This window comes from Odontesthes bonariensis, chromosome 2 (genome assembly GCF_027942865.1).
Source record: "Odontesthes bonariensis isolate fOdoBon6 chromosome 2, fOdoBon6.hap1, whole genome shotgun sequence".
NCBI lineage: Eukaryota > Metazoa > Chordata > Actinopteri > Atheriniformes > Atherinopsidae > Odontesthes > Odontesthes bonariensis.
In genome coordinates, this window is record NC_134507.1 from 26776432 (window position 1) to 26831954 (window position 55523).

Genomic DNA, 55523 nt, shown 5'->3' on the forward strand with positions numbered 1-55523 from the left:
ACATGAGCACCAGAGGTTTTCAGGAGAAGGATAGTTTGAGCTGGACTTTTTCTGCAGTTTCAAAGCATGAGATTTTCTGTAAGAGAAAATGCGCTCTCAGTCATGACTGGAAATGCAAGAGGGAACTGTCTGTCTACAGCTCACAAAAGGCAGGACTATGCATGATGCAGGAACACCTTGAGAATAGTATATGAGGCTCCTTATTGTTTTGATGTCGGTACTGAATGTATCGGAGTGTTCCCATGATGGCGAGGAGCGAACGGAAAGCACTGGTCAGCAGAAAGGAGACAGAAGCAGTGGCTCTGACCAGCACTCACACCAGCTGATTTTCCAGAGATTCCACTCGGGGGTTGGCTGGAAAATCTCCATAAGAAGTCCAATGCGAATCTTGCTGACTTTCTCACCAGCCAGCACTCCAGAACAACATTTATCGCCGTGCATCTACATCTCCAAAATAAAGTGATATTGATTATATTCTTATAAATGTGAGAAACTGGATATAATGCTGGTTGGAGTTAAATTTGGTTACTGGGGATGGATCTAATGCGTTAATAGCCACAGCTTTGTAGTATTTCAGCCTCTGTGACTTCCTCCAAATATGTCAAATTCTACACAGAATTTTTCTATTTAACTTTGATAAAGAGACACAGAACACCCCAACATGCCCAGACACATGTCATATGCCCACCTCTGTATGGCAGACAGATGCCTTTACACAAACATCACTATGTAAACTGATTATCTCAGTGATTTGATGATGCTAAAGCTGTTAGTAACCAAATTTAATACAAATACGTAACCACTATCTCGGTGTTACAGATTTTACAGATTTGACAGAAGTTAATTTGGCCTCATGAAGTGGACGGGTACTAGCTGCTCACTAGGACTCGAATGTTGATAATAATAATAATAATAACTTGGACTTATATAGCGCCTTTCAGGGAACCCAAGGTCGCTTAACAAGAGAAAAGAAGGGGGAAAGGGTAGGGCCGGGGGGGGGTTTAAAGGGATAGTTCGCCTCTATTGACATGAAGCTGTATGACATCCCATATTAGCAATATCATTTATGAACATTTTCTTACCCCCTCCTGCGTCCTGTGAACCGAGTTCCAGCCTCGTTTTGGCGTTGATGAAGGTAGTCCTGATAGTTGACTAGGGACCCGAAAATAAAGCGTTTTTCTCTCTACTTTCGTATCACTAGGGGCTGTGTAAACTGTGCAGACCGAAGTGCAGACCGAGCAGTCCCCTGCTTCCGAGCAGGAAACACCGTAACAGATGCGGCTGTTGGCAGCTGGCTGAACGCATTGATATGAAGGGAGAGAAATTAGTGCCAAGAGATTGTGAGGTCTGACATTTTCTGGATGGATGATTTTATGATGCAAATGTATTACTCTTTTGAACGCATATTGTTTTGAGAAGCAAGACGCTTTATTTTCGGGACCCAAGCAAACTAGCCGGACTACCTTCATCAACACCAAAACGAGGCTGGAACTCGGCTCACAGGACGCAGCAGGGGGTAAGTCAATGTTCATAAATGATATTGCTAATATGGGCTGTCATACAGCTTCATGTCAAAAGAGGCGAACTATCCCTTTAAGAAGAGTAGGACATGGAGAAGAGATGTGTTTTTAGATTCTTTTTGAACTTTAGTAGAGAGGGGGCAGAACGGATGTGAAGTGGCAGATTGTTCCATAGGGTAGGGGCAGTTGAACAGAAGACCCTATCTCCATATGTTTTTAGTCTGGTGCGAGGAAGGGAAAGTAGGTCCTTGTCTGAGGAGCGCAGAAGCCACGACTGGGAGTAGGGGTGGAGGAGATCAGAGATGTTCTTAGGTGCGAGTGAGTGGAGAGATTTGTAAGTGAAGAGAAGGATTTTATAGGTGATGCGTGCTTTGACTGGGAGCCAGTGGAGTTGCTTTAGGATAGGGGTGATGTGCTGCCAGGGCTTGGTGTGAGTTAGCACCCTGGCAGCTGAGTTTTGGACATAGTGCAACCTGTCAAGGGCCTTACTGGGTAGCCCAGACAGGACACCATTGCAGTAGTCCAGACGGGAGGAGATAAATGAGTGGATGAGGGTCTCTGTTACTGAGTCGGATAGTGAGGACCGGAGTCTTGAAATGTTTCTGAGGTGAAAAAAGGCAGATTTAGTGATACTCTTGATGTGGGACCGAAATGAAAGGGTGGAGTCCAGGATGACACCCAGGTTCCGTACCTCTGGTGATGGAGAGATGGAACAGCCATCTATGACCAGGGCCAGATCACCAACCTTCTTAAAGGGATAGTTCGCCTCTTTTGACATGAAGCTGTATGACATCCCATATTAGCAATATCATTTATGAACATTTTCTTACCCCCTGCTGCGTCCTGTGAGCTGAGTTCCAGCCGAGTTTTGGCGTTGATGAAGGTAGTCCGGCTAGTTGGCTGGGGCTTAAAAAATAAAGCGTTTTGCTTCTCAAAACAATATGAGTTCCAACATTTTTTAACATTTTTTATTTACATTATATTTTTTTGCATTTTATATGTGCTTCACTTTTTCACAACAAAGATCTGTGAAATCTGTTTGATTTGTTGTTGAATGGAAAGTTTATGATGGTTGCGTTCCGCACTTTGTATTAAGAATGTTCAATAAAGGTCTATTATATACATTTTATTGTGGTAGCAGCAGTTACTGGTGAACTTTCATTATACCTTTTTTGCCAAACGATCTGCAGAGAATGACTTGGTTTTGTGAACTAAATTAATCAGGAAAGCAAATATGCAACATTGCCTAAAATGATCAAAAATAGCCCAATTCCAAAAATTCCAAAAACATTGGTTTATTCCCACCCAAGATGCATGAAGAGCCAAAATGATTTTTTTCAATGATTATTCATATGCTTGGGTGCTACAAGGTTAAGTTTGAGGAGGTTAGAGGTCAACCAAGCTTTGATTGTTGTCTTGTACCTGGCTTGTGTCCCAATTCATCAGGTCTTCACCATGCAGGAGAACTTTACAATCCCACGCAAGTCGTCATGATTTGATCCTCCTGTCGTCCACGTGGAAGATATGACCCGTCTCGCTTCAGCTTTCTGAGACTGCGGGTGGTGCTCTGCAGATCCAAAGCAGCTAAATTTTGTTCATCACACAACATCTTGGACATGCTAACAAGCCCTAAAAGCTGGCAGTGTTTTTTTTTAAATCTTTTTATTGCACTGTATGTAAATTTAGCAGAACGGTCATGCGTTTGATTGAGAGAAAACCCTCCAAAAACCTGCGGGAGTTCCTCAGTGTCTCGGTGTCATCTCACCGAGGTGCAAAGTGACTGCTCTTTAATGCTGGCAGCCAGAAAAAAACGGCTCACCGATTCCCCAGTGTGCTCTGAAGCAAAGCGCCCGCTGTGTTTATGTTAACCGTCCCGCTCTGCTATCTGTGGAGGTATATCACTGAAAAAAGATTTAGGTCTGCTTCAGCTTGTTAGAGTCAGATTTAAGTGCGTAATCTCTGTATCGCTGCTTGTTTCTGATGTTCGTTCAGTTTTCTCCAACTGTTTTTGTCATTTCTAAGCACAGCAAGCGGTTGCTTGCCGCACATTTGCGACAGGATGCAGTCACATCAGGATGTCTGGGTCATGCATCTGTACTTCTCTGAATGAGAGGCAGTGTCTTCATAATCAGCTATCTCCCATAGCAAATAAAGAAACAGCCACCAAACAATTTTCCTTTGGAAATGACATTATTCTAGAAGTAATGTTGCAGGTTTGGTTGCGGATAAGCGGAGTGAGAGGACCCAAATGCAGACAATGGAGAGAAGAGTGAGGCGTAGCTGGCAGATGATCCTTAAAGATTATTTAATAAATAACTGAAAAATAACTCTGGAAAACTAAAGGATACCACATGAGACAGGAAACAAGAACAGATCCAACAATCAGTAACAGAAATATATAAATATATACAATGAAGGAGTAGATTACAAATGAATAGCATCCAAATGATCCCAAACCTCCAGTTTAAGAGCCCGGATGAATGCTTCTCCTATATCCCAACAGAATCTGGGTGCCTTACCTCTGCAACATGGATTTGGATGGGTTTTAGTCTTTTGAATTTTGTTTTGTGCAATTTATTATTTACAATGAGACCTGGCTACAAGGTGTCTTGATTGGCTTTTTAGGATGTGATTTACATAGTTTATGTTTGTATAAATTTTCCTCCTCATTTAGTCTGTAATTTCATGTGTGTCAGTCCTATAGTGTTCCCTCACTGCCTGGTTTATTCATATTGTTGTTTTTTTTTTTGACAGAACATGTAAGAGCTACGTTGGTCCACATTAAAGTCATCGTTTGATGCCCACATCCAACACAGTTGATTTGGAAGAAGATGCTTGGTTGCAGAGGTGTGGCAAGCTCACATTTGCAGATGGTCAGGGTTGGAATTAATGTGCCTGGTTTGATTTAGATTTGTTAAGAAATACAAGCTGATAATTCTCTCCTTTTGTATGGCTCAGATCAAATCATGAAATGATCGTCTGCGTATTATCTTCAGGTAATCAGTACTTGACTTTTTTAAAGGCCCATTTTGAAAAACAATATTATCTAAAACAGCAAAAATTCTACGACTGACATCAATACAATTGGAAAAGGCGATATCTATTTTTATCTTATTTTTTAAATGCACCTGTGCTGCTGGGATACTTTGAGGATGGAGTGTATTTAACTGAACTGGGACAGGAGTCACTGTGGTGAAAAAAGAGGAAAAAACAGTAGCCGACGTTGTCAGTGGCAAACGAACAAACTGGCGAGAACAATAGAAATAAGTGAAGCTCCTGGCAAATGAACAGTAGCTCTCCTAACCACCCTTACTACAAAGAAATCACAAAGTGAAGATACTAGATGACAGAAAAAGAGCCAAAACAATGAATTAAGTAAATATCGTGCTGCTTTTCTTTGTTGGAGACAACTTTTGGACAGTAGAGGACTGAAATCGGATTTATTTAGAGGACTGGTGAGAAAAAAAACTTGATGCTATTTTGCTATGTTTTAGCACACATTGATACGTTGCTGAATGCTTCTGTTTTTCTAACGTGAAAAGTGTGACAGTGTTAATATGTCTGCTATCATATTTGAGCTAAAAAACAGAGTTAATTGTATAATGTAAGCTGTACGCCTATAATGGTGGCTGTATTATCGCAGTATCAGAAGTAAGGTCCAAATTAGCTTGTGCTTGTCTTATTGTTAGTCGTTACTGTTGCAGTTTGTGACTGAGGTAGAGCCCTTCGCCTCTTTTGACATGAAGCTGTATGACATCCCATATTAGCAAAATCCTTTATTAAATTTGACTTACCCCCTGCTGCGTCCTGTGAGCCGAGTTGCCGCCTGCTGACAGCCGCGCCTGTTATGGTGTTTGCTGCTCGGTCTGCACTTCGTTCTGCTCGGTTTACACAGCAGGCAGTGATACGAAGGGAGAGAAAATAGGGCCAAGTGATTGTGAGGTCTGACTTTTTCTGGAGAACGATTTTGTGATGCAAATGTATTACTCTTTTGAACGCATATTGTTTTAAGAAGCAAAACGCTGTATTTTTTTAGCCCCAGCCAACTAGCCGGACTAGCTTCATCAACGCCAAAACAAGGCTGGAACTCGGCTCACAGGACGCAGCAGGGGGTGCGTCCTGTGAAGTCAATGTTCATAAATGATATTGCTAAAATGGGATGTCATACAGCTTCATGTCAAAAGAGGCGAACTATCCCTTTAAACAGAGACAGATTCCAAAGAGTTTATGTATAAAGTTTTTGATCAATCTTATGACATTGGTGACACAGACTTGAGAAGGAAGTGCTCTGCAGGGAGGAAGAACTATCCAGGTGAGTGTTCTTGTTTTGTACATTTGTACAGGAACAGAGTTTACTGACCGGGGAGGGGTTTTTTTTTTCTTGAGAGCATGGATTTAACAACATTCCAGAGAAGACGGCGATGGCAAATCCAGACAGATGCCAAAAATCCTGGAACATGGCAGAGGAGGGAAAACAACGTTAGAAGATCTTCACAGAACACGAGACTCAGAATTCTTGGACATAAAATACCGACAGGCGAGTAGACCCTGAGTTACAAGGAGGAGGCCGGCACAGCCACAGGTGAGTTGAAAGAGGATGGAAAGGTAGGAGCAGGAGGAAAACCAAATAAAAGATCCTAACAGTTACAGAGGGATATATTCTTTTCATTATGGTCATTTTTTTCAGTTGAATTGAAAAAAGCTTTGTTTTTTCCCATATTGTCTTCACAAGCTGAAAAATAAAATCGGCATATAAATAAATGAGCAGCTCTTCTGGTGAAACTGCCTCCTTATGGTGATGATTTGTGTTGACCCAAGTGACAAAGTCCACCTTTAATATCACCATTATCGTCAGTTATATCCCAACATATCCAGTTCTCGTCACGGTTGCTAACCTACACACACAAACACACAAAAGAAATAAAAGCTTGCAATGCATTAACATCTCCAAATATCCGATCATGGATTGTGACACTACCATGTTTTAGAGATTTGCTATTACACTGTTTTTCTGCTGCAACTTGATCAATTCACACCACAAATATTCTCCAAATGCATCTGAGTGTAGCTACAGCAAATACTCTTTTGGGAAATTATTACAGTTTCACATAATTTTACGAGTAATCTCACGTGGAGTCACATCATTACCCCCCCCAAGTATATTCTCAGAGCAGCCATCTGCTCAGACAGGAAAAGGGATGCAATCTGTTTTTCTGATGACGGTTTTCATGATTTATTTTTTATACATATTAAAAAAAAAAGTAAATAGAGGCATGAGAAAAGCCTTCATGTGATTCAGTAAAAACACGAAGCTGATGACCACCGCTTGTCTCCAGCTGACCAATTAAAACCGCTCGGATCAAATGGAAAATTAGATCTTTTGTTAACTGGGTGTGGTTTCAGTGTAATTCAATCAGGAGAAAAACTTGTTCCACAGTTCCTTTTGCCATCCTAAAATAATCTGTTGTGGTTAAATCTGTGTTTGTGTGCTTGGAGATGTTGACCTGAAGCCTGAGCAAAGCACAAAATAGCTCCAAGCTGTCTTAACGCGGACCTTCTTTCTTAGTTTGACAGTCTTCACAGCATTTCCTGATCCTGCACAGTAATTGCCCATAATTATGATTACTGATAACAACCTTCAAGTGGCTTGGCTTCCTCTACACAAACCCTTTGGTTTAGTTCTTGGTTTACCTTAAATAATGTGCAAATCTGGATATTTGTTGGTAGATTCATCTCTGGCACTGACTAACAGCATCAGGTACGAGCTCACAGTGTCATGGCAACATGAGCCTCTCTTCACGTGTCTTTTCCTACACTAAAAAGTGTGAGTGTGTAGGAGGCGGCGGGCTGGTGAAGCGGGCCTCGCTGCAGCATACATCAGTGGATCATAGCGGTGTGTGTAAAGCACTGGGTAAGTTTTGAGGTGATTAACTTGGCATCGCTCCACACCGTGTGTTCGTGTGACTTTCAGTGTGGAAATCAATCATTTCATGCACTTCAGTGCGAAGGCACGTGCAAAGGAAACAGCTGCATGGCTGCTTGAAAGCATTTCAACTCTTTTTGTTTCAGTGCTACTGACAACACTTTTGGGTTCTTTGGCCAAAATATGAATCTTCATGACTCAATGATTAGCCTATTAATTCTAATCATATTGTCAGGCAGTCATATAGTTTTACATTGACCTCCAATGGCATTCAGCCATGCTGTTCTCTAGTTTTGGACCCAATCCCTTTCTTTTGGCCCTAAGGCTCCTTTTTTTTTTAAACTGTGTGTCACTTCTCTTTAGAGAATCGAGGAATAGTGATGATTTTGCCATCCAAACGGCCTCCAACGTCCTGGTTTAAGGGCTTGACGACCACTTGTGATTAACCTCTTCTTTAATTACCTGATGAGCCTTCTTACATCTGGTTCTCTGGCCTCAGAGGTTGTTGTTTTTTCTTTTAACCAACACCAACAGACGTGTGCACATCACTCCTGTTCTTAACTCCCTCCATTGGCTTCCTGTCCTTTTATAGAACTGATTTTAAACTTTTAATGTTTGTTATTAAAGCTCTTAACGGCCTCGCCCCATCATATTTATCTGAGCTTTTAACAGTACGCAATCCTGGTAGAGCTCTGAGGTCAACAGATCAGTTTCTGCTGGAAGTGCCCAGGTCAGAATACAAACCCTGGGGTGAGCGAGCCTTTTCCCAAAGCTGCCCCCAGGCTCTGGAATAAGCTCCCCGTCCAGCTGCGTCTTATTTCTGACCTGGGCCTCTTCAAATCTGGGCTAAAAACCTACTTATTTAGGATTGCATTTAATACCCAGTAGTATGATGACACTTTTATCTTATTCGATTTTGTTGTATTTTATTGCTTTCACCGTTCTTTTATTGTTTTTACTTATTCTTCTCTTTATTTATTACCTGCTGTAAAGCACTTTGGTACACCGTAAGGATTGTCTGTAAAGGGCTGTATAAATAAAGTACATTTACATTTACACCTTCCTCTTCCTCGTCAGTCCATCCACTGTGACTCCAACCATCATTAATTTCTTTTCTGTCAATCATTCTTCCTTCCATCCATCCATCCATCTCCCCAGCTTACCCCAACCCGATTCATGCCTCTTCCTATCCATCCACTGCTCCCTCCATCGGCTCCGGCATCATTTGGGGGTCCACAGTCAGCTCGGGTTAACGATCATACCACCTTATACTTTGCCTACTCATAAATCAATAAACTTGCACAGTTGTGGCAGAATCCTTGCTAGTTTTTTTCTCCAAATGAAAACTTTCACCTTACTCTTGATATAATGAAGAATTCGAGCCAAAAGCCTTGGTTCCTCTTTGTGCAGGCACCCCAACATAGCGGGGACCATTTAGATTTAATATGTGGTTCGTTCAGCACTAATAATTACAGAGTAGAATTCAACAGCAACATCTCTACCCAGAAAACGGTAAAGTTTTGATCATGAAACCAAGCAAACGTAAGTTAGATTCCAGATTTGCTGCATTAAAATGAAAGGACAGAAGTTAATAAAGTCTCGTCTTGTAAAAAAAATGGGCTTTAATAACCGTTGGATCTGTTTTATATGTGCATCCTTCACAGACGCTACGCTGTGTGAGCTGTCACTTTTATTTGCCACTACCGTCCCTGTGAAATCAGTGAAGATGCATTTTAATGAGCATTGTATTTACGTAACTGTGTTGTCTGCATTTATTTAGCAACGCGATAAACTGCTTTACAACCGGATTTAAATCCACTGCTTATTAGCAAACACAGCGAGCAGGAGCTGATTTCAGAGACAAGCTCGGGTCCTTAAATGTCTGCTCTCAACTCCTGTCCCTGAAAACCATTACTCACGTTTCACGGACTAAGCTCACGGATTTATTTGACTTGTCACTGCAAAAGAAATCTGTTTCAGTTTCAGCATTTAGAGCATAATTTGTGCTCCGTTTGTCCCTGACTTTACATCTTTCTAGCGCTCTGTAATTCAACATGCAGCATCTCGCCCACGCTGCTCCGTCCTCTGTTATAATTAGCTTTGTTTGTAAACATGAAATTCTGATACCACTCTGTTTATGCCACTCCATATGGACACTATATATACCTCCTGAAGCATTTTATTATCATATAATGATTATAAATACCTGTGTAAATTCTCCTGTGTACAAAGTCCCAGGTTTATAAGGACAGACAAACAAAAAGTTTGGTTTTGATCCAAAAAACAAACAATTCCATGACCAGAATTAGCATCATTATTTGATTTATTTAACTTTGTTGTGTAGCTGGGTTAGACTCCAGTTTACCCCCAAACCTGAACTGGATTAAGCTAGTATTAGTATTAGTATTAGTAATGGTAGTGGTAGTAGTAAGGGGTTTTTCAGTAACAGCTGTTGTACAAAGCAACCTGAACGCAGCTAGGTTTTCTTTATGAAATCTGTCTTGATCCTCATTCAGAGTCAACTGTAGAGATGTACACAATGACCAATTAAAGGGATACGTCACCCCGTGCACTGTACAACGCGAGAACATTGAAGCGGAAGTGTTTTCTTTAGATTGTTGTTCAAGACATTTTTGGGTTAAGTATCACTTTAATAATCACTTAACATTCATGTTAATTGAGCCTTAATCAGAGAAGGGAAAGAAAACCCAGTTTGTTTGTTTCTTTATTTGTTTCAAATCTGTATACAGAATAGAGTTCACAATTAGCTACAACACTGCGATTTGAAAAGGGGATGGAGGAAGCTTTGCTTTTAATATTCCAACCCCTCACTCAACCGCTCACAACAAAACAATCACACAATTCACAACAAAACAAACATAAAAACACCATTCACTACAATAAGTCTCAACACAAACACAGGACAAAGACAGAGACACAGACAGGCCCAGCCAAACTCCAACCCTACACCCCCCTCCCCACAGAATATACATGTGTATTTACATATACATACATACACATGTAGACACATACACACATATATACACATATACACACATATATACACATATACACACACAACATACACAAAAATAAAAAATAAAACTACCAATAGTTAATACACTAGGTTTTTGGGCATCAGTCACTCTCCTCCTGGTATTTCCTCATCACTTTTCTTTTGAACATTATTTTAAACTTTACTAAATTTGTACAGGTTTTTGTTTCCTCTGTTAGACTGTTCCATAATGTGACTCCCCTCACCGAAATACACATAGATTTCAGGGTTGTTCTTACTTTTGGTGGGTATAATTAATTAATTCCCCTTAGTTTGTAATTGTGGTGAGCTTCCCTATCTTGAAATAGGTTTTGAATATTACTAGGCAGAGAATTTTCCGATGCCCTGTACATTATTAGTAAAGCATCTTCCTTCTTTGTTTTAACATCTTTCACATCCAAAAAATGAACTTTTCAAACCTTACTTTTTACAACCACTTACTAATGAATAAACTTGAAAACAGAGGCCTCAGATCTTAGTGTGAATCGAGGATATGTCATGCTGTATGTGGAGAAGCACAATTTACCCGTCAAAACTGACTAGTCAACATCTACTTATAATTCCAAAATGTTCTCTACCGATAAAACACACCCGTGTGACAGGGACTAAAATCAGAAGGATTTTGCAGCGCCTCCTTTCTTCTTGAACACTTTGATGAGCTGGGCAGTGTGTTGGTCAAGCTGTGCATGGAGCTTTGAGACAAGGGGACCAGTAGTGATCCTCACAAATTCTGCTTCCACCTGAAAACACATGTCCACCAACAACATATTATTGGTATTCTGGCTGTACTATTGTTATCAGTTAGATCAGTGTTTCAAATGAACATGATTCCTTAGTCTCTGGTGACATATTGAATGATTTTATGATTACTTGTTGTACATTTCTTACACACTGTTCCTTTAAGAAGCATGTCATACCTGTGCCACAGTGAACAGTCCTGGCCATCTTTTCATTAACAACTTTATCATTATGTCTCTTCTTGACCTCGGATAACAACGCCAATCTTTCATCTTCAAGGCTATCCCGGGTCTCTCCAGCAGGATAGGGAGGACAAAAATTTACCTGGGCTTTCCTCGTTTTTTTTTTTTTACATCGTAGGCAGGCTGGCATCTATCTGCAGGTTTGTGCTTGAGGGAATTGATGCTCAGTTCTGGGCACCCTAAGTTTCTAAGCTTTGTCCTGTAGTTTGCCACCTTGTACTTAAAGCTTATTTTCCAGCCATAGAAACCACTGAAGGATCCTTGTTCTCTGAAACATGGATATGCTTTGATTTAAAGCTTCAGCACTCGGAGACAACGAGTGCTACGGCGGTGTTTTGTGTGTCATTACACGTTTCTTCTGCACAAAGATGCCAGTCCCCTGATACTTCATTCACAGGAGGAGGAGGTTGTATCACTGGAGAAGTGTGAAAAATATAAAAATAGATAAAACAGTTGATGTAATTAATGATACAGGCTGCACGGTGGTTTTACACCGTCGCCTCACAGGAAGAGGTTTCCAGGTACGATTCCCCTGCTGGAGTGTGGAGTGTGCATTGTTCTCCACCCACTGTCCAAAAACAAGCATGTTAGGTTAATTGGTGACTCCAAAATAGTCCCTAGGATTGAGTGTGAGCGTGCTGGTTTGTCCCTGGCGACCTGTCAGGGGCGTTCCCCGCCTCTCGCCCAGTGACAGCTGGTACAGGCTCCAGCCCTCCCCGCAACCCTAAATTAGAATAAGCAGGTATAGAAAATGGATGGATAAGATGTTTATGACATCGCATGCACATAAAAATCAGTTAAATTCTTATTGGTTGGATATTTGCTTATATAAAGGCCCAGACTCATTTATTTGCTGGTGTGTGTTAGATCAGGCTATAAAACAGATGTGTTGGCTGATTCTGATTGACTAACTGAACGCTTAGTTCCCCTGATAACATGCCTCACAACCTACACGGTTTGCTGTAAAAGCTTCTGGTTGGTCAAGAGGTTTTTGATATTTAACACATTGCTTCAGCTGACAATCTGCATCGAAAGTTGTGAGTTCAACACTGAGTTCGGGTTTTTTGGTTAAAATTAGAATCCAAAGTGCCTCAAATGCTGAAAATCAACATTGCATTGTGGTTAAATTTGGCAATCATAATCTACATCTGGTGCACTGATGATTTTTAAAATGACATTTAAATGATTGTTTTTCTGTCAGTTAGACTTAAAATGTAATGGTAGGTTACCATGGTAATCTTTTTATGAATCTGGTGTTTTTCTAAATTATTCATAATTTGAATAGTGTTGTTTTGTGAAATGTTGAAGTGTTTTCTATTTTCTGTGTTTTCTATAAAATCTGGGGCTTTTTCCAGCTCATCGTCAATTTGAGGACATTTTGATTTCTAAGATTTTATGGAACTTTTTTCACAGGGTCGTGTTTTCTGAAATATTTTTAGGCTTTTCTGTGATTTTTCTATTTTGCTGTTCTGTCTTCTGAAATGTTTCCTTACTGTGTTGAGTATTGGGAATAGCTCTTGTGTTTTATGTTTTTTAATATTTTGTTTTCCATGATAATAATGAGATGTTTTATATTTAGTGGTAAAATATTATATCATTATCTTATAATCATTATAAGTTTTCTGCTCTGTTTTTTTGGTTTTCAATTGTTTCTTTTGTACAGGTTTATGTATATATTTAATGACTTCAAACACAATATCTTAATAGATGTGTGAACAGAGGCTCAGACACTGCAGACTCCTGAGGTTATGTCTGGGCTGCCATTATGAGGTCTACCGTAGGATGGATCCATTTTTGTGGTTCAGATTCCTTTGACCCTGTCATCTGTGCTCAAACCAGGGATCAATGGTGTCCTCGCCAACACTGTCTGACAGCCAGATCATATTTTCCAACATCAGTGACAAACCTCATTAATGTTCACCGGGAACAAATCCCTGCAGCCTGGTTTAAGAATATGATGGACAGCCTTCCCAGAGGAGGGGAGGCTGTTATAGCACCAGAATAATGCCCATGGTAGGGGAAGCACATATGGTTGTGATAGTGTATTTGTATTGTGTATTTAAAAGTGGGCTCGTTTGATTGTAATTTCCACGCTGTCCCACTAGCTTTTCATTCTCCTATATGTTTTCTTTCCTTCTTCCTCTCCTTTCCCTCCATCTCTCCCACTATCTTCTTTCTTTCTTGCTATCTTCCTGTCGCTCCCGCTTTCCCTCTCTCATCCCTCCCCCATCTGTGGGAAGCTGCCATTGTGCGCATGTCGCCGATGAGTCAATTTGTGGAGGCAGCGCATGCACGCACACACACACACACACATGCACTCCCAGGCACACGCACACACACACACACACATGTATCCTGTCTCCCACGAAGGCATCTGTTTCAGTCTGTCTCTCTGTGAGATGCAGCACCAACAGAGGAGAAAGGGGGAGTCGAGCGGAGGGAGGGATAAGAACAGAGAGGTGTGAGGAAGGAAACACCAAGCAGAAAGAAAGAGAAGTGTGCAGAAGAAGGACTGAAATAAAAAAAAAAAGAGAGTGACCACAGAAGAAGCGAGACAGAGTCAGAAGAGGAGAGGATGCTGCTGCAGCCGAGCATCCGTTCCTGACTTCTGAGGAGTTTGGGCTCGGACATGACTGAGATGCAGCGTCCTGGTGTTTGAGCCTGAGCATCTCCAGTCAGTGAGTGTGAGAGGGTGTGCGTTGATGTGTGTGTGAAGCCATGGCGAGCGCTCAGCCGGGGGTCCACGCACTGAAACTCCAGCCTCCCTCCGTCTCTCACACACTGAGGAACGGAAGCAACTTCATTAAATGGGATGAGGTAAGGACGCTGCTTTCACCTTACAGAGAGAACCGAAACAAATCGCAGAGCTTTTTGGTTTTTTTTTCCTGTTTCTTCATTCATTTCATCCAGTTACATCTTTTTTTTCAGCGCAGTGTAAGAAACTGGTGGCGAATTCCACTCAGGAAAAATCCAGCTGAATTAATGTGGAGAGTGAGAAAATGAGGAGGAAGAGGAGCGAATGTGCCATGTTGTCAGATGTGTTTACTATCCATTTGTTGATTGAGCTTTGGCAGTAAGAACCTGTAGATAAAACACAAGTGGGACTGTTGCCACCTGTTGGTACAGATCCATAGATGTTGGTAATTGGTGCATGTGTGCATTCAGATTTGTGTAAAACACACACACACACACACACACACACACACACACACATGCACAGCTCTTCTGATCTACTTCACGAGTGCAGTCAAACACATAATTGTGGGTATGCGCGGAGTTGCCCGTGTGTGTTGGTATGCTGAAGTACATAGCCTTGACAATGAGAAACATGCGGTCCGGTCGCTATGGTAACTGGCATGGTTATCGCCACCTAAACAGTATCTTGTGTGTGTCACAAAGGAACGGATTTATGTGCGTTTGTGTGCACCATATCAGGGATCACACCTGGGGATCCTGTTGAATCCACTCCAATCAGTTTTAACTAAAAAAAAAAAGAAAGGGAGAAAGAAAGAAAGAAAGAAAGAATATGTTGCTATGACAACGAGCGACAACCAGAGGTCTGGTTTGGCCATCTTCTGAGCTTCTTCTAGTTTGTATTGTTGTGAATGTGGGGTGTGCTGTTATGAAGGAATTCACTCGGAGAACAGAGGCTGACACATAGTACAAACATTTCTCTGAGTATGGGTGGGTTTGTTGGCTTTTTGTGCTTTTTGCAGTCTGCGGCCATTTATCCATCCATCCATCCATCCATTATCTATACCTGCTTAATCCAGTTCAGTTCAGGGTCATGGGGGAAGCCACTGGGTGAGAGGTGGTCGCCAAACTATCACAGGGCCACACCGAGACAAACATCCGTCGACACTCACACTCACTCCTAGGGTCGATTTAGAAGTTAACTTGACATTCGTGTTTTTCGAGTTCCCGCACAGAACCCACTCAAGCTAGGGGAGAACATGCAAACTCCACAAAGAAACACCCCAGCCGGGATTCAAACCAGGAACCCTCTTGCTGTGAGGGTGGCCTAATATACCTCAAGATAAGATAAGACGACCTTTATTCGTCCCACAAAGGGAAATTAAAAAAAAAAAAAAAACGTCACGGCAACAGAGGAGTTAAGAATATGACACAGAACTGGGAAATAAATAAATAATACATAACAGAGCAAAGAAAATTCCGAAGTATTCATTTAAAAATACGTACAGCTCAGGGATATGATACTACATGGTCTACAGATGTTGATATCAGCCAGATGAGGGTGTATTGTTGTGCTGTAAATACACACACAAAAGCATCTACACACATATCGTGTAAAATTCCCAGTGAAATCGACCAGTTTTTATGCGGCTTGTCACTGGGAGCAGTGCTCACTGGAGAGCCCGACAGCAGCAGGAAGCAATGACCTGCAACACCTGAAGGAGCGAACTGGAACTCTTTGTTTTGTGCTCCCAGGCAGTCTTTCATATGCTCAGATATGCATGAGATATGCTCACACATAAAGCTTATACCTGTAATGTCTGCAGTTACCCTGTAAGTCCTGCTGGAATATGACATAAATGACCATTTGTTTGTTTACTTGCATGTTCCTGATGAATGGGAACACTTGAAGTTGACTCATATTGTAGTGTAAAAGATAAAAATGCAGCTTCACATTGAAAAGCCAGCCCAAGAGTATAATCAACGATCTTTCCCACTTTTTGGTCAATTGGTTTAACTTCTTAATAATACAATTTAGGAAGTCTGGGTCCATCTGAAAGAAACTATTGTACTTTAGATAATATGTCCTGATATATGGGTATGGGTGATGTGAGGCTGACGTCATCCGTAGCTTTGTTTAGACGCCATGTTGTATTCCTGCTCGCTCTGCGGCTGTCTTTTGTCAGCACAGAGCCTGAATTCCAACCCCAAGATCATGTTTTTATGTTCAAACTGCAGGATGAGCCTTTAAAATCACATCTCAGTCCATTTCTATCCATTATTAAACCATCTGTCCACTGTAAGTGAAAAGAAAAAAACATGTTCTAATAAGGTTTTTAATGAAGATTGTAGGAAATCCTTTTTTATCAGTACAGTGACTCATGCTGACTTCACCAAATAAACACATGTTGAATGTATATGGAAGAGGCCAAAAAAAAGGGGGGGGGGGATTTTTCAGGGGATCCGCTTACGACTTTTCAAGAAGCAGATCTTTCACTCCGTCTTTCCTCTTCTCCACCAGATTTGACTTTCTTTTTTCTTTAGTCACGTAAAGCAAAATTACGTATTTGTGCTGACAAAGACTAAATCTTTATGTTTTTACATCCGTGACCTTTCAAAGTCATTTATTTCAGCAGGACATCTGGTTTGTGTGTTAAATCAAGGGAGCATTTTGATGCGATTTGTCATTACAGGGTCAGTTTTAATGCAAACCAGGATATCCTAACGTTAACCGTTTCATTTTTAACATCAGAAACAGTGACTGAGTGCAAAACCTTTCAGTTTCAAAGCTTTTTTTTTTAAACTTTTCATCCTGAAAGCCCTCCGACCTCAGAATATGGACTGTATCACCTATTAAATGGGATGCAACGGCCAAGACGGGACTATTTCATGAAAAAGCCATGGCACTCTTATGCGTTATTTTCATTTTCAGTAAAAGTAACGACGAAAATCGTGTCTGTGGACACGAACCAAAAGTTTAAATAGATTAAATTTATGTAAAAATGTCTCTTTTTTTCCCCATGAAGCTGAGTTGGTTGAAGTATTTCCTTCTTTTTACAAATATAGATGAAAGCATCTCTTTACATTTTAATAAATTGATCTTATATCCTTTAGCGTTACCATGTCTTTTGTATTAATTGCTGCTTTGTTCTGTTTTGGGCGACACTTAACCTCCATTTCTTAAATGTAATGCTTATCTTTAAAACAGTATTGCTTCTAATAAGTCCGTACCAGCCAGTCAGTAACGAGCCACCTGAACTTTTTATTAAAATGCAAAAAGGCTTTTTAAGCAGCACCTCATCAAAAGATCTGAATTCTCTGATTCCACCTGGGGCCAATTTACATCTGTCATGGCGGGTTGATAAGGAATACTAATTGGGTGTCATTATGACTGAGCATAGCTTTTGCTCTGTAACATGTATGCATTATCCTGAGTGCTTAATAACTGTGTTTTAACATATTTAAAAGTGTACACTAGTGAATCTAATGAATCTTTGCTGTTTGATGTAGTGTTGCCTAATTTTCCTGGGATGGGTTTTTTGCTTTTGTTAATGTGGAGCTTTAAAAGAAATGTTTGCTGTTGCTTTGATATTTTTTAGGGCTGTGGGCAACGATTCAAATTTTTAATCTAATTAATCACATGATTTCCTTTCTGTAGTTTTTATGTAGAAGCCTCGCTCCACTGTCTGTTTCCTTGAATGACTTGCTGCTATCAGTTGTGTGTTTTGCCTTTAAGTGATATTTTAGACTGGAACTACTACGGTGAGAAGACAATTCAACTTGGCAGTGTTTACAGATGACTTTGGTTCTGTCGACTCCGCCGTCTGGAAGAACTTTAAAATGAAAATGGGCCGAGTAAAACTTCCGTACCCTTCTCCGTGTTTGGATCCGCCAATTACTTTCTTTTCCGGTTCCGCAGCAGACAGCAACAGACTTTTACAAAATAAAAGCCTATAAAACGGGTGGTCCGTGGCGTAGTGGGTTGAGCAGGCGCCCCGTGTACAAGAGGCTATAGTCCTCGCTGCAGCTGGCCCTGTGCTGCGTGTCGTTCCCCCTCTCTCTGCCCCCTGCTTCCTGTCTTTCTGAACTTTCCTATCCATTAAAGACTCAAAAGCCAAAAAAAATTTTTTTTTTAAATTGTGAAAAAAAAAAAAATAAAAAAAAATAAAATAAAACCTGCGCGATAAATGCGCGATAAAATAGTTATTGCTGTTAAATAATTAGCGAGTTAACGCGATAATAACGCGTTAACTCGCCCAGCCCTAATATTTTTATCTTGTGTTTGTCTTCACTGGCTCCATCTGTCTTTCCAGGATCTGTCTACTGTCAATCCAGTGACACTACACGTGGACCCACATGGATTTTACCTCTACTGGACTGACCAAAACAAGGTAAAAACACACACAAACAAAACACAATGTCATAATTTACCTCCACTTATTAGCCTGGTTGAGATTTTAATGACATGAAACTTCGGTCACAAATAGTTCATAAACAAGACCGCTCATTCGAGAGTCAGTTTCTGCATCTATATCCAGTTTTTGTCACTGACCTGCATCTTTGATGAGACTCGCAGCAGCAGTTCTTGCATCTATCCAGTCTACTGGGAGAAGTGGACATGAGTACAGATGTTGACCGATTTATTTGCCCTATTATAAGAGAGGCAGATATAGGGCACAGTTTAAACAAACTACAAATATCTTCTGAGCAACTAAAAGTCTTTGATTGACACCTTTCTGCCTCGCAGTAGTACATTCTTGTAGCAAAGAAAAATACTAAAACATGAAGCAAAAATAGCCTGGATATAAGGAAGTACTGATATTATCACCAACCTCTTGCAAAGTAAAATCTAATCCAATTTCACCTTTCCACACAACGTTCACAGCTTCTGAAACCACCAGTACAACTTCTTATAAAACTCCCAATAGCTGGAATTTCATTACGTTTTGGATTTTTCATTTAGAAAAATAAGATATACAGAAACAATAAAAATTGATGAAACCTCCACTGTTGCACTGAAACAGATTATACGCTCATTTGAGGTGGTTTTTGCCTGTTTTGAAGATGACAGGATACCTATTAGGGGACATGCAAACACTTTTGCATCTGACCTGGCAAAAATTGACCTGATACACCAGCTGTTTCCAGTCTGACGGCAAGCAATAAACTCACAGTACTAACAGATATGATGTGATGTCCCAGATATTACCGGAGAGAAAAGTAATCGCTAAAGAATAGTTTTCTCCTCTTTTCTCTGGATGTTCACCACAGTTATTGTTATTTATCATCCTTAAAGGTTTCTATGAAGATAGCACAACTACTTCTACTGGTTTGCAACCATCCTCTGGTGAGACCGCACAGTCCAAACCAGTAAATGGAAATGGTGCCTGATTCACATTTCTTTTTTTAAGCTTCTCAAAATATTGCATCAGATTTGCTTTGCTAGGGAATGGAAACCCAACAAAAGACAGTCACAAAAGCAGTTCCTACAATTGAACACCAAAGATTTTCTGGAGAATGTTCAGTCATTTTTTTTTTTGCACATGAATTTCACAGAGAAAATTTCAGATGAGGCTCCATTATAACAGTTTTTGTGTTTATATCAACATTAGATGTATTTGCAAGAACATTCGGTATTAACAGGTGAGTGAAAAGCAACATACAGGTCAGCAGAAACAAAAGTATGAAGCTTTAACTCTCAATTACCCTTTACAAACCTAACCTCTCACTTGAACTAAGAAGATCTCAGGGAGGTTTATCTAATCAAGCTGAAGAGTCAAGATGTTTGAGCAGGGTCCAGGCTAAGCAGCTACAGCCATGGAAGTGGTGGAGGTAGAGGTGGAGCTAATTTGCATATCCTCAGATTTCGCTTATATTGATATTGGACGAGTAAGCCCTTTTAAGACATGACGATCTATTTAAGGCCATAAAAGTTCTATATGTTGTTTTGGTTATAAGTTTTTGAGTTTTCACTACCTAAAGTGTTAGTGTAATTACCCCCCAAATTAATCAAAAGTAGGCCAAGTATCATCTTATTTATTTTAAATTTCATGTTTAACCATGACCAACAGTTACCACTTATATTGCAACATTACTTGCTATAGTTGCTACTTGCTAACAGTTAAGCCAATACTGTTTTTCGCTGGTGAAACAGAGCAAACAATGACACAAGCTGACTCCATTTAAACTAAAGCATGGGTTTAAACTGCTTATTTTTTAACATTACTTGGATATATGTGATAATATGTGTTAAGATAAACTGATATTGGAAAAACTGAAGAAGGAGCATGCTAAGATGCTAACACTTTGCTTCTACACGGTCTATATCCTTCCTGTAGGCTTGTGGCACATTATCTTAAAGAGATTTAAGAGCTAAAAAGATTATGCTATCTTGAATTAGTTTTTATATTTAGCTTATTGTGGGAGCACCAATAGATGTGTTGGACTGTAGAGCTATACGTGTTGAAGAGCTGTACAGTACACTGAAAAGCTGAGAGAATATCTTTTGAAAGCAAGAACTTGAGACAGCATGTGATCATTGATTCTCTCTCTCACACACACACACACACTTTATCTCCAGGTGGGCTTAAATCCTTAGCCGGAAAAAGGGGGAAGCATTCATCGATAACAGCTGACTCTTTGTGTGTTTGTGTGCTCTCATCAGGACACAGAACTGTTGGACCTGATCTTCGTAAAGGATGTCAGAACGGGTAGAAGCACCAAAACACCCAAGGTACCATCGCCTTTCCACCTGCAGACACCTCAGCTTGACTTTTCACCCAGCATGTGTCAAACGTATGGTATCTCATTCTTGCATTTCGATTTTCTGCTCACCTCCTGCATCTCCGAGGCCTCTCAGTGACCTCACACTCAGTGGTTCCTCCATTAATGTAGCAGGAAAACTGATGTTTTATTCATTTATGTTTTCATATTTGATGTTATGTTTTAATTAAAACCTGTAGTTGGCATTCTAGTTTGTGATATTCAGATTCCAATTTTCTGTACATGTAACATGTCATATGAATATGTATAGTTTTTCCTCTATCATGTGTTTTCATGCAAATTTTAAATTCTTGTTCTGTCTTCCTCTCTCTTAAGAGGACTTATTATTTTTCTTTCTTTGACAAATGTTCTGCAGATATAGCAATTATTGATTTATTCATTCATTTATCTATGTGAAACTTGTCTCTCCATCTTTCAATTCAATTCAATTCATTTTTATTTATATAGCGCCAAATACAACAAATGTCATCTCAAGGCACTTAAATAGTAAAGTCCAATTCAAGCCAGTTGGAATTCAATTAATTGTAATCATAATTATAGAATAATCCAATTCATTGATATAGAGACAATTCAAAAACAATTTCCTAGCTAAGGAAACCAACAGATTGCACCGAAACTTGTCTCCTAAAGTGAGGTGAAGTGAAAGTAATCCTAAAGCATGATAAAATCCTGAATGATAATAAAATAACCCCCCCCACACACACTTCCCCTCACCTCCACTGTTGCCTGTCAAAAGCCTCCAGCGTGACTCTGTTTCAGCTGAGAGATCTCATTCTGTGTCGTCCAATAGGAGGCCAAGCTGCGGGAGCTGCTCGACGTGGGAAACCTTGTTGGTCGGCTGGAGAACCGCATGGTTACCGTGGTTACAGCCTCAGACCTCGTAAACGTTAACCAGCTTAACTTCATCGCTTCACAGGAGGAAGAAGCCAAGGTGCTGAACTCATTAGTGCGTCCGTGACTGGGAACTGATGATGATGCCTGTTGTTGTTGACGATGACAGAGTGTGTGTTTCTGCAGGCGTGGTGCGAGGAACTGTTTTCTCTGTCTTCCAATTTGCTGAGCTACAATCTCAACAGAGACCACAGTTTGCTGAAAGCGTGAGTCTGCGCACACACACACATGTGTATATTCATTCAGCGTAACAGGCTAAAGACGAGATGGATGGAAGCCGTGTCCATCTTTTGTGGTCCTGATGGGAGAGCATAAAATGTTAATGCCACGGCCTTCAAGGCCGTCGCATCCCAACCCCACTGCAAAGGAAATGTTTTGAAAGAATACTGTTGCATCCCACATAATTGCCCAGAACCTTAACAGGTCTCTTCATGTCGGTTTTTCCATTTAATTTGTCGCACATCTGAATGTCTTATATGGTACGGTTGTTTTTCCTTTGGAGCAGCTCAAGGCATTAATGCATTTTGTATTTATTATGGGAGGTTTGGGCTCTGAGAGTTTATAAAGACAGACCACTGCGAGTTAATATCACAATAAACATTCCATTTCACTCAAAGCATATGCTGTGTCCACAAGGTAATGTGGTCATTGAAGTTATTCTTTTTCAAGCAGAGCTGCAGCTCCTGTTTATTTTCATTCCTGGTTAATTGTTTGACCCAGTTGAGATTTAATGGACACAAAAATATCATTTTCAACAAATGCAATGTAGAATTAAAGCCTAGCCAACACCTCAATATGGGGGGCAATGCTGATATCAGTTATTAAAAGTGGAAAATTCGAATATTGATGTACTTTAAAAATAGAAGAAAACACAGTAGGAATTAAAACAGAGAAAAACTAATTAAATAAAGGAATTAATTGTCCTTGTTGAGTTGAACCAGAGTGTCGGGGGTGTGTGCTTTGATAACACTGAAATCAGTTCTTCTAAACAAAACACATGCTGCAGAAAGAAGTAAAAAATGAAACTGGTTGTCTTGGCGACACACATCATTCCACCTTTTTTGTAATTTGTTAAGATGTAGTCTGATTGAAAAGGTGTTTTTGTGTATTTGAATGTTTCTGGTTTTACACAAACTATCCGAATGTGGAGCAGTATTGTGTGAATAAAGACTTGATTTAAAGAACACTTTTAGCAAAACTTCATAACACAGTATTACTACTCGGAAGGGTATTTACGACCAGAGCCCACATTGTCTCCAGGAGTTAGAAGATAAAGGGATAGTTCGCCTCTTTTGACATGAAGCTGTATGACATCCCATATTAGCAATATAATTTATGAACATTTTCTTACCCCCTGCTGCGTCCTGTGAGCCGAGTTCCAGCCTCGTTTTATGAAAGAAACACTTGGGTGGTTTTGTTGTCATTCACACTAATTTTCCATTTCTAGGCAACTGGATTAATGAATGGTTAACCATAAGAATCTGCATTAGACTCAGACATATTTTACCCACTACCTGCCGTCTTTTGATCACTGAATTATTTCCATATTTACATTGATTCTGCCAACTTGAAGTAAGTTTATTAATGAAAAATGTCAGTTTTCCAGATAGCCCTTTGAAGACCGTGTTGTTTTTGGAACAGCAACTTCATGTATTTTCTTTCCCCGATTCAGGTACGTCAAGTTAACGCTTCAGCCGAACGCAGAAGGAAGAATTCCAGTCAAAAAGTGAGTCCGTGACGATTCCTTATCCCTTCAATCTGTGGTTCAGTCTCTGCATAAACTTTAGAGAGCCCATGTTACGGCACATTTTTCCAAATGTGAAGAAATAGCCTGACAAAATCTGCAGAGACACCCACAAACTTAAACTTTGCTCTTTCCTGTCCCATGCTTCCAAAAATACACTTAATTCCATGTGCACTTGGGGAAGCAAAAACAGGGACATGATTCACGAAGGTGCTTAATTCAGCACTGACCTGGTAATCAACCGGTGCCAGAGCATGAGATGGATAAAACCGTTATGAAGGAAAGCTGTATTTTAGAAGCAAACCAAGAGCAGAATTAAGGTCAGTTGATATCTTGGAAGTTAAGGGAGTTTTAAACAAGCGGAGAGGTTTCGAGGGTTTAAGGGATGATAAGAAACACACTGAAAATGTTCACACTTTTAGGGGGTCAAAGGGAAATAACGAACGTTTAAGAAGATAGCGACATAGCTTAGGTCGTCTTAGATGAATGGCATTTTTGAAGGGGTGATTTAAAAAAAAAAATAAGGGGCGGGGGGGAGACGTTTTTAGAAAGAACGAGAGATGAGTTTCTGTGATGTCATTGTCTGTTGCAGCATCGTTCGGCTGTTTTCATCAGACAGAAAAAGAGTAGAGAATGCCCTGGACAGCTGCAGACTGCCATACGGACGGGTAAACACAAGTTTGGGTTATTACGGAGAACATCAAAGTGATTGATACGCATGGCCTGTTTCCATAAAAGTTGGGACACATTTAAACCCTACATTTAGTTTAAAAGTGGTACAAAGACAGCCTGTTCCACCTCTGAAGGCATTATTTACCGCTGCGCTGTCAGGAGCCCAAGCCTCACACCTTTAGCATCAGATTTCAACGCACCAATTGAATATACAACATTAAATCGGTGCAACCTGAACACATCATCAGTAATAAACCCAGAGTCAACGGGTGTTTCAGGTCTGAAATCATCAGACATTCTCATCTGAGTGACCCAGCTACACCTGACCATTCCCACCTTGTGACCAGCGTGCTACACCAGTGATCCACAACCACTATGATGCTTTTTTTTCTGGCACTTCAGCTATATTCTTGGTGGCTTTTGTTATCTGCAACTGTCTGATGCCAAGCAGAATGCAGCCCACCAAATTGGGCCTTCCACCCATACCTCCAACAGTCCTCCACTAACTCGAGGCAGCTCACAGGCCTCCTCTGCAGGCGATTTACCTGCTTTTTTGGGACCCTATTTTGGTGCAGCGTGCCTAAATTTTACAACTTCTCTGTTTATTTTCAACATTTTACACATTACAAAGCAACAACATGAGTTATCTCATGTCATTGGCATCAAATTATCAGATATTTTGTTGCATTCTTCATGTTTTACACCCAACTTTTTTGGAAACGGTATGTTAGTTTAACAGAGTAGAATCTGTCAAGGATAAGTCCTTTGTTGAGCTGTTTTTTCTTTCAATAACTATTTATTGTATTTTAATTCTAATCATTCTTCTTTTTCTGTTTTATTTTTGCTGTTGAGGCTTTTTATCTGATTGTTTTTGCCTAAGAATGACTCACAGTGCATAGAGGGGTGAAATATCTGGGTCATCAAGGTTTCGTAGCAACCAATGAGTGGCAGTAATGCAAAAGTTACCATCTCTGCTCATATGAACCTCACAAAGACCACCACCGTGTACAAAGAAAGGATGTTTTTGTGAACCAAACGTTGAGAATGCGGTTGCGTATTTACCAGATCATAGAGTTGGACAACAATAAGTTAGATGGGGTTGTATTTGACACTGAGACGGTGTCTTTATGCTCATGTCCATGTTTGCTTTGTTTGACAGGGTGACGGCATCAAACTGGAGGACTTTACTCTTGAAGTTTACAGGAGCTTCTTGGACAGTCTCTGCCCCCGTCCTGAGCTCAACGGCATCTTCAAACTGCAGTAAGGAGACAGAAAATTCAGCCACTGACCTGTAATCGGCTAAAAGTCCTCGTGAATATGAACAGGCCAGACTACAAAATGAGCTGTTTACAGTGTGCTGTTGTTGCTTCTGGCCAGTTTCTTTGATATGAGAAGAATGATGAATAATGATTCATCTGCTGCCCCACTTGTGCACAGAGAAGGACTGAAGAAAGAGGCTGAATGTAGGACTTTGGAGCAGTAATCAGTCTCATCTCTGTCGTCTTTAGCACATTCAAAGTCATCCTGCAAGTCATTGTTCAATTGACTAAACTACAAAACATCTGATAACGACAAATTGGTTTCCAGCCCCGAGTGTGTCATCGCCTTTTTGGTTTGTTTTGTCTGAAAAACAATTAAGCAGTTTTTAATCTATAATATTGTTCAATGGAGAAATAGAGCAAATACTTGCTTATAAGTTGCTGGCACCAATAAATAATTTACGGAAGATTTCTTGGCTGTGTTTGCTGTATGATGATGAAATGCTGTTGCTTAATTTGTTGGAAATAATATTCTTTAGTTCTGGAAAACAGTAGGCCGTGTCTCTCTGGATAAAGCTCATAGGTTTATGCAGCATAAATTCCATACGCACGGATGTTTTTTGAAAAGAAAGAAGCCTAAAAGTGTATCATTTCTTAGTTTTGGCTTTGTTCTGCAGAGGAGGCGACGGTGGAGCGCTGTCAGTCGATCAGATGACAGAGTTCATCAACAACAAGCAGAGAGACCCGAGGCTAAACGAAATCCTCTACCCGCCTCTTCGTCCCGTACAGACGCACTCTCTGATGGAGAGGTACCAACATGACCAGGCACAGCTGAAGCAAGGTGCTCACAAACACACATTTTTCCTCCCACATTCCTGACAAGCTAAGTATAGCTACTCTTTATTTTTACATGGCTACATGTGTAGGTATGAAAATACCGCACTAACCCTCCCACACACACACGTAGTGTGAACTGTTAAATTCAGCAGTTATGGTTCTCACGTTAGTGTTTGGTGTCAACTTTTGCAGAAATCGTTTGTTTTTTTCTTTAATACTTTGTAATCTTACTTTTGGTGTCACATGTGAAGATGCACTGTGGTTGAAAAATGTTTTAATCACCTGAGAGAAGACTTGTATGGAAGCCCAGAGCAGACGTGGTACGTATAAACTTTTTTCTGATGGTTTTCTCAAGATAACGAGTTAATTTACCGATGGTGTTCGAGGCCACTTTTTCTCCCCAGTCCGCCCCTGTTTATATGTGTTTATATGTATTTCTGGCAAAGGTGTACCCATTTTTACCCCCCTTTCATTGAAAACTGAATAAAGTAGCCTATGGATCAAACATGGAATGTGAAGCGTTTGTGTAACAATTCTGCTCGTGAAAATGCACAAAGGTGTGAAAATTCCCGCTGGTGTGACAAGCATTTGAAGAATGGAATCAGGTTTAACACACACCAATCGTGCCAATATTGTTTTATAATAATCTCAAGAAAACCATCAGAAAAAGGTTTATACGTACCACTACTACTCTCGGCTTCTGTAGACCTGCCCCAAAAAGGACAAATAAAACACGGGCTCTTTAATTCCTCAGTCGTCACTTACTGAACTTCAAAAATACTCCAAGGTGCTCTCTTCTTAAAAAGAAAATGATTTAAAATGCAGTCATATTAATGGCACAGTTATGGTGACTGCTGAAACTCTAACATGTTTCAGCATGTTTGCTGTTATCAGGGAGTCCCAAGTCATTTTCTAGTGGAATTCTCAACTAATTAAAGGAACTTTCTGTCAGCAGTGCTCCTTTCATGCTTGGAAAAAAAAATAAAAATATGGATGCATGAATACAAAAGGAGATGGATTTGTTCGGCCCACAACAGTTATGAAGTCCATTAAATCTGTTTGACTGTGTTATGAAAATAAAGGCGTTTTTTTACACTCAAATTTATGCTACCTCAAACAAATATGTTGAGTCTAAGGAACACTCCTACACAAGCTATGATCTGAGTTGTCACCTACCAACACTTGATCGGGAGCCTGCTGTGCCAGCTTTGAGCACAGAGGTCACCCCCAAAGCATGGCTTATGGACCTGCAGGGTTCCCAAGCTGCTGACGTAAAAGTCCCAGGATGTGTCACCATGGCTGGATGAAAAATAATGGCAATGTTCTTTTCAATAAAATGTATTTTACAATGTATTTGAATGTCTAACTACTGTGTTTTCAGCAGTATAGTAGGAAGTCAAGATCAATGCAAAAAAGAAAGTAAAAAACAGCAGTCTCGAGGTTAGATTTATTTAGAAATTAGTTATTTAGTTAGAGTTACACAATAGGAAGGAGACTCAAGTCTATCCCCTTCCTCTCCTTTGATCCCCACCCCCACCCCACCCCCCCTCCACCACCATGATCTAATAAGAGCGCTGTCTTATTAATTAGACAGCGCTCTTTCTTTTGGAGCAGCCACCCGCTACCACAGAAGGATAACTTGCAGCTGTAAAGCAGAAAGAAATACAAACCCAGCGCTTTGAAAACTGAATCGATGAGCATTAACCAGGAGGTGGTGTTGGTTGGGGGTCTTCGGTTGGTTGTAGTTTTCAGTTTGCGTCACTAGATGTCACCGCATCCTGTGCACCGGACCTTTCGCTCATATACATCTCTTTGGAAGAGCATCAGGAATTGCTTGGCATGAATAATCCTGTAATGTTTGGTGAGGTTTAATTGTAACATGTTATAGCGGATGAATGTGAGGTTAACATTTACAATAATTAGAATATTAAGGATATTAAATGACTAACTTTCTTGACTCTGAATTTATTTATCTTTTTTTTTCTTACTGAAATGTGTTCATCACTGTTAGCCTTTAACATGTTTATTGTGTGACTGTATGCATGTTGCCATTAGGCACCATTTCTCTGCAGGCGTTCTCCAGTTATCTGTCCAGTGACGAGAATGGAGTCATTCCACCAGAGAAACTGGATCAGTCTGAGGACATGAGCTTTCCTCTGTGTAACTATTTCATCAACTCGTCACATAATACATACCTGACAGGTAAGCAGACTCACTGCAAACACACACACTTAAACACCGAGCACTCCATTCATAACAAACTCGTTGTTTCAGATGTGTGGAGTAGCTCCTGACTTCCTTCACCGAGTAGAAGAAAATAATGTGTTGGCTTAGAGACGAAGTCATTCAGCTAATGGCTGATAAAAACAGCAGAAAAAGAGCCCATATTGAATTGTTTATTGGTGCTCCAATGCATCCAAATGTATTGAAAAATGACTTTTTAACTCTGCAAATAAGTATCAGGAGAACAAGCAGCTGTTATAGTTTCTTACAGCGACAATAAACTCTCTCACAAAACACCTTGACTGCATTTACAGCAGAGACAAAAGGATGTGATGGTGTCAGACTTGAGGAAACCATGAGCCAGAGTTGGGCTGATTATCAAACAAAACCAAATTTACCAAACTGCATTGCTGTGAACGGACCTAAAGGAAATAAGGACTCAGAAGCAGCCAACACACACGGAGCATTTTGGGTTTAAATCAAAGCTACCCACAGACCCGTTGGCCCTGAGTTTAAAACACGATAGCTAAAAATTGTGAGGTTTGGGAAAAGCTGTTGTTCAATCGATTGTAACAGCTGATTCAGAAGGAAGTTTTCAGATTGAAGGAGTGAAAAGCAGAGAGACAAATTGATTGTTGTAATTAACTGAGACGGATTGGAATCCAGGCTTGGAAACCTGGATTTTGTAGGGGAAACTTTACGTCTATTTTGTTAGACTTTTCGTGAAAGTCATTATTGTAGGCTTCAGTGTTTCAATTAACCTAGATACGCTTTTTAGTATTCCCCATTTATAATCTGGGTAACTGCAATATTTTCTTTTTTTTTGATGATGTCAAACCACACTCCTAACATACCTTGTTTCATACTGACCGCAAAGGCACACAGGTCAAAAGTTGCAAACTGAGAGGATAAACGGGAACAAGCCTGTTAGATACCGAGATAAAGAGATAAAAGTTGTTCAATTCAATTCAATTCAATTCAGTTCAGTTCAGTTCAGTTCAGTTCAGTTCAATTCAGTTTTATTTATATAGCACCAAATACAACAAATGTCATCTCAAGGCACTTAAATAATAAAGTCCAATTCAAGCCAATTGGAATTCAATTCATTGTAATCATAATTATTTACAAAATAATCCAATTCATTCATATAGAGCCAATTCAAAAAATATTTCCTAGCTAAGGAAAGCAACAGATTGTTTTAACTGTGTCTGGATTTATGACTCTGCTCTTATATAACATGGGAATCTCATCCAGGTTCACAGTTTTCGTCACAAAAGTTCGAATAGAATAAAAACCATGAGTAAGAGCCTGTCTGTGTGCATCCAGAATGCGGTTTGAGGTCTTTATCAGCTTAATTTCGCTTTAAAGGGGTCCCTTTATGTGTTTAATTTCAGGGTTTGAGCTAACATCTTATGTTATGTCATAGTGTTTTTGTTACCAGGTGGTGACTTTGTATTAAACTGTGTTGCTGAGTTTTATATTTGAACTTCTTCTCTGTGGGTTTTAGCGGGTCAGCTGGCAGGTAGCTCCTCCGTGGAGATGTACAGGCAGGTTCTGCTGGCGGGCTGTCGCTGTGTGGAATTAGACGTGTGGAAAGGAAGAACTGCTGAGGAGGAACCCGTCATCACTCATGGGTTCACCATGACATCAGAAATACCTTTTAAGGTGGGTCCAAAATGTACAGGGATGTAAATCAACCGCAAGCCTAAAATCTGCATTTACGATGTAGCATTAGACCAGTTTTATCTGTCTTTTGAGATTGTATCACGCATAAGGTTCTGTTTATTTGTCATTTAACAACACAAAATTGTATTTTAAGAGATTGCTTTATCCACTGGGAGCCAATAGGAGAATCATGAACATTTGATCTGATAGATGAAAGTGTTTATTCCCCTCTTGTGGGGATTTAAATGGTGGACCATATTCACAGACGGGCCTGATGTACCTGATTCAGTTATAGCTTGGTGTATCGGGGCCTTTGCCAAAATCCCATGCTGTGCCAGTGCAGATCACCCATTAAGTGGTAATGAGGCTGCGTTATCACAGTATCTGATGCAACTAAAGAAATGGGAAGAAATAATGTGTCTTTGTGACAATCTTCCAGTAACAAAGTGCTTAAAGATGCAATTTAGCACAGTTTTTTTGCTAATTTGTCTGTCATGTGCGCGCACACTCTTAAAATAAGAGCCGTTTTTATGCTTGAATGATTCATAGGTCAGTGTTAAGTGGCTTAACAAACAAAAACACATTCCTCTGAAATTTGTCTGGTTCAAGTACTGGACTAAAAAATGTGTAAAAAAGCAGGCAGTGTCCAAAGAAAGGCTATGAAATACCTTCAGGCTGGCTTCAGTGTTAGAATGTATCCCGCTGAATCACATCTCATCCACTCCTTTCTCCTGTGACTAACCGGTGGGTGGAGACCGATAGGTTAAAGCTCCTGAAACTGTTCTTTCTTGTCCTGGGTCCACTTGGAGCGATGGCGCTGGTCGGGTGACAGCAAAGGCAGCAAAGGTCCGCTGCACTTAAATCAAATACCTACGTAACAAAACAAAAAAATGCGTATTATATCTATATAGAAGCAGCAGAATCTGATTTCTACTTCTTTTTATCTTCTTTTTCATCAGAGATTTATAAGTTAGTTACAGCTGCTTTTCTCTTTTATACAGCTGAGATACTTAATGAGTCTGCATGAAATGTTCCAATCATAAGCACTTATTAAAAACATACAGAAACATAATTTTTTTTCTCCGATTGGCTTCTAACAGCCTTTGAATGGCAAGGCGAGGCAAGGCAAGTTTATTTGTATTTATTTGTAACACAATTCAACTACAAGGCGATTCAAAGTGCTTTACAGATACATTAAAACAGTATAAATAAAAAGCATGATTTAAATTTTAAACAAAAAAGAAAGAAATAAGAACAAAAGATAGAATCAGATAAAATCAGATAAAATCAGGAGTTAAAATGTGATTAAGTTTTGAAACTCAAGCTTCAGATTTGGAGCTTCATTCAAATGCAGCTGAAAATAGTTGTGTCTTAAATACACTGAGTGTTACAGCTGACTGACTGGTAGTATATGGATAGTTGATGTTTTTCTCTGATTTTCACTGGACTGAGCGAAGTGTGCCGTCCCATATATTTTCTGTTTCTGCCTTCAGAACTGATCAGAACTGATTTTGTGTCTCGTTTTCTAGGAGGTGATTGAAGCCATCGCAGAGTGCGCCTTCAAAACCTCCCCTTTCCCTGTCATACTATCTTTTGAAAACCACGTTGACTCGTAAGAATCTCTTCTTGCAGCTTTGATTTTCTCTTATTGCTGATTAAAAACGCATCCGTGTGTCTGATTATCACCGTTTTTTTTTTTTTGTCTTTCAGTTTGAAGCAGCAGGCTAAAATGGCTGAATATTGTCGATCCATTTTTGGAGAAGCTCTGCTGATTGACCCTCTGGACAAATACCCTGTAAGAAGTACAGATTGCAGGATCGTTTCAAGCTGCGTGTTGAAGGCAGTCTGCAGTTATAATGCTGAACTCACTTCACTCTCTTTCGTCTTGTGTCTTTGCAGCTGGAGCCCAGCGTTCCCCTGCCCAGTCCTCAGGAGCTGATGGGCAAAATTCTCATCAAGAACAAGAAATCTCACAAACCCTCCAACAACACAGACACCAAGAGGCTGATCGACCAACCTGCCAATCAGAGCAACGAACCGGTGTCTCCTAGCAACAACACAGGAGGTATGACACAAAGACAAAAGGACTTTTTCAGCCTAGAAATCACGTGAAATGTATTCAACGATGAATGTGTCTTTGTATCCGATCCCGATAATGAACATTAGTTTATTCTGATTTCTCAGAAAAAGCAACGGCTGCACGAAGATGGAAAAAACAATTAGCGCTAAAGAGTATTCAGGTTCTAAATTAAAATGTTTTTGGTGCAAATCTGCTGAACTGTTTTCACATTCAGCAGACGTTTGTCCTCACAAACATGACTCATCAGTATCATTTGAAAAAAAAAAAAGGTACAGTGGTGGAGCTGTAGCTTTGTGCTGTCCTTGATGACCGAGAGAAAAGAGCAATGCAAGGACTTTTGATTCTGTATTTTTTTCAGGGGACACCCTGAATTATTCAGCTGTAATTTAAATCTTGACTTTGGCCAAAGTGGCCCTCGGATATCCTCTCATTCAGATTCACTTCTGCAGTCCTCTGCATCTCATCAGGGATGCCTCAGTAATGAGCTACACGTCTCTGTTGAGATCAGAGGCTCTGAACAGCAATTAAACTGCAGTGCAGAGGGAAATTAAGCAGCCGTATTGACACGTTTTTACGCTGATCCTGAAAACAGGTCTGGGACTCGAGAGCCCAGACTCGTATCGGTGCTGAAGCACATACTCATACAGGTGCCATGACCCTTCAGACATGGAGTGCTTGAGTGGGATGAATAATCAGCTTCAGACATGTTAGAACAGACGATTGTTTACACTTCTAAAGGCATCTGATGGATTTCTGTTCAGATCTGTTGTGCACACATTTGAGTTTTTCATGTTTTAGTCAGATATCGTGCTTGAGGATCTATGTTTGGTTTGTTTGTGGACAGATTTAAAATTGAAATTCAGTATCTGCTCTGAGCTCCTTTATTCTCCAACACAGCCTGAACCCTCTCAGACGAGCTTTCTGTCCTTTCTTTAAGGAGTCTTCAGGAATAGTTCTCCAGGCTTCTTGAAGGACATCCCAAAGCTCTTCTTTGGATGTGGGCTGCCTTTTGTTCCGTTCTCTGCCAACATGATCCCACACTGCTTCAGTAATGTTGAGCTCCGGGCTCTGGGGAGGATTCATCCCTCCATCAGACCTGCTGCCACTGATTTTCAGTCCACTTCTTGTGTCCTTTGGCACAGCTCAGCCTTTTCTCCCTGTTTCCCTTCCTTAAGAACGGCTTCCTGACAGCCACCCTTCCATGGAGCCCATTTCTGATGAGGCTTGGGCCAACAGCAGATGGATCAGCTGAAGGTCCAGATGCATCTCTCAGCTCCTGTGTCAGGTCTTTGCTGGATTTTTTCCTCTTTCTTAAGGACATCACTTTCAGATCCTGTTCATCTGCTGTAGATAGTTCTTTAGGCCTGACACTTCTTCTTTTGTCCTCCACTTGTCCAGTTTCCTCAAATGTTTTAAGGACACACTGCACACCATGCTGAGAAATGCCAAGTTTTCAGCTAACAGCTCTTTGGGAATCACCTTGTTGCTGCAGAAATCCTGTTTTCTGTCTGTCAAACTGTGTTATCTTTACTGTTTTTCATAGATGCAACTAAAGAAATGGGAACAAATGATGTGTCTCTGTGACCGGCTGCTGGGAACAAAGTGCCTAAAGATCCAATTTAAACTTGGTTCTTTGCTCAGATGTTTATTTGTAATCACAACACTGGTTCATCCCTTGAGTTTTTATTCTTGAATGATTCATAGGTCAGAATTAAGTGGCTTAACAAACAAAAAATACATTCCTCTGAAATTCATCTGGTACAAGGACTAAAAATTAGCCAATGTCCAAACAAAAACTTTGAAAGACTTTCAGAAATCCTGGAGAATGAACGCTCAGGACCACTTTAAAGGAAAGTCTGGCTGCTTGGAAGCAAACATAAAGAAATGAGGGCTGGCTCAAGACTTTTTCACAGTATAGCTAAATCACAGCGTTTGTCGTTTCTCAGTCACATTTGATTTCAAATCATTGTTTACCAGCAGCGAAGTCTCTGCTATTTAAGGTTTCTTTTTCTGTCTCTGACTCGGGGCTTTTACGGTCACTCTCATTAAACTCTGGAGGTATTTTGTTAGCTGTGAGACAGCACGTAGTCACTGATGACTCGTGTGCCTCGTAACCAGATTTCTTCCTCACTGTCAGCTGAATACACACAGTCATCTTTGATTCTGCTCTTTTTTTATTTGTGTAAAGAGGAAGGGATGAGGGGATGATGAAGACTTGTTTAATTTTAACAGAGATGGAGGCTGAGAGTGAGGAGGACGATGATGATGAAGATGATGATGGTAAAAAGGTCAGTGGTGACATCATACAGAGCTGACACAGGGTCACCCTCACTGCTGTCGCCATTTGTTAATGTTTACAAGTGTTGTGCCTTTCATGGCTTTGTTGGTTTATTCTTCATGCTGTTGTCATTGTTGATCTTGTCCTGAACGCTCGTGTCTTTAGCTGTGGTCCGTGCTTTATGTTTGCTATTGTCTCTGAGGTTGTTTTTGTTTATTACTCATCCGCACTGGTCTTGCTAAATTTAGTTTAGTTTCTCTTTGTCTTTAGTGTTTTGTGTTGGTCTGAACTTCGGTCACACAAGTGATGCAAACCTACCTATGTGTTCAGTTTTTCGATTCAAAGATCATTCAAACTGATTTATTTGTTGCTTCGATATTCTGTAACCCATGACGGACGAATCCTATTTGGCACTGAAACAGATTCCTCCTCTGTGGGAAAAATCTCTTCCACAATGCATCTTTTACCACAGACAGTTAAATTTAGATTTTATCTTATGCTACTAAAAGCTAATGGAGCCTCTAGCTGAGATGAGGAGCAGGGTTTAGTGGTGAGCTTTGCTTCTTTGAGCTTTCTAATTTGAAATCTTCAGCCCCGACAAGCACTGAGAGAAATCACCTGAGGCCATCAATAGGGTTGTAGCGATACACCAATCTCACGATACAATACACGATATTCAGCCAACGATTCGACATGATTCGATACGATTCGATACGATACGATACGATACGATACGATACGATTCGATACGATTCGATACGATACGATTCGATACGATTCGATTCGATACGATTCGATACGATTCGATACGATTCGATACACTTACATCCTTTTCTGGGAAAAAAAGGGACAGCGTGATTTGACATGAATCGTCGCTGATTGGACTGGTGGTCCGACCTTTGAACCGGAAGAACAACACTGCCAGACAAACAGAAACAAACTAACATGTCACAAACGTGAGAGCTGTGTACTTTATATAACATGTTTATGAACTAATTTATCACTGTTTTGTAGAATGTGACCCCCTGGCATTGTATTGTATTATGTTAATGTTCTGTGTTTTAACAAATTGTAACGTCTGACTTTTCAATAAAGTTTGCTTTAAAAAAAATCTAAATAAACTAAATATCGATATATATCGCAGTGGCGATTAAAATTGCTCAGCCCTAGCCATCAATCAGATTTTATGCAGCTCCCTCTGGAGCCACAGAAGACTTAATACAACCATGTTTACCCGATATGAAACGCAGCTCCCAGAGACCTGTAAACACTCTTTAATGTGTGGTTGACGCCACATGATAAACAAAAACTAATGTGAGATACGATTAGCGTGCATTCCTGTTCAAAAGTCTTGTTGGAATCACTTCTGCCGTGTGCTCATGTTGTTATGTTGCTATAATTTTTACAGTTAAATGCTGTTGCAAATGTTTTCATCACAAAGCAGTTGTGTTTAAATGATGGCTTCACGTCACAGGGTGCGTTCAGCAAAGAAATGAAGCAGAAACTAGAGCAGAATATACGGAGGGGAAACTGGAATATACGAGGAAGAACTTCTAAAGTAAACCAGAAAGAAAAACTAAAAAAACCATCAAACACAAAAACCAAACTAAAATCATGACAGCCGCTGTCTCCAAACTTTTGCTTCTCTGTACACAAGACCATTGAAGTAAGACCTTTGATTTCAACATTTCAGATTACGCTGTTAAACTCAATTTCTGTTGTGGTTAATCTCAGGGCTCAGCAGAGCGAGAGGCAGTCGCTACGGAGGAAATGTCAACTCTTGTAACCTACGTCCAGCCAACCAAGTTCAACTCCTTCGAAGCATCAAAGAGTAAGAAAAGCAGATGAGAAATCTGCTGAGCTGCAGTGATCCTCACTGATGTGTGAATGTTCTGTTTCTTTCTATTTCTAACTCTGCTATCTTAAAGTGTACTTTAATCCAAAGTTGTGCCTTAGATGTTCTGGGATTAAAACTTGGAGGGATGGAGTCAAAGCATTTTTTTCTGCTATGGACGCTTTGAAATGACAAGATCAGAAGAAACTAATGTGTAGTTTGGACTTTTATTGTCTTTGCTGAAGCTATGAGGAGTGTGGTGCTCAGAAATGTGTGTGTTCTTGTCTTTCCTTTTTTTATTATTTGTGTGTTTGCAGAGGCAGCCCGCTGCTTCCACATGTCCTCGTTTGTGGAGACCAAAGCTTTGGAGCACCTCACAAAGTCACCAGTGGAGTTTGTAGAGTATCCTTGGCAACAGTTGCTCCAGTTACAGCATACTATGGCAACCGCCTCTATATTTTGTGTTCCTCCTCCTCCTCCTCCTCCTCGATATATATATATATATTTTCATTTATAGACCTTCAGAATTAGGTGTGAGTCACAGAGCAGTTTTTGAGTTTGTCAGTTCAGGGCATTCATGTCGGCTTCTGCTGGAGTTGGCTCAAATGTCATGAGTCCACAGCTGGCTTGTTTCCATGTAATCATTAAAGCAACCGTGTGATTGGACTGATACACATTTATTCAGTTTGATTCAATTCAGTTTTATTTATATGGCGCCAAGTCACCAAAAGTGTCATCTCGTGCCACTTCAAAGATGCAGTCCAATTCAAGCCAAAAATAACCCAATTCATTGTACTGTCATGGTCCAGTCCAAGCAAATTGATTAAATTCCAAATTAGTCAATTTCATACAGAGCCAATTTAAAAAAGAAAGTTACCTAGTGAGAGAAACCAACATATTGCACCAAAACTTCTCTTTGATCCAATCCCCCGTCCTGAGCGTGCACAAGGCGACGGTGGAAAGAAGAAAACTCCCTTTTAACAGAAAAAACCAGAACCAGGGACGGCGGCTATCTGCCTCCACCAGCTGGGGGCTGAGAGGACAGAAAAGAGGAGACAACAAGCGCCGTAACACCAGGCCTGGAATACCTGCTGAGAGAGAGAAACACAAGTTAATGACAACAATAATGTCATGTGTACATGGAGAGTAAAGAGAGCAGAGGGAGGAGAGGTGCATCATGGGACGTCTCACAGCAGTCTAGGCCTATATAGCAGCATAACTTGTTTAAGGTCGCCTGAGCCATCCCTAGCTATAAGCTTGGTCAAAATGGAAAGTTTTAAGCCTAATCTTAAAGGTAGAGAGGGTGTCTGCTTCCTGAAGCCAAACTGGCAGCTGGTTCCACAGAGAGGGGCCTGATAACTGAAGGCTCTGCCTCCCAAACTGGCAGTTGGTTCCACAGAGAGGGGCCTGATAACTGAAGGCTCTGCCTCCCAAACTGGCAGTTGGTTCCACAGAGAGGGGCCTGATAGCTGAAGGCTCTGCCTCCCAAACTGGCAGTTGGTTCCACAGACAGGGGCCTGATAACTGAAGGCTCTGCCTCCCAAACTGGCAGTTGGTTCCACAGAGAGGGTTCTGATAACTGAAGGCTCTGCCTCCCAAACTGGCAGTTGGTTCCACAGAGAGACTGGCAGTTGGTTCCACAGAGAGGGGCCTGATAACTGAAGGCTCTGCCTCCCAAACTGGCAGTTGGTTCCACAGAGAGACTGGCAGTTGGTTCCACAGAGAGGGCCCTGATAACTGAAGGCTCTGCCTCCCAAACTGGCAGTTGGTTCCACAGAGAGACTGGCAGTTGGTTCCACAGAGAGGGCCCTGATAACTGAAGGCTCTGCCTCCCAAACTGGCAGTTGGTTCCACAGAGAGGGGCCTGATAACTGAAGGCTCTGCCTCCCAAACTGGCAGCTGGTTCCACAGAGAGGGGCCTGATAACTGAAGGCTCTGCCTCGCAAACATCGCATCCGTGTTTCCATGGCAGCGTATAATAGCGTACACCTGTGCAGTTTTACAGGACTGAGGTAAAGCTGTGGCTTAAATCCTCACAGTGACAAACATGCGTTCACACAGGGATGAAACTGTCCTCATTTACAATAACTCCGAGTCAGATTCCCTCCTCTAATTTTATCAACGCATGTTTTTTTTTAGGACATTAATCCATCTTTATTGAATAAAGCCTTCTGATAAATTGCCTTGACCCTTTGTTGCTGTCAGGCACTTCCTCCATCTTTATCTCTTTTGGTAAAGTCTTATTCAAAAACCTTTTTTTCAGGAAGTCTCACTCGCAGGCAAGAAAGACAAAAAAAATGGTATATTTCTTATTTTGCTGCTAATATAAAGTCTCATCGTTCTATTGTACCAAATTTTGCTGAACATGTTTCTTAAAAGAAAGATATGCAACCTGAAGTTATTCTCATGTATTTATCATGATAAATGGCTCTTTTTTTATTTTCTACATGTGTCACTTTCATGATAACTTGCTGTGCTGTTTATCTTTAGAGGACAAAAATGTCCCGTAACCTCTGAAATGGAGTGAGGACAAGTAACAAACTCTGAAAATATCCTTAACCTCACATTAACCAGATATAATAAATCCCAGCTGAGTCGTATCTACCCCAAAGGAACCAGAGTGGACTCGTCAAACTTCATGCCGCAGCTCTTCTGGAACGCTGGATGTCAGCTGGTGGCTCTCAACTACCAAACAATTGGTAAAAAGAAATAAGAATTAATTCGTAAAAGAGGGATCCATTTTCTGTTTCCTGAAGGATAAAAACGGATTATTCGGGGTGCTTTTCATGTAGATATTAAAGATAAATTTATCTACCTTTTGTATCTTTGGACAAGGCACTGAGCACAGCGCAGACCAAAGATACTTAAACAGGTTAAAGGGATAGTTCGCCTCTTTTGACATGAAGCTGTATGACATCCCATACGAGTAATATCATTTATGAACATTTTCTTACCCCCTGCTGCGTCCTGTAAGCCGAGTTCCAGCCTCATTTTGGCGTTGACAAAAGTAGTTCTGCTAATTGGCTGGGGTCACAAAAATAAAGCGTTTTGCTTCTCAAAACAATATGCGTTCAAAAGAGTAATACATTTGCATCACAAAATCGTTCTCCAGGAAAAAAATCAGACCTCACAATCGCTTGGCCCTATTTTCTCTCCCTTCGAATCACTGCGTGCTGCCACCTGCCGACAGCCGCACCTGTTACGGTGTTTACTGCTCGGAAGCAGGGGACTGCTCGGTCTGCACTTCGGTCTGCACAGTTTACACAGCACGCAGCGATATGAAGGTAGAGAAAATAGCGCCAAGCGATTGTGAGGTCTGACTTTTTCCTGGAGAACGATTTTGTGATGCAAATGTATTACTCTTTTGAACACATATTGTTTTGAGAAACTAAACGCTTTCTTTTTTAAACCCCAGCCAGCTAGCCGGACTACTTTTGTCAACGCCAAAACGAGGCTGGAACTCGGCTCACAGGACACAGCAGGGGGTAAGAAAATGTTCATAAATGATATTATGATATTCATGTCAAAAGAGGCGAACTATCCCTTTAACCAGTAACGTCATCTATTAGACTTTAAATGGGACCATGATTAGACTGAACTAACACCATGTTTTATTAAGGAGGACTGGGTAACTGATGGTTAGACCACAGACTAAGAGAATGGGGAACATTTAGAGAGAAATATGGTCATTTACTCATCGCTCCCACTGGCTACAACCTACTTTTGTATTGGCTTGACTTTTCTGACCAGGAGGTAATATTAATCCTTTATCCTCTGTAGTTTTTCATGGTGCTTAAAGCAGGCAAGAGAGTGGAGTCCCATTACTGTGGAAAAGAATGAGCCTGATATTTCTGAAAGCTTTATGCTTGCTCTGTGGACTGCGTGATACTGTGAATGACCAAGACTGGACAGAAACCATGAAAAAATGTCGTGTCAGTCCTTTTTTTTATCAAAACAAAAAGAAAAATCGGGAACAAGATATGTGATATTATCTCTTCAGTGTCGTTTTAGGTGAACCAACAGAGCCAGCGCCACTTAGTTTGTTTCCTTTTGAGACAGATGTTTAAAAGGCCAGATGTTTTAGCATTGCAGCATGAAGAAAACACTCAAATTTTACAAGCTACAGTACCTGCAACTACAATCTTTTGGCAAATTTTTTGCACTATGTTAGCACACATAGGTAGAATGTAATTTTACATGTTAACAGTTGGGTTTTAAAACCATTTAAAAAACATCTGGGAGCGTGTACAGATGTGAAATGGTTAAAAAAGTGACAAAAATCTGAACATTTGAGTCTGAAAACTAATGGAATTTCATATAGAAGTTGTGCAGGAACCCTGGTTTCAGGTTCCTGGCTAAATTAACAGGTTATATGATCAGATATCCGAATACTGTACCAAAGCTCTTTGATTCAAGCTCCTAAATGAATCCGACTCATTTAAACCTCATTCTCTGGGTGGACTGATTGCATGTTTTATACTCCAGCCATGCTAGCCATTTAGCATAGCCTTAGGCGAAATGAACAGAACCGTTCCTAAAAATAAGCCCTTCTGCAACAAGCGTTCAACAGCTCTAACCAGAGGTGCAGCTGTTTGTGTTTGTGAGCGTTTGCGTGGATAACATGACGTGAACTTTCTGCCCCAGATTTGTCCATGCAGCTGAACCTCTTCATGTTCGAGTACAACGGTCGCAGTGGCTACAGACTGAAGCCTGAGTTCATGAGGCGTCACGACAAACACTTTGACCCTTTCACAGAAAACACAGTGGATGGAATTGTGGCTAACACCCTCTCTGTGAAGGTACGCCTGCAGTGTGGAATAATTTTGACTCATTTTAAAGTTCTGCTACTCGTCTACAAATCACGGAATGGTTTAGGTCCAGAATACATGAATGGCAAGGCAAGGCAATTTTATTTATAGAGCACAATTCGTACACAAGGTAATTCAAAGTGCTTTACAGCTACATAAAATCACAAGAGGTTGAGTTTATATTTTTCTTTTTCCCCTCTTAATGGCCCTGTCACACTGTTGCGTATGAGAGAAGCGTATGAAAATTATATTATTCATTTTCATACGCACGAAAAGGGTCCTTGAAAATAAAGAATTGTGCGTATACTTACCGTATTGAACCTATGAGTAGCTTATGGTCAGCGTATGTCAGCGTATGAACAACGTATAACCAGCGTTCTCTGCGTCTGACTAGCGTATGAGTAGCATATGAACTGCGCATGCCCAGCGTACGTTTCAACGCGCCTATATCAGTAGCCTTTCCACATTGCTCCATTATTGCCGTAGACGACGCGCTATCAACATCTCTCGAGACATTCATCTCGATCATGCCTCCCAAGAAGCAATCGTCGTTTGCCCGGGCCCTGGGCCGAGGAAAAGGCAAAAAAACACAAGAATCATTCTCACCCAAACCTGCTGAAATGCCTGATGCACCTGCGGCTGATGAGTTACATGCTTCTGAGCGATCAAGATCCCCAACTCCTCCTCCTGACCGCTCCCGTGAATCGTCGGTTGCCTCAGATATGTCAGTTGCCGCCTCCATCTCCGCCCGTCTGGCGGAGATGGAGGCGGCAGACGGGCGGAGGCTATAAATACGCTAGCTGTACGGTACACCTTCATGCCAACATATGGCAACTTATGTCCTGCGTTCTCAACCTATCAGTAACGTACCTATATCGTACCTCTAGCGTATTCAGCGTATGCCTAGCGTATGCTTAGCGTATTAACCATACGCATAAAAGTTTTGAGCATGTTCAAAAATGTATTTCTGCCTCAGCGTATGCCAACGTATGCCAGCGTGCTTGAAACGTATACAACCTATGCCTAACGTTCCCCTAGCGTATGTCAGCGTATACCAGCGTATGAGTGATAATTTTCATACGCTAGCATATGCTAGTGCCATACGCAACAGTGTGACAGGGCCATAACTGTCTTTTAATTTTCATTCTATTTTTTTTATTCTCTTTAAATTGCTTGTTTTTATGCTGCTTTATGCTGTTCTTTTAAATAACTTGTCCTTATGTAAAGCACATTGAGTTGCCTGTGGTATGAAATGCGCTATATAAATAAAGATGCCTTGCCTTGCCTCATGATTGAGTAAAAACTAGAAAATCTCAGTGAAATCCAGCCTAGCAGCTTGCATTGTTTCATTCTAAGTTGTCAAAGTTATCAATCTAGTCATTGATGTTTGAAGATAAAACATGTTTTGTCATATTTTTTTAAGATAACTCAAGATGTTTGCTTATGTTAGAGCGTTTCACTGCTACTTAAATGCTACTGTGCATCTTAGATCATTTCCGGTCAGTTCCTGACTGAGCGGAGGGTGGGCGTGTACGTGGAGGTGGAGATGTTCGGACTCCCTGCAGACACCAGGAGGAAAGCTCTGAAAACCAAAACTTCTCAGAACAACAACGCCGTCAATCCGGTGTGGGACGAAGAGCCGATCATTTTCAAAAAGGTGGGGAACAGAAGAGAAACACACAAGTGTTTTTTAACTCCACTGTCAAACGTGTAACTTCTGCCCTCTTACAGGTGATTCTTCCTACTCTTGCCTCTCTGAGAATTGCTGCTTTTGAGGAGGGAGGAAAGTTTATTGGTCATCGAATTATTCCGGTCTCTGCCATCCGACCAGGTATGTAGTGAGTTAAGTGTTGTTTTCAGTGAGATCTCGGTTCGTTCACCTCACCTCTTAGAAATCGGCGATAGCTATGATTAAAAAAAAAAACAAAACAAAAAAACAAATGTTCTTCATTTTAAATGTCACAGAGAGACAAACTTGAAAGATTGCCTGTGGAGGCTGTAAATCCACGGATAAATTTGTCACATTAATCAGACACTGACAGTCTGTCCCACACACTTACTTCCTGAGAGACACAGCTTGGCTCCCACTGTGTTAAAAAACCCACTCAGCTTGCAGAGACATGCTTTGGCTGCTTTAATTGAAATAAGTGTTCATTTTTCCTGCTAATTTGACTTGGATTTATCAGACTCATCAACATCCCCTTCTGCTCTCTTGTTTTTTTTTTTTTTACATTTTGTCACACATTTATCCTGGATTATAAACCAAACTGTGGTTACACCACACTGAAAAAAACAACTCATAAGATTTACTTAAAAAACCCTTTGTAAGAATTTGCACTCAAATGATTTAAGCAATATTTAATGCTGCAATATCTAGTAACACTCACTTGCCAGTATCAAGTCAATTTTACTTACCATAAAACATAACAGGCAGGAACATCATTTTACTCAAAATTTTAAGTACATTTTATATATCTGTAGTATTTGCTGTTATGAAGTAACTTAGTAGATTTTAACGATACACTTTCAGAGTAAAGTTTATGTAGTATTTCTAGGTTTACATACATACAACTATTAAACATTTCAATTGTATGAGGAAACCTAAGTAAAACTTACTCTTCCACCATAATTCATGTATTACGTTAATAAAATGTTTAATTTTACTTAAGAAGCTCTAGTTCTTACTGAATCTTAAAAATACAAGATAGAAATTATGACAGTTACTCTAATAGAGTTTACTTCACCAAAAAGTCACTTTTTTCAGTGCAGGCTCTTGGTGTTGAGTGACGCTTTCTCTGCAGGTTATCGCTACATTGGCCTGAGAAATGAGAAGAACCAGTCTCTGATTCTGCCGGCTGTGTTCGTCTACATCGAAGTCAAAGACTATGTCCCAGATACCTTTGCAGGTATGAACTTGTCAAATGATATCGCTGACAGATCTTAATTATCTATTTGTTCCCATTAAAGCACAAAAGAACAAAGCATCATGCTAGATTACAAGAATAAAGTCTCCCAGACATCTAGTTCATTCTCACCTCTGCATTAATTCATTAAAACGCTTTCATCACGGAGAGCTTTTTTGAAAACATCCCTCTTTGCCCCGCAGCCTAAACTTCCACTTCCACAACAAGAAATTTAATGAGCATGTGAATGCTCTTCAGCTACAGGACATTATTTACATTAGAATTTCCTGAGTGTTTGAGCCCTTATTTGGCTGTTTAAGGGCAACACAGTCCGCCTTACATAATTAGAGTTCGTAATTATTATAAAAATCTAGGGCTGGGCAACGATTAAAATTTTTAATCTAATTAATCACATGATTTCCCTGATTATTCACGATTAATCGCATTTGTACGCAAAATCCAAAAATGAATTCAAAAGTAGTGTATGCTTTTAGCATTTAGTTTTATTTTAAATGTGCTGCCATATGAATGAAAGTGCCATAACATTTGTTGTGCAAACACACTTTTAACATCAGCATCTTTCTGTAGTTTTTATGTAGAAGCCTCGCTCCACTGTCTGTTTCCTTGAATGACTTGCTGCTATCAGTTGTGTGTTTTGCCTTTAAGTGATATTTTAGACTGGAACTACTACGCTGAGAAGACAATTCAACTTGGCAGTGTTTACAGAAGACTTTGGTTCTGTCGACTCCGCCGTCTGGAAGAACTTTAAAATGAAAATGGCCGAGTAAAAGTTCCGTACCCTTCTCCATGTTTGGTGGATCCGCCAATTACTTTCTTTTCCGGTTCCGCAGCAGACAGCAACAGACTTTTACAAAATAAAAGCCTGTGAGCAACAGACTTTTACAATAATAAAATAAATAATAAAACAGGGGTGGTCCGTGGCGTAGTGGGTTGAGCAGGCGCCCCATGTACAAGAGGCTATAGTCCTCACTGCAGCTGGCCCCATTTCGAGTCCCGCATCGGACAGCCCTGTGCTGCGTGTCGTTCCCCCTCTCTACCCTCTGCTTCCTGTCCATTAAAGGAACAAAAGCCCCCCCCAAATTTTTTTTTTTAAATAAAATAAAAAAAAATAAATTAATAAAACCTGCGTTAATGCATGATAAAATATTTATCGCGTTAAATAATTAACGAGTTAACGCGATAATAATGAGTTAACTCGCCCAGCCCTATAAAAATCATAATTCATTTGAACCCGTGACCCTTTCTCCAGTCAGAATGTTTCAACATCAGCTGATGTGGTTGCATCTCTACATTCGTGAGTGTTTTTATATTTTTACTAGATGTGATTGAGGCTCTGTCCAACCCGATCCGGTACGTCAACCTCCTTGAGCAGAGATCCAAACAGCTGGCCGCTCTGACTCTGGAGGACGGCGAGGAGGACACACCGGCCGAGGTGAGATTCGTTTTCTATTCGATCTGATCTGTCTTTAAAGCTACATGTTAACAGCTGTGACTCTTCTTTGTTCTGACCTCCAGGATGAGACTGACAACAGTGTAGAGCGCAAGAACGACCTAAAACCGGCTCCACTGGAAAATGGACTTAGTCCCACCTCTGGCCCAGCAGGCCACACACCCGTTGCCACGACACCCAAGGCCACCGCAGCTCATCAGCAAGCAGCTACGACAGGTAGCAACCACAAATATTACTGGGGTGCTCGATGAAAAGCTGTAACTATAACTTCAGATGGAGATTTGGTGTGGAAACATTTGCTTTGTGATGTTAATGGTGTTATTTCTGTATTTTAGAAGCAGCCAAACCTGCAGCAAAGACTGAAGACCTGGTCTTAAGTGTTTTGATAGGTGAGTATTTACCTGATACTCAAACTATACTTAAAGGCGTCAGATGAATTTGTGTTTACACAAAATAACATCCATTTTTAGCAAACTTTATGCTGTACGATAACTTGTGTTAAAAGATGTTCCAGCGTGCACGTTGGAGAGTCTGCAGCAGTCCAAGGTTTATCAGAAGGAGCAAAGACGTCAGTTTAAGGAGCTGAAGGAGCTGGTGAGGAGACACCAGAAGAAAACGTCGGAGCTTCTCAGAGAGTTCAACAACAAGTACAAAAAGACGGCGAGGCAGTGCAGCAAGAGCAGGTGATCGCACCTTTATTGCATCGTCTTAATTTAAGATTGAGTGTGCATTTTGGAAGCTTTTAGCCACCAGATTATCATTGCCGGTTACTGATCAATATTTTAACACATTTTAATGTAGGTCTAAAAAGAAAAATGAGGGGAAATGTTTGTTAGAATTTTTACCTGTGTTTTTCAGGGGTTCGTGTTCGGACGTTGAGAGAGACGATCGTCTCCAGCAGCTTAGAGACGAACAGCAGCAGCAGCTTCTGGCCCTGAGGCAGGAACAGTATTACAGTCAGAAATACCTGCAGAGGGAACATATCAAAACGGTAAAGACTCATTTTGGTGCATTTCATTTGATGATTATGTTAAGAATAATAAGAAAAAGTCTAGCTGAATCCTTCTAAATGATAAAGATAACCACAGATTGTACATTTGAAAATTTAAGAGTTTAAATCTGTGTTATTTAAGTGAAATGTGTTATATACGGAGGTCCCACACCACCCAGCTTCAGTAGTAATGACTTCATTTCGGTTCCCACATTAGATCCACAGCTGCTTCATCAAACGCACCGAGACATCAGGAGTTGTAGCCTGAGGCCCGTTTTTCATACACGAGGTCACCAAAATTCACAGTTTTGGTCATCATGTTGGCCTCATAGCAGCAACAATACACCTTTCACCAAAGTTTCAGAGTGTTGGCAGTGTTTGATAAACATTAAAAATACACCGTGCCAGCTACATGTTCCTGCTCTCAACTTACAGCTGGGCAGCTTTCATGCCTTTGCTTTTCAGGCCATATTAACCATTGATCACAGAAAACCGTGCATATTCATGGTCAGTACCAGAAGGATTAAAAGCAGTTCTGGAGGCGGTGGTTTGGATGCACACATGCAGCCTCCTCCATGATAACTGATCAACGCACACGCCATGTTTCTGGTGTGAAGCCGGCCTCGGATGTCCCACAAACCCCTTGTTATGTTGCCTCAGTACATTTTTAACATGACTTTTCCTTCAGCTGACAGAACGACTGAGCAGTCTAGCTGAGGAGAGTCACAACACCCAGATGAAGAAACTTAAGGACATCTGTGACAAGTAAGATCTGAATCTGTGACAAATATTTAAAGCAACACGAGAGGCCTTTGTGAGACTTAAAACTATGTGCTGAAAATTAATTTTCAGTCTTTGAGGATAATCTTTCAGCAGCTTTTGTCACCTTCTGTGTGAAAAACCTCACTCATAGTTCCTGTTTTTGAATAAAGTATTTTCTGTTCTATTCTATTTTATTCTTTAAAGCGGAACTCCGGGGCATTTGAAGCGTGTTTCCATTGCTAGAGGTTGTCAAATACTGCTAGTAGGACACAGAGAGGTCCAGATCTGTGCTCCCTGTGTGAAGATCGCTCTGTCCGCACAGCGTGTCATGCGAGGCTAATACGTGGTGGCTAAGGGGCAAGCGCTAACCCTTCCACGTAAAACAACAACTTGCACACTGCAGAAACGTCACACCACTTTATAACCCATCCGACAATAAAGTCACAAGCCTTACCATCAAAACCATATGCATGGTTCTCACATTACTGGCATGGGGACGTTACAAAACAACTTTATAAACAGCATGTCACTCACCGGCTGGTTGTAGGCTCGCGCATGTGAAAGCCCAAAAGAGTCAATGGACGATAATCCCATATACAAAACAATTATCTTCTCTAGAAAAACTGCGTTCAAGTATTTAAAACATTACAACAATACATGCCCAGTAATATTGTTGTAATGTTTTAAATACTTGAACGCAGTTTTTCTAGAGAATATAATTGTTTTGTATATGAGATTATCGTCCATCGACTCTTTTGGGCTTTCACATGCGCGAGCCTACAACCAGCCGGTGAGTTACATGCTGTTTATAAAGTTGTTTTGTAACGTCCCCATGCCAGTAATGTGAGAACCATGCATATGGTTTTGATGGTAAGGCTTGTGACTTTATTGTCGGATGGTTTATAAAGTGGTGTGACGTTTCTGCTGTGTGCAAGTTGTTGTTTTACGTGGTAGGGTTAGCGCTTGCCCCTTAGCCACCACGTATTAGCCTCGCATGACATGCTGTGCGGACAGAGCGATCTTCACACAGGGAGCACAGATCTGGACCTCTCTGTGTCCTACTAGCAGTATTTGACAACCTCTAGCAATGGAAACACGCTTCAAATGCCCCGGAGTTCCCCTTTAAAGCTTCTAAAGGAGGAGTGTGATTTGATTGGTCAGCTGATATGAAAAAAAAAATGCTGAAGTAGCAGTTAGCTCTGTGGCATTGCATACAAGCCACAATGAAGGCAATATGCAAACAATCCCGGACCACAAACTCTGTCCTGATCCCAATTCCACCCTTTAGCCCCATCACATGACCCGCCCCTACATCATTTTGCAGGAATAAGAGGCCCCTGTTTCAGGATGGGTCAAGGATTAGTGGTTTTCTAGCCGTTCTAAGAAGTCCCTTTTAAAATATGTGGCACTCTACACAGTGTGTACATTAATTTTGTGAGCCTAGACTTTCATATGATGCAGTGCCAAAAATATAGCACCAACTTGAAGTTTTCTTTATGGAAGCCCAGAGCGGATAAATAACTCGTTATCTCGAGAAAACGAAATGCTTCTCACACCAGCGGGATTTGCTTTGTGCATTTTCACAAACGCTCCACATTCCATGTTTGATTCATAGGCTACTTTATTCAGTTTTCAATGAAAGGGGGGTAAAAATGGGTAAATACCTTTGCCAGAAATACATATAAACACATATAAACAGGGGCGGACTGGGGAGAAAAAGTGGCCTCGAAAACCATCGGTAAATGAACTTGTTATCTCGAGAAAACCATCAAAAAAAAGTTTATACGTACCACGTCCACTCTGGGCTTCCGTATTTCTTAAAGCATCCCGCCACCATCAGCTCTAATCTTTCCTCCTGCTGCTGTAGGGAGAAAAAGGAGCTGAAGAGGCAGATGGATCGAAGGAGAACTGAGAAGATCAACCAAGCAAAAACCAAAGAGAAACATCTGGCTGAGGAGTACGATCAATAGACACACACGTCAATGTTTACTGTATCTGCTGCACGTCTTTCCAGACACCTGCTGTAGCTTTCTCCTCCACCTCATGCACTGATCCGTCATGTTAATCATAAAACAGAAGAGAAAAATATTTAACCCAAATCCAATCAAGCTCAACCCATCTGTCTGTGTGTCCCAGGGAGAAGATGGAGATCAATAAATCCTACGTCAATGAAGTCGTTCAGAACATAAAACGGGTGAGCAGCAGACGAAGAATCTGGATTATGGGAGTTTCTTTCAGTTTTATGACTACGCAATCATAAAACTCTGTTTGCCCTCAGCTTGAAGAAACTCAGACGAAGCGCCACGATCAGCTGGTGGAGCAGCACAACGAGCTCCTGCAGGAGATACAGGAGCAGAAACCAAAGGTAACGAGGCTTTTATTTATTTTTGGTCTTGCCTTGATGAAATGTGGCACCTACCAGTTTGCATACTTTATGCTTGAGTGCTCTACTCAACAGGAACTTTCTGGTACATGGTGCTCCATGCTGGTGCTGCTGCCTGTAGCTCCACACCCACACATTTTTGGAGTCAGTGATGACATCAGCATGGGGCGTTTGAATGATGCAACATGCCTCCTGGCGGCCATTTTAGAGCTGTTCTGTTGTTGGTGGTAATGTCTGACAACAGCTGCTTGCAAATCTAAATGTACAACCCATCTGCCTGAAAAGTCTGAGATAAACTAAACCAAATATCTGTTGTTTTTTTTCTTTATTGGAAACTGAAACTCACTCTGTTTCTCTCAACTTGTGAACTGCAGAAACCAGCAGCAAGCATTCGGTCTGGAAACGATGTGTAATCGATGTGAATGTCTTTGTATTTCTGCAGCTGCAGGCGGCTGTGGAGTCAGAGTTTCAGGAGAAGTTTGAGCGTTTGCCCGGAGAGATTCAAGACTTCCTGCAGGACAGGAAGCTGGAGGGCAGAGGTCAAAGCAAGTCTCGTCCGTCCACCCCTCACGAAACTCTGTCAGAGGATGACTGAGGAGTGAAATGCATGGACGGGTGTGGGGTGGGGAAGAAGAGTCGGTGGGAGATGCAATTGAGGAAGACAGTAAGAAGTACCGATGAGGGAGTGAATTATCCAGATTATAAAGACTGTTACTTCTCTTTTTAAAGAAAGAATGCTTTAACAGGTTCTTTTTTAGCATGCACTTTGTTGTATTTCAGCATTTAATCAGAAATCATTTAGTCATCTGTTATTCTGACAAATAACTGATGCATGACATCTATCTTTCTATCTATCTATCTATCTATCTATCTATCTATCTATCTATCTATCTATCTATCTATCTATCTATCTATCTGATCATACATTAGAAGTTGGCTGAACATAGGTCAGATTGAGGAGATTCATGCCACTATGAATACCATTGCCGGTCATTTTGGTGACAGTAGTGCCATTCACGACCCTTTCTCTGCTTTATTTATTGAAAATTATTACTTACAAAGCTTTCTTTTTCAGTTACTCTCTGTTGACTCTTACGTTTGCACACTTTGAGCTCCTCCATACATCCACAGACTGATCTGTTGGCTTTTGAGCCGCTGTACTCCAACTGCTGGGTGTTAATGACGTTCATAAAGGACATCTAAACGAGCTTTCCCCTCCTGCATGCATCCACCAAATGTTGCTTGTTATAAGCAGAGGAAATAAAGCACAGCTACAGATGATATTTACACTCACAGCACAAGCTGATGATGATGAAGATGATGCACACATCTCAGCATAAGATAGATAGGATAAGCATCCTTAGGATACTGGAAAATACGGATTTTTTTTTTTTCAACTGTACTTGTGAGGACCCTCTGTGACATAATGCTTCCTGATTTAACCATTACACCTAAAGGCCTCTAGCTTGCTGTCACATAAACTTAACTGGGCTCCTCAGAGGCTGTTTTCATCCTATTCTAACCTGAAGCCAACGTATTAGAGCTTCCTACACAGTGGCTTGAAGTATTCACCCCCCTTTGGTATTCTCGGTATTTTGTTGAATTCTAATCAGTAAATTAAATGTATATATTTTGGGCTTTTATCTGTTTAATCTACACAAAAATGTCCAAATGAGTAAGAAGAAATTAAAAGCCCCAAATTAAAATCTGATGCTGCCAGTTACATTCAGAAGTCACATAATCATATCAGTTACGTCCACTCGTGTCCAATCTAAGCATCACATGATCTCAGTTTAAACACACCTGTGGCGAAAGACCACAGTCAAGACCAAGGAGCTATTCAATCAGGCCAAAGACAATGTTCTAGAGAAGTCCAGAGTAAGGTTGTGTTATGAGTCATCAAAAGCTATATGCTTTATCCAGCAGAGCGTCATTAAATTCATTGTTAGAAATCTAAAGAATACGGCACAAAAACAAAGCCGCCAAGAAAGAGTAGCCCATAAAAACTCATGGACCAAGCAAGAAGAGATTAAAGTTAAGGAGTGTCTGTCCAGGCCATTTCAAGCTGTAGACTCTACAGTTTTGGGCTTCATCCAAGAGTAGCCAGAATAGAAGTCTTCTTGAAGAGAAAAACACAAGGAAAAGCATGTTAGTGTCAGACTTGGACATAAGAGGGGACTCAGATGCAGAGAGTTGGCAGAAGGGCAGACTTTATTATAAGTCCAAACAAAAATCCCTCCTAGGGAAGCAACATAAACGGCTACGAAACTAACTTGAACTGAGAAACTAAACTATGAAAATTACAAACCAAAATCACTCGCAATGAGGCTAATGAACTGTAACTCGCAAAACGTGAGATAAGCAGGATAATTATCGAGACACACTGGCACAAGACAAAGGGACACGAAGACTATATGAACACAGGGGGAAAGGGAATGGCTGGAAACAATTAGGAATCAGGGAGACAATCAGACACATGAGGAAGGGCAAGTGACCTGAAACGAGAGGACAGTTACCTTTCAAAATAAAACAGGAGACAAAAACACCAAAATAAAACAAGACCTCACCTCGGTGTGACAGTTTGTTTGTTTGTTCTAAACAACAAAGCATCATGGTTAATGACTTCAAAACACAAGCTTTTCCTCCTTCCTACTCCTCTTGTTCCAAAGAAGAACACCTCCAGGAGCCCAAATTAATAAAAAGAAATACTCATTAAAACCTTATTTTTTGCCCTTCAGCTTTATGTTATGTGATGTTAGAAACAAAAAATGACTTCATAAATGATAAAACTTGCCTAAACTGCATCGTGCTTACAAAAGAAGCTCATGGTCATTGCTCGTGGTCTAAAAGGGACATACAGTATGTCTCATCTGTTTGATGGAAAGGTGCATGTCTGAGAGTCCTCAGTTCACATGTTAAATGGAGACGCTACAGGAGGCGGCTTAATGTAGTTCAAAGAAGTCTTAACCTCCATCCGGTCCTTGTAAGGAGTGAGGAACACCCGCAATGACCTCATAAGGCATTTAAAGTCTGAAATAAAGACTGTAACACAAGCTCTCACACACAGTGTTTATCAGTTACAATCTGAACTTTATGATATCTGTTTAATCGACTTATTTTAGGCCATAGTTTTATGTTCCATCTGTGTATCTACAGTAGTACATTAATTGATATGTTTTTTTTTTTATTATAACAGGTAAATTTGGGGTCTAAAACCCATATTCTGTTCTCCCAACTGTCATGGGATCATTTGAATACTCAGTACTTTTGATAACAAGTTCTCCAATTTACATGACCTATGACAAGAGTCCCAGTAAAGTACCATCACCACATTGAAATATGTACTTATATAAGCATTTCTACTTTAAAGCAAAGGTAATTCTCAAAGGTTTCCTTTAGGAGACCAGAAACATCCCTGTGAGGGGGGGTTGGATGTCATGGTAACGCACAGCGCCTTTGATCATTCAAAAACCAACACATGACAACAACTTTTCCTCGTTTAATTAAAAACACTTCATCAGAACACATTTGGCACTTTCTTGTTGGGTTTAACTTTACTTGGTCAGGTTTAGTACTGAAATACTTTCTTTTTACCAGGCGACCACTGCCTTCGTGGACGCCAACTTTCTCTTGCAGTTTCTCTCGCGGCCCCTAGAGGTCGCACCTTCTATAAACATGATTATGGTCAGTTTTGGGTTGCATGAACAAACACAGGGGCATATTTGGGAAGAGGACAGTCTCAGTTTTAGTCATGTATTTTTTGTATTTACTCTTTGATTTATTACTGAGATCCTGGTTTGAAGTTGTTTAAAATGACTGTTAACTCGGGACATTTATGGTGGTCTATAATGTTTAAAGGGAGGGAGAATCATTTCCTATAGGAAGTAGAGATATAACTTTTTTTATTCCTTAAGCTGCAACATCCTCTGAGTTCCCTCAGACCTCTGGACGAGTGATCCAGCATTCAGACTTTTATTCGATGTGAAGGGGTCTGAAAGTCTCCTGCCGCTGCATGACTTATTTATTTTGATGTGAACTTCGTACATAGTCGACACTTTGATGGTGCATTCATTTATCAGTTGTTATTTCACTGTAATTAAGAAGCAGGAACATAGTTTTCAAAACACTTTCAGAGTTTTACGTTGTTGTCAAAATGTAAAATGAATGGAGCTCGTCCCTGTTCGTACGGTGATCTTCCAGAACAATATCTGCTGGAACATTTTCCATGTTTTGTTTATTTCTCTGGACTTACCCATCTAAAGCCTAAGCTGCGTTCAACAACCTTTTAACAGGGAATCTTTTCTTCAGATTTGAGCAATTGTTGACTGAGCTGAACCTTCCGGTCCACGGTCTGCAGGCGGCCTCCACGGCGGTTTTTATGGCATTAACTTGGCTGTTAACTCTTCAAGCAAGCATCACAGTACCTCATTATTCAATAAATTAACTGTTAAAACATGCTTAAGGACAGAAAGGGGCTGAGATTCTCCAGTAAAAGGCCTTCTTTGAACGCAGCCCTGCTTTAGCGATTATACTGAGCATGCTTTATTGTGCTGGATTTCTCCACCGGTTTGAATTGTTTCTTGTTTTATTGAATGCTATTTGAAGACCAGCTGAAAAACTATTAAAATGTTTGTTCTAAAGTTGAGCTGTCGTGAGTTTATTCAGAGCTCACATGTCAGAAAATGCAGTTCAGACACAAACCAGCCGAGTTTACGTCTGTTTGCTAAACTTTGCCGTTGAAATGTTGTGTGTGAGCAGGACGAGGATGAGGAGTGTGTGGCTGCAGGGAGCTGAGAGACAGCCTGTCACAGAGGATTTATTGGACTACATCTAAATCTCTTGGAATCTGTCTGACCAGAGATAGAAAAATTAGCAAAACCCCAAAATATACAAGACAAAACTGCTATATGGAAATCTAGGTTAAATGCAAGGCTGCAGCAGAGTCCTTAGACAGATGTTACTATCTTACTAATTAGACGTAATTGAGTCCATTGCATTAAAAAAAATCTGAAATAGTGAGTGGAATGATTCTGGTTAACATGGTACTGATGATTAATGTTTTAATGCTGCACTGTAATTATGATTAGAGGAGCACAATGTAATCGGTATGAGCTGATAAAGGCTTTAAAACTGAAGCATCAGCCAAAAAAAAAAATCAATGCTTGGGTCAAATAAAGTCAAAATTGTTGCAGACCTCAGAATTGTCACTGCAGATCATCCAAGCTTGCTGAAGTAGGTTGGAAATGTTTCATAAAGGTGAAATTAATTTTTGAATCTATGAAACTTAAAAATACAGGAACTACATGCCAAATAAAAAAGGAAAAACTGTCAAATTACAGTTTTGTTATGGGTGTTATGCCCTGTCTACGGGGTAACCAAGGCACAACATGACAGTTTATTTATAACATATGTAAGAAATATAATGTCAACTTGGAGATATGACTAAAAGGCTTCAGGATGGGCCAAGGCCAAAACAACAAACAAACAAAACTATCTTCAAGAGGGAAACAGACCTAAACAAAGCAACTTGGAAAGAAAACACCAACCACTGACCTTCCTAGACTAATAAAACAGGTGAAAATTCAAGAAAATAATATGGCAGCCCATCCCTACAGACTCCAAGATACAAGTTTGTTTACACATTTAAAAAAAAAGACTTGTGTGGGCGGTTGGGAGGAGAGTGAGATGAGTGCCCTCATCCCAGGTCTATATTATGAAGTCCACTCCCAGGTAGCCAATCGGAGCCTGGCACCTGCACACCATAATT

At 40.6% G+C, this 55523-nt stretch overlaps 1 protein-coding gene across 1 annotated transcript; it reads left to right on the forward strand.

The window, feature by feature from the left end:
- Positions 1 to 13854: 13854 nt before the first annotated feature.
- On the forward strand, positions 13855 to 52296 carry plcb1 (phospholipase C beta 1). The gene is made up of 32 exons (XM_075480635.1): positions 13855 to 14295; positions 18486 to 18563; positions 20837 to 20905; positions 21746 to 21886; positions 21973 to 22052; positions 23519 to 23572; positions 24183 to 24258; positions 25422 to 25522; positions 26199 to 26362; positions 28414 to 28560; positions 30089 to 30246; positions 31776 to 31858; positions 31957 to 32041; positions 32146 to 32311; positions 34559 to 34614; positions 36339 to 36435; positions 36756 to 36840; positions 39013 to 39137; positions 41083 to 41237; positions 42736 to 42903; positions 42978 to 43077; positions 44048 to 44152; positions 45490 to 45602; positions 45686 to 45836; positions 45956 to 46009; positions 46126 to 46303; positions 46479 to 46611; positions 47300 to 47376; positions 49241 to 49330; positions 49510 to 49567; positions 49652 to 49738; positions 50199 to 52296. The coding sequence occupies exons 1-32, from the start codon at positions 14197 to 14199 to the stop codon at positions 50349 to 50351; spliced, it is 3486 nt and encodes a 1161-aa protein (XP_075336750.1). The 5' UTR covers positions 13855 to 14196; the 3' UTR covers positions 50352 to 52296.
- The last annotated feature ends 3227 nt before the right edge of the window (positions 52297 to 55523 follow it).

What these genes read in the sequence shown, in the direction of transcription:
- plcb1 (XM_075480635.1), top strand. Translation starts at nt 14,197, where the DNA reads ATGGCGAGCGCTCAGCCGGGGGTCCACGCACTGAAACTCCAGCCTCCC. An exon ending in GAAGCACCAAAACACCCAAG is followed by an intron (nt 20,906 to 21,745) that starts GTACCATCGCCT and finishes GTCGTCCAATAG; the next exon opens with GAGGCCAAGCTGCGGGAGCT. An exon ending in AGGAGGACACACCGGCCGAG is followed by an intron (nt 45,603 to 45,685) that starts GTGAGATTCGTT and finishes TCTGACCTCCAG; the next exon opens with GATGAGACTGACAACAGTGT.